This window comes from Coffea arabica, chromosome 10e (assembly GCF_036785885.1).
Source record: "Coffea arabica cultivar ET-39 chromosome 10e, Coffea Arabica ET-39 HiFi, whole genome shotgun sequence".
Taxonomy (NCBI): domain Eukaryota; kingdom Viridiplantae; phylum Streptophyta; class Magnoliopsida; order Gentianales; family Rubiaceae; genus Coffea; species Coffea arabica.
Window position 1 is genome coordinate 9,846,414 of NC_092328.1, and position 52,896 is coordinate 9,899,309.

At 34.1% G+C, this 52,896-nt stretch overlaps 5 protein-coding genes across 5 annotated transcripts; 4 read left to right on the top strand and 1 right to left on the bottom strand.

The window, feature by feature from the left end:
- Positions 1–7,001: 7,001 nt before the first annotated feature.
- Positions 7,002–9,433, top strand: LOC113713047 (beta-amyrin 6-beta-monooxygenase-like). The gene is made up of 3 exons (XM_027236756.2): positions 7,002–8,004; positions 8,462–8,649; positions 8,879–9,433. Exons 1-3 carry the CDS (start codon positions 7,020–7,022, stop codon positions 9,176–9,178), a joined length of 1,473 nt encoding a protein of 490 aa, XP_027092557.2. The 5' UTR covers positions 7,002–7,019; the 3' UTR covers positions 9,179–9,433.
- A 10,051-nt stretch (positions 9,434–19,484) lies between these two features.
- On the top strand, positions 19,485–22,245 carry LOC113713048 (beta-amyrin 6-beta-monooxygenase). The gene is made up of 3 exons (XM_027236757.2): positions 19,485–20,590; positions 21,321–21,508; positions 21,614–22,245. The coding sequence occupies exons 1-3, from the start codon at positions 19,645–19,647 to the stop codon at positions 21,911–21,913; spliced, it is 1,434 nt and encodes a 477-aa protein (XP_027092558.1). The 5' UTR covers positions 19,485–19,644; the 3' UTR covers positions 21,914–22,245.
- A 2,422-nt stretch (positions 22,246–24,667) lies between these two features.
- On the bottom strand, positions 24,668–31,194 carry LOC113711015 (MICOS complex subunit MIC10-like). The gene is made up of 3 exons (XM_027234140.2): positions 30,796–31,194; positions 27,909–28,048; positions 24,668–24,991 (listed from the first exon to the last, which is right to left on the bottom strand). Exons 1-3 carry the CDS (start codon positions 30,989–30,991, stop codon positions 24,977–24,979), a joined length of 351 nt encoding a protein of 116 aa, XP_027089941.1. The 5' UTR covers positions 30,992–31,194; the 3' UTR covers positions 24,668–24,976.
- Positions 31,195–40,581: 9,387 nt separating this feature from the next.
- LOC113711248 (uncharacterized) lies at positions 40,582–44,689 on the top strand. The gene is made up of 4 exons (XM_072066824.1): positions 40,582–41,942; positions 43,066–43,190; positions 43,279–43,429; positions 43,938–44,689. The coding sequence occupies exon 1, from the start codon at positions 40,815–40,817 to the stop codon at positions 41,370–41,372; it is 558 nt and encodes a 185-aa protein (XP_071922925.1). The 5' UTR covers positions 40,582–40,814; the 3' UTR covers positions 41,373–41,942; positions 43,066–43,190; positions 43,279–43,429; positions 43,938–44,689.
- LOC140015084 (patellin-3) lies at positions 41,466–44,189 on the top strand. The gene is made up of 5 exons (XM_072066963.1): positions 41,466–41,746; positions 41,832–41,942; positions 43,116–43,190; positions 43,279–43,429; positions 43,938–44,189. Exons 1-5 carry the CDS (start codon positions 41,466–41,468, stop codon positions 44,187–44,189), a joined length of 870 nt encoding a protein of 289 aa, XP_071923064.1.
- Positions 44,690–52,896: the final 8,207 nt, after the last annotated feature.

The following is a 52,896-nucleotide window of genomic DNA, read 5'->3' on the forward strand; positions in this document are numbered from 1 at the left end:
TATCGAGTAGTTTTGTGCAATTCAGTGCAATTATTGTATATGTTTAAATTTTTAATATACATTCTATTATAATGTTGAATTAAGTATATGCTAAATCTTTTATTTATGTAAAATATTTTTGTTACGAATGCATTAATAATGCAATTGAACACCCAATAACAAGTACAACAATCGGACTGAATTGTACAGAATCATAATGGCACCGGCCTCATTCCTCCAGTACCAGCAGGGTAAATCTATTTTGTCCTGTAGAAAGAGTCAGGCTTATGTTTTTTTAGCTTATTTGCGAGTAACATCTTTTCAGCAGTACTATTAGAGTATCATAAATTAGTTCCCATAATTGAGTAAATATATTAAATTAATAATATGATTATATGAATTAGCGGTATTCCTAATAACTAAAGGAGTATTTAACAATTTCGTATATATCTACCAAATTAATATTGAATTTCCCTTTTTTTCCCATATTGTCCTAACCATTTTTAATTTAAGCATATAAAAGTTCAAAGAGCAGAAGGGATCAGCATATAAGAAAAGTTTAGAATAGAAGAAACCCATAAGGAGGGACTCGTGTCTATTTTCTATATACAAGAAGTCTAATATAATTAAGAAGGGTAAGAAGCCATGTTTGTTAGTTATACGATAACATTTCATGTCAGCATTAAACGTACACAATTATTGAAACGTTGAAGTGATACTCATCATCATAAGATTGCTTGATAAAACTACTGCCTCGAAAATTTAATAATGTATAGCCTAAGTCCCAAATAAATCTTAGAACTAGTCCAAAGCTCCTAAGTCCTTTGAAGATTGGACTGTTGACTGATTCAAAGCATCACTAGGGAATGTAGCTGCAAGGGAAATGGGCAGGGGCTACTGGTTTGGGAAAAAAAGAGAGAACTATTATAGCTGAATCTTTACAAGTAGAAACAAAAAGTTGAATTTTATTGCGTTAATACCAGTGTTTTTAGAACCGGACCGGACCGGCCGGTTCGACCGGTTGGACCGCGAACCGGCCATGTCACCGGTCCGGTCTAATGCTAAAGCCGGAAGTTCATGGAGAACCGTTGAAACTCGGACGAACCGTGTGAACCTTTAAGAATCGTGAACCGCTACACCATTCGAATCTGGGTCTCCAGGTTTGCATATGACAATCTTACCGCTAGACTGTAGTTAAGTTTGTTGAGAATTCTACTTGACTAAAAAATATATTAAAACATCAAGTTCTTCTCTTATTTTCTTTTTTCAATTTTTTCTTCTTAACCATTTTTAACCCAAATATCCACAACAAGATTTTCTCAAGTCTTCACCATTATTATCAGGTTATTATCTTTAGCAGATTGTAAACAAGTTGAAAATTTCAACTTTTCTTGTTTTCCAACATCTTGGTAAGTTTAATTTTTTTCTTTTCAAGGCTTTTTTTTCTATATTATTATCTTTAGTTGATTTTTTTGCATTTTCTTCTTTTTCCCCTCAATTTTCATATGTTTCCCTTATTTTTTGTTTTATTTTTATTTGATTAATTAAGGATGAAATTTTTGCAAAAGTAATGCACATCCATGTAGGAATTGGGTAGGAATTACAAATAATAACATTGGGCTGGTCAAAAATATGGTAGTTGACACATAATCGAAGCTATTGATAATTGAATTTAAAATAATTAATGGTATAGGATCATTGAATTTAATATAACATGTTAATTAGTAATGTTTAGTAGCAATTAAATTTTTATGTGTTTAACTGTATATTTGTTTTTCAAAAATTTTTAGTTTTTTTTTAGTTTGAGCAATTAGATTTATATTTTTATAATAAAATTTTAACTTTTTCAGCTTAAGTTGATTAAATTGTGAAGGTGGTGTGGTTGTTTATCATGCCACTCATAAAAGTTTGCTATTCAAATGGTTTGTCTTAACTTGAACTCTTTTATGGATTTTTTTAAGGGTTGTAAAAGAATTTTAATATTTAATTTATTTATTTTTTGTGTTTTTATTTGTGATAATTGGTGAACATTTGGATTGTATCTATTTATGTTTATAATGAATTTATGAAAACTTGTGGTGAATTATGATATTTTAATTATATTTATCATTCCATGTTTTATGCATAACTTTTACGAAATTTATTATTATCATAACTTAAATTAAGTTATGTTGGTAAAGTTCAAGTGTAGAATGAAACCTGCTTAGTACTTAACACTAAAAAAAAAAAAAAAGAGTGAACCTATAAACCGGCCGGTTGGACCGGTCGGACCGATCGGACCGCGAACCGGCAACCTCTCCGGTTCACTGACCGGTCCGAGTTTAAAAACATTGGTTAATACTTGCCGGCCAGCCAAATTTGAGATTGTCTCAATCTTTGGATTAATATTCTCCCATCCTATCAAATTTTGTACATGTTACATCTACTCCTATTAGGGCAATTCGCCTGTTGTAATATTCAAAATTAGTATTTATCCCCTAAACTATCAATTGCTATGTTATAGTACCTCAAACTTTTGGGATCTAGGTAGAATTTGGTTGGCCTTATAGAAGTATAACGACAATAAGTGCCCTTACACTGACGGACCACACCCCTTTCAGAAGAGACCTCTGACTACAAATTCATTTTCCTTCTCCACGTTTAACATTTTCTCTATACAAAGAAAACCAGTCTATACATTAGTACCTCATAAGACCTCATAAGAACAAGGGTATTTAAAGTCTTTTTGCTTATGGAAGATTGGCCAAGTTGAATTGGTCTTCAGATTATCGCACTAGTTCCAGAGAACTTTTGAATTTGAGGTCTTATAAAAATTGCACTTGATAGTTTGGGAACAAAGAACTAATATTATCAAACACCAGACTATAGTTATGCGTGTCCCTTGTATAATAGTTTAAAAATTTGTCCTCCTCACAACCAACTTTTAATAAATTCTGATAGTTGGAAGATGCGGCCTTTACAGGTATCATTTATAAGCATTCTAATGTATGTCAATAATAAATGGTTGACCAGACCCCAAAGAAGACAAAAACAGCAGCCATAAACAACAATAAACTTATTAAAGGTCATGTCATCCAATAATAAAAATTATAATACTACATAAAAAAAAAAACTATGAACAGCTGAGTCAAGCTTGTTCAAGTTTGGGGTGTAGAATTAATTTGGACATGGTAGATAACGTGGACTGGATATGTATATATTTTGCCAATACTTTCTGATAAATTTTATAAGGGGTTAGCCACACAAAATCACCTTCTTATTTAGGTACATTCTCGGTTTGCCATTGTAGGGCTTTTGACTTATTTTATCCTCTCTCAAGTGCTCTCATTCCTGGTCAAATACATGGGGAGTCTATTTGTTTTAGGGGCGTGCAAAATAATTGAAAAACCAAAAGTTCAATAAAACCTTATCGATTGAAATTGAAAAGGAAGTAATCCAGTATGAAATTGACTCGATCCGGATTTACTAGAAAAAATTGGACTCAATCTTTAGCTATGGAGTTGTGCCTGACTTTTATACTGGCATGAGACTTTGTCCAGGTTTGTACCATAGATGCATCTACACGATGGCATGTGATTAAGCATTGACCGAATGGATTGACGGGTTTAGAGCAAAAAGTCTTTTGTTATCATTAAATGACCCTTGTACATTAATTAAGTGGTGTACTACCACCTTAATCGGTCTGTCAAACTACTACCCATTCACTAAAATGTAGTTCAAATATTAATATTTTGAGAATATAGAAGTAAAGAGTGAAAGCTTATAAATGTAAGGCAAGATAAAAATTAATAGTAGACACATTCACATGATAAGTTAAGTATAATTTAAGTGTCTTAGTAAATGTTCATTGGATACACGTTAGGAAAAATTCTCTATTAAAATTTAATATTATAGATGAAATTGTACTTAAGTAGGCAGTTCACAAGGAAGAAAGGGGTGGGATGAGTTGGGTGGTGCGAAAGAGAGAGAGTATAAATGAGAGGTCTCGTGTTTGAGACTTTCCAATTATATATTAAAAAAAAGTCGATTCACTGCATTTTTTAGTACTGTTCACTGCTTCAAATCTACTACCCCTTCTCAATTCTTAAATCCCATCTTTCCCTTGATTGAATTTTTTTTTTTTTAAAAAAAAATAGTTGGTTCACTTGGGAAAAAAAAAAGGGGTTGTTGGCTCGCTTTCAATAACCTCGGATTCTCAATTGAGACTGCTACCGGCACCAAGAAATACTGAACCAACAGATTTCCACCGCATTGGACTAAATGTCTTGGCAGTTGGCACCCATCGAATCTTTATTTCACATGCATTTCTTCGTTCAAATTTGGCAGCATTGCAGAGTCAAAGTGCAGCGCATGCTGCCTATGTGTCAGGACACAAGAATAGTGATCCTGCATCTAGCCATTGCTCACCATAACTAATTTTCCGCCCTCCTTATCGGTGGAAAAATTATTACTACTTTAGTCCCATTATACTTGTTATGATTAACTTTGTATCCAGTTTTAAAAAAAGTTGATGTTTGATCAACTAATAAATATATCTTTCCATGATTATCTCTCAGTTTAAATTCACAAGTTAGTTGCTTTGAATTTTACAAAGGTTTGTTGTCATTTTCCATTTTAGATTATGACAAATAAATTGGCACAAACTTAAATAGAAATCAAAAGTAATAAAATGATATGAAGAGAATACTAATGCAAAAATTTATGTTAACTATAAAAATATAATTGTGCAGGAAAATATAAGCGTGTCATCTGTATAATAATTATTATTATTATGGTCTGTCTAACAAGTGACAATGGACACTTGTTAATACGTACTTCGAGCGTTAGATTTTTAGAAATAGACTATTAATTAAGAAAAGTATATAAACACAAAGGAGATTAGTAATTTTTAGCATATGTGTATATAGACATGCATGATGTGTTGAATGGAATTTAGGCGTATTAACAAGTGCCCAACAGGCAACTATGAGAACAACCCTTATTATTATTATTATTATTATTATTAGCAGCTAAAGTTACCTATCATGGTGGGGAATTTGGCAGATCCCTACCAGTTTAGTGGTAATTTTGAATGAAAAAACAAGAGAGGGATTTTTGGCATTCTCTCAAGCCTAACTAGCCTTCTAAGTCTGTATATGGTTTCTTACCTACTAATCTTTTGCTTTGTTCGATCACTCTAAACTCCTTTAAAAGATAACATACCTTCTATGAAATTAAGCTGTAGTTAAAGTAAAAGTTTACACCACTTTTGACCCTTAAAATATCACCTATGAGACTCTGTATATATGCACCTAATCATGGGTACGTTGCACCTTAATTAACGTTATTTAAGGATTAAGCTGCCCGCCATATTTGGAACTTTGACTTCCTCGTAGCTTTCTCTCCAGTTTCGAGCTTGACTTCCCCGAAGAAGTGCATGCACAACGTATATAGTTAAACTAAGGCCGACAGCATAACTGTAATGTTACAATCACAAAAATAATCAATCAGTAATGCGGCTACTTGGTCCATTCTCCCTCACCATCGAACCTACCCAAGAATGAAGATTTTCATTAGGGAAAAAAATGCAGTTTCTTTCCAAATACCTATCGGTTGTTAATCGGAATATTTGACTTAGTGTTTGGAAGACGTTAATAGTCCCTTTTAAAATCGAAAGAAGAGCTAGAAATCTTGAAATCTCAATCCTAATTAAGCAGCTAAATATTTATGAATCAATGACTATTTTCAGTTCACAACATTGCCAATCCAAATTAGTTTCAATCAATCGACAGGAGTAACTGATCTTTTCATCCATATTCAGAAAAGATAAAGAACCTTATTTAGTATGTAATCAAGCTGCATTATATAGGACCAGGCATTTTGTCGAAGTAAAACTATAATTCGAAAATTTAGGAGTTTACTTACATGTATGCATGCAGGTTAAGAAAATTGATGTGTTAGGTATCCAAACAAATAAACTAAGCTGTGATGTATTGCGTCATTTGAGTTGCAATTGAATTGATCAAAGAAATTTGGTGGTATTGAAGTTGTTTTCAACGGTCTTGCATGACTTGTAGTCTCCAGTCCTCAAAGCCATCATTCCTCAACGAAACAAATTTTTTTATCGGGTTTTTTTTTTGGGGGGGGGGGGGGGGGTGTTTGGAATTCAAGCACAACAATTCCATTCTGGTCCCCCAGGAATCTGAGAAGACTTATTCTCCGGATCAGAGTTTTTTTGGTGACGTTAATTTGCAGGCCAACAATATGTTAATCATTCGTTTAGTACATATTATTTTGGTTTAATGGGATAATACAAGATTGGATTACTAATTCATGGGATGTCCTATTACTAATCCTTGTCATCCTTTGTTTGATTGGTTTCCATACCTCGAAATAGTTTCCTGATTAACCTAAATAACCCCATCTTCATAGGATGAAATAATCTCATGATCCATAAGGATGAGACAAGATATATTTGTGATTTTTTGAGCTAAGCTTATTAAGTATATAATTAGACATTTTATAAGATATCTCATCAACAGTCCAACACTATACCAAACTAAAAACAATCCTAGTATTACTTAAGTATCTATTAGTACACTATACTCTAATTGCTACACAAATTGTATCTCCTTTTCCAAAGTACACGCAATGCAAGAACTAGCATTCACAGGATATTAAAATTGATCGGATAATCTTAATTTGTATGAAACTAGCATTTACTTCCATGTTGGTCTAGTTAATTATTATATAAACCTTGAAAGCCTGCAATCAAATGACCCCAACATTTTTTAACTCAAGAAAGCATCAAAATATTTAATTATGTCCGACTCCTCGATTATTAAATGCTCCATTCCTCAATGATTTATTGAAATGTGCGTCGTTAAAGATTGACTTCTTCTTTTCATTTTCCCTCTTTTGACTTCTTCATTATTTGAAATTCTTGCCAAAGAAATTTTAGAATGTCATACAAGCAACAAACAAATCTCTATATAAACCCCTGACCAGTGGTTTAACTCCAAATCACCCAACTTCACCGCAGAAGCGGTCTACTTACTCGAATGGTAAACTCCATCTTTCTTAGCGTCTTGAGAACAAAAATGGAGGATTTTTTGCTCTATTCCCCTTGCACCATTTTAGCCCTGTTGGTTCCTCTTTATCTTTACTTGTTGACAAGAAAACCAAAGTTCAACAAAATCAAACTGCCTCCAGGGAATCTAGGATGGCCAGTTCTTGGGGAAAATGTAGACTTTGCCAGCGGAGGCCCTCGGAAATTTATCGAGGAGAGAATGAGCAAATACTCGTCCCAAGTTTTCAAAACCTCCTTCATGGGGGAGAAAGTTGCCGTATTCTGTGGCCCTGCTGGGAACAAATTCTTGTTCTCCAACGAAGACAAGGCTGTTACTTCATGGTTGCCGCGATCAATGAGGAAAGCTTTGCTCTTCCCCTCTTATGTGGACGCACCATTGAAAGAAGTAGGCGCCCTTCAGCACAGCTTTTTGCATGAAATCCTCAAACCTGAAGCTCTAAAGAAGTACATCCCGGTCATGGACGCCATGGCCCGTAAACATCTGGATGCCGAATGGTCTCGTTTCCAAGAAGTCAAGGTTTACCATCTAGCCAAGAATTACACTTTTGCACTGGCATGCAGATTGTTCTTGAACATTGAAGATCCTGAGCACGTTAAGAGATTGTCTGATCCATTTGCCCGCGTGATGAACGGGTTATTCTCCATCCCACTTGACTTTCCCGGAACAGCTTACAACGGTGCTATTAAAGGAGGGAACAAAGTACGTGAAGAGCTGCTGAAGATCGTTACAAATAGGAAGAAAGAGCTACTGGAAGACGAGTCCTCTGCAGGAAGAGACCTGTTATCTCGCATGATTCTTGTCAAGGATGAAGATGGCAAGTTAATGAACGAAATGGAGATCTGCAATAACATCGTTGGTCTTTTGGTTGCCAGCTTTGACACAACAAGTTGCGCCGTCACCTTTGTGCTGAAAAATCTCTTGGAGCTTCCACACATCTATGAGAAGGTTTACCAAGGTAAATTAATCGTGTAGTACCGAGGTTTTTCCATCTTCGGCTCTCAACTCAATTGCATTTTCTTATTCATTATACTCATCAACTTGACATTTTTGCAAGTCATAAAATGCATGTCAATTTTGAAACGTCAAGGCAGAATTTTTACTTTTCTATTTCTTTCTAATCAATCAGCCCTTGTTTAAAGTTTTTCGTTTGACTGTGGTAGTTCGTGACTAATATTCTCTGTTAAGTGATGACTAACATTTTTTGATAGTGACTTCCTCACGAAAGTTTTCCTTTAAAAAGAAGAAAACAAAGTGAAGTGGAATGATTTCTTCACTCTTGGCCGACAGTATAGACTGAAAAATAAATAGATAACTAATAGTTCATTGAACCTGTGGTCGGTAATATATATATATATATATATATATATGGGTCGACAGCTAACTCAAACAAAGTGAATTTGTGCTTGTTACAGAAATCATGGAGATTGCAAAATCCAAAGGTCCAGACGACATCTTGAGTTGGGAGGATATCCAGAAGATGACCTACTCTTGGAATGTAGGACGTGAATCATTAAGGCTAACTCCGCCAGCACAAGGATCCTTTAGAGAGGCAAAAACGGATTTTGACTATGCTGGTTTCACCATTCCAAAAGGATGGAAGGTACGATATTTATGATTACATTGATTGAACCAAAAAAAAAAAAAAAGATTGTTATTTTGGTGTGAAAGAGATTGTGAAACTTAAAACAGAAAGGAAGGAGGAGAAGGGAGGACTCGAAAATCAAATCATAGATTTCATTGTAATCTTTGAGAGAATTTTGATACACATTTATTTACTTATTAATACTAACTTTACTAATCAATTTTCTTCTCCTGAAAATCTTTTTCAGACATTTTGGAGTGTGTATTCGACACATCGAAATCCCAAACACTTTGCAAATCCAGACGTATTTGATCCTTCAAGATTTGAAGGAAGTGGACCAGCACCATTCACTTTCATTCCCTTTGGAGGAGGACCTAAGATGTGTCCTGGAAAAGAATATGCACGGCTGGAGATCCTAGTGTTCATGTATAATGTGGTGACAAGATTCAAGATGCACAAGTTAATTCCTGATGAGAAGATCGTAAACCTTGCATCTCCTACTCCTGTCAATGGTCTCCCTGTTCTACTCCAACGCCGCAATGCTTGAATTTTTTAATTTCCTTAACCAGAATTTCATGCATTTGAATTTTGATAGCGTGAAATTGTACTACTATTGGGGATTTTTCTTACTTTTTAGTTTTTACTCAGTTGACAGACACTATAGGGGAAAGGTTTTTGAACAATTGCCATTTTGGACTGCACGAAATAATGTCCAAGCCATGTACAAGTGTACACCCGAAAACACGAATTCTATATCCCTTGTCAAGAATGTGTAAAAGATGGCTTTGTTCCTCCAGATGCTTTAGAGCTTTATACAAATTTAATCTGGGTTGTTGATTATTAAACTTTTTCCCTAAACTATCAATTGCTATATATACCATAGTATCTCAAACTTTTCACAAACTGAAACCAATTGGATGTAGGGGTGCAGAGGAATCGAGTAGCTTGAATCGAGCTCGCGGGTAGCTTGGTTAACTACTCGACTCGAGCTCAGTCGAGTCCGAGCTACTCGCTAGAGCAAATGAGTCTATCTCAAGTAGTTAGTAGGAGGAATTGTGAGTTTGACGAGTAGCTAGCTCGAGCTCAGTAGCGTTTATGTTATATATATATATATATATATATATATATATATATATATATATATATATATATATATATATATATATATATATATTTTAGTTATTAATTTACTCTTTTAGGATTGTTAGCTACAATATTTACAAGTTTAACCAGTTATGTTGTAATAATAATGAAGGTGAATAAGTAAATTTGGCTTGAGCAATATGATGAAATGATGAAAAGTGAAAACAAAAAAACATAAACTCCTTCGTTCCTCTTCAATCTTCAATCTCCAATCTCTCACTCTCAACTCTCACGACTCACAAATCAATTGCGACATCTGGAGCTTTAAGCACTTCAGCTAACCTTCCTTCTTCATTCTCCTAAACTTGAAGACTGCGAGCTCGAAATGGAGTAGGTTGCAGCGGCCGATCTTTGAGCAAGGGTTTGAAATCAAATCAAAACCCTCCAATTTCAGCAACTGCATTTGACAAATTGAGGTATTTATTGTGCATTTGTGTAGTAAATATTTGAATTATGAGGTTAAATTTGATAAATTTGATATTAATTTTTAATCTAGAAACCCTAACAAAAAAATTGGGGGCTGCAATTCAATAGATTCCATTTGCATATCCCATTCCCTCTCCATTGCTGCACTAGAACTTTGAAGAAATGGAAGGCAACTCAATTCCTTCAACAAGCGATTCGGTAGTTGGTGCTACAGTTTCGAGAATTGGTAAGTTTCTTGACATTGGCTCTAAACATGCTTGTGGGTTTTTCTTTGATGTGAAAGTGCATTGATTTCAGAATTTGCCTATACATCTGAATTGCAATATTAAGTGTTAACAAGCTAGTATAATTAGATGTTGTCCTATTTATGTACCTGTTGGGTTGTGGTTGTACAACTAAGACAAGTTGCACATGGTTTTTGTGATAATTAACAGAAAACAGAGTTGCTTTTATAGGGAAGGATAGGTTTAGTTTGTGTTTGTTATAGTCGACCTATGTTGTAATTATAGGAAGAAAGCTCAAGCTCTGAGCTTGGGTTCCTAATTTTGGTGGAGCTTTTGATCAGCAATCAGCTGGAGAAACCTCTTGAATAAAGATATTTTGAGCATGGAAATTAGTATTAAAAGCCAGTACATAAGCTGCTATCATGATGAAAATAGAAGTTAACTTGCATTTCCTTATCTTTTAGTACTTCCTAAACTAGGAAGAATACTATCTAAAAATAAAGCATTTAAAACATGTTTAGTTTATAAAACCTAAGTCTTACTTAATAATTTTCCCACAGCATTTTATTTCGGCATTCATAATTAGATTATGGGATTCATAAGCTGAATTTTTTTTAAGGCATGTCTATTAGTCCTTCCAAGGTTTCTTCTATGCCATGTGTGTTTGGGACAGATTCGTCCATACCAGTCATGATTGACAGCCCAATATTTGTAAGCCGTGACACCTATGATCTCACTCCTGTGGATGGTGAAACACAACAAGGGGGAACCGAAGACAGCAATAGGCAGCAACAAGATAGATGATAGTAAATTTCGAGTACCTAAAAGGAATAAAACATCTGAGACATGGGACGACTTCGACGATTTGGAAGAAAATGGTATATATTATGCCATATGTAGCTAGAAACTAAATTGGGGCAAAACTAAACAAACCAATAGCATATGGAGGCATTGAGAAAACAGTTCTGTTAGAAAAGCCAAGCTTAAAAAAGCCGAGTAGCAGATAAAGATAAACTTTCAGTAGGCGGATGAGCGTTTTCTAGCTATACAAACATTGCACGTGGGCAAATTCGATATGGAAGTAATGAGAGATGCTGCTGCACATTGGATCTTGATGCATGAGCACCCTTTCACAATTTTGGAGGAAGAAGGTTTCAACCTAATGATGAAACGTGGGTAGCTGGAGTAGCAGAAGATCTCACACATGACAGTTATAAAAGATTGTACATAGGTGTATGAAATAGAAAAAAAGAAGTTGAAGAACTTGCCCAGGCATGTACAGAAAGTGAGCTTGACAACCGATATGTGGAAATCAAAGAATAAAAAAATTGAATACATGGTAGTTACCAAGCATTGGATTGATGGAAATTAGAAGCTTCAGAAGAGGGTGTTAAATTTTGTTCATATTCGACTACCTCGTTAAGAAGTTGAGATTTCGAATGCAGTTTTCAAGTATGCAAAGAAGTGGGGAATTGAGAGAAAAATTCACACTATTTCTGTTGACAATGCCTCGAGCAATGATTTGGCCGTGAAATTGTTGAAAGATAATTTCGGCTGAAGGAAGAAGCTATTGGGTGGAGGAAAGCTATTTCATGTTCGTTGTTACGTCCATGTCTTGAACCTTATGGTTCAAGATGGCCTGAAAGAGATAGTAGATATTTGTAAAAATATCCGAGATAGTGTGGATTTAGTGAACAAGTCTGATGGTTGGGCATTGCTATTTGCAGAAATTGCTCAACACCTACAAATTCCTAAGAAAAAATTACTCCATGATTGTTGGACAAGGTGAAATTTAACACATGAAATGTTGAGTTGTGCTGTAAAATATAAGGAGGTTTTTTCTCATTTCCAAGTTAGAGAGCACTTTTATGAGATTTGTCCATCTTCATAAGATTGGGAGAAAGTTGAGAAAGTATGCACCATTTTAGACAAATTCTACATAGCTACACACATAATTTGGGGGATTGAGTATCCAACTAACAACCTATTCCTCCCTAAAGTTCTAAAGGTGAAGAAACTCTTCGATGCAAAAGTGGATAATAAAGATGATTTCAACCGGGGTGTGATTACAAGAATGAAATTCAAGTTTGACAAATACTAGAAAGAGTGCAATTTATTGATATCTATTGCAGTTATCTTGGATCTAAGACAGAAAATGCAAGCAATAGAGTTCGTCTTTCCTAAGATGTATTCTGCATATAAATCTCAAGAGAATGTCACAAACGTTCGAAAAACCATCTTTGAGCTTTATGATGAGTGCGTTGTTATGGCTACTAGTGGAAGTGTGGGGATAGATTGTTCATTAAATATTGCATCCGAGATAGTGTGTCTACCTCAAGCAAGTGCTGACTATTGGGATGATTTGGATGAGTATTGTGGTGAACTCGAGTCCAATGAGCCCCACAAGAGCGAGTTGGTGGATTACCTAGACAAGCCTTGCTAGCCTACTGGGCAAAATCCAAAGGATTTCAACTGTTTAGATTGGTGAAAAATCAACTGGTCAACATACCCGGTACTCTCTAAGCTAGCGGCTAATGTATTGGCCATTCCTATCACTACCATCATATCTGAGGCCACCTTTAGTGTTCAAACTAGGGTGATTGATTCCTACTGCGCTTCACTTGCTCCAGAGACAGTCTAGATGTTAATGTGTGCAGGCAATTGGTGTAGAAATTTACACGGAGTCAAAAAGAAATTGAAAGTAAATTATATCTATATAAATTTGTTATTGCTAAGATAAATTAGGTTTATTTGCATTTCCACCACCTAAATGTAGCCACAGAAAGCTCTCAAAGAATATGAGCTTCCCAATGTTTAAAGTTGCATAAGGAGCAAATAAGCTGCTGGAAATCAGGTCCATCTTTTTTGTGAATTCTAATTTTCTTGTTCTTAATCTGTTTTAAGTTGTGTTCAAATTTTAACTTTAAATTGTACATAAGTTGGTTGATTTGTCATTTGTGTTTGGCCAGGTGTTGTAGACTGTACATCAAAATTTGAAGATGCATAAAAAGTGAACAAGCTATTGGATTTACCAGATTATAAACAGGAGTTTCTAAATACTCATTAGACTCAAGAAAATTTCCTTGAATTTTTCCTTTCAATTGGCTGCACTCTTGTTTCTATTTTTGTGAAATTCTGATGAGGTTGAGAATAGGTTGTTACTTGTGCATATTGCTGAAAATGTTAATGTGGATCATGGCCACTTAGTTTCTGCATGCGTGTGGTTTTTCTTTCTTTCTTTGTTTTTTTGGAATCTGTCTGCCCTTTTGTTTCTCTTTTGCTGAATTTCTGAATTTAGAAGCTAGAATTCTTGAATGTTGATCATGACCATACTTGGTTTCTGGTTATTGGTTGGAATCTGTTGAGAAGGCCTAAAAATTGGTTATCACTGTATCGCATGTGTTGGTTTCTGGTTATTGATCATAGCCATGATGTACTTGTCCTTCAAAGTTCAAAGAAGCAATGGCATGCTTCTAAGTCTTGTCCATTGGCTTGGCTCCAAGACTTTAATTGGCTTCTAAGTCTTGTTTCTTTGCATTGCAATTCATCTTGCTCAATTGATATTAATGTACTTTAATTCAAATATTTGTTTACTGTTTAGTACAAATTAGTAGTGCTGCATTTCAGATACAAAGTCTAGATTCTTTAGATTATTAGGAATTGTGCAGGAAAGAGGCGAACTAACAAGTGACAGCAAGATTGTTTTGTCAAGTACTTGAGCTCCAGTACTCAACTCGATATTGAGCTCAAATGGCATTTCAAACTCGATCAAGTCGAGTTCGAGTCTGCTTTGATTATCATCGAGTTGATCTCAATCTTTATTTCTGTGTTGAGTTCGAGCTCAAGTACGTCACTACTCGAGTTAGACTCGACTCGATTTCACCCCTAATTGGATGTTAAGGTAAAAGTTAGTTGGCCTTACAGAAGTATAATGACAAATAAGCTAATTGCATCACTTTCAGAAGAGCCGCCATCCATCTAATCAATTTATTTTCTCTGTTCAAATTAATATCATTTCTCAGTGAACACACAAAAAACAAAATCATATTCACGGAGAGAAAACACATCAATACTTAATTAACATAAAATCATATTCATGTTGAAGGGTGAAATTTGGGATTTGGGTGCTTCATATGAGCAAAGGTGTTTATTGTCTCTTAACCTAAAAGATCAGCCCTGTTGGATGGATCATCAGGTTAATGCAATAGTTAGGGAGAAATCTATCTGAGTCACTATAATACTTCAATGGAAGAAATGTAGTTTTGATCCCTAATATTTGGCACATGTATAATTTTAATCCTTAAAATATCAACAAAAACAAATCGGGCCCCAACGATTGGCACCTATGCAATTTTAGTCTCTAGAATTTTGGTCAAAGAAAAAACTAGTCCCCGATATTTCTAATTTCAAGCAAATTTAAGACAATTCACAAATTTTCTCAATTATTGATGGAATCTAGTCACATTTATTCGCGTGTTTATTAAATTAAATTATTTAAAATAAAATAAAACAATGATTAACTTTAAAACAATGAGATTAATTCACGTGATGGTATGTGAACAACTATTGAACCAAGAAAACAAGAAAAAGATTTTTGTTAAAATTAATACGAAAATACTGAGGGTTAGGGATTTGTACTTGGGATCATTGAGGATAGAGAGTAAAAATTAGTTAGGGATCCATGAACTAGGTGCTTGGATTGGTTTCTACTTTGTAGTGTAACAATTTCTTTATTTTCCTGTTAATTAATTACTCACATGTGAGTTATTAGTCCTTAACTTTATTTTTTAAGTAAGCCACTAGTTTCATTCTTTATTTTAATTTCAATTTAATGGGCACATGAGTAGTGTACATGACTAAATTCCCTCAGTAATTAAGAAAAAAAATTTAATTGTCCTAAATTTGCTTTAACTTTGATAAATTGAGAACCATATTTGTTTTTGCCAAAATTTTAGAGACTAAAACTGTACAGGTGCAAAACATTGGAAATCAAATTTTTTTTACAAAAACTTTAAGAATTAAAATTGCACGTGTTCTAAACATCAAAGACTGAAATTCCAATTTCTTTTTCTATTTTTTTTTTGGTCAGCAACGATACATTTGTATAACCTACTCTATCCTAATCTAGGGGGGAGGGGAAACCTAAGGAGGCTGTGGTAGGGGGCAAGTGGGTACACAGACCCAACTAGACCAAGAGAGTGCTCTGGCACAACCCTTAGATTTTTTTCGCTACAGGTGAGGTTTGAACCCTCACCCTACAGCCCAAGGAAGGACTTAAACCCCTCCCTGGTGGCCACTGAGCCATTGGCCCAGTGGTTTTTTTTTTTTTTCCTATTTCAATTGACAATTTAGGAACAAAGTACTGATTTGGTATGGTACAGGGGACAGATTGCAATTAACCCATTTGAACAAAAAGTGTTTCTTGGGGCACATCGGATAAAATAAAAAGAAAATGTGGTTTGAAATACGAAAAATCTCCTTCATGCTCCTATTATGGTACGCTATTCGACGTCGTATTGTTTCATAAGGGGATAAATAGTCCTTTTGTCTTTTAGCCTACGTAAATATGGGTGGCCCAGACCACAATTATAGCAGCCAAGCCCAACACAACAAGGCACAAGCAATTTGTTTTATTTTTAATAAAATCAAGTATACAATGCAGTCATTCATGCTGTTGATTTTTAATTTGCAAAAGTACTTAAAATAATAAATATGTATATATATTATATTTGGAAAAAAAATATTTATATAAGGATTGGGGAAGTAGAGTGGGATTTGGTGTGATTAGGTACGTACAGTGATTGTATTTCTCTTAAAATTTAGCTTATAATTACAGATCAAGTTTTATTTAGATATTAATTCGATGTAAAAACTAAAACCTATACATACAATAAAATTATATTATAATATACTCATTAAATTATGTAGTATAAATGCACAAAATATCAATAGCACCTACCGCTGGTCTGTGTATGTTAACTATTGCTCCCAAATCTCAAGATAGGGTTATACAAATCCAATATATATAACCATGTTGGGAGTATATCAATCACTTCTGTAATTTTTCAAAACCTCCCACAAATGTCAATTTTTTTTTTCAACCATCACAGTCAATTTCGTTGCATTTCTGAGCTTCAATTAGATGAAGACAGATGTACTAATTACTAGAAGAACCAGGACTACTTAGTCCATTCTTTTGCCATCACCTGTCCTTTTTTTTGTATTTCTTCTTTTTCTTTTCCCTAACGTCAAAATCTTATCAAGATCAAAGCTCCTTAAAAATTCAGTTTAGAATTGTACATGGAGGTAGAAAAGAAGAGGAGGAAAAGCAGTTTCTTCGTGTTTAAAGCAAGAAAAGGAGAGCTAGAAAATCTTGAAATCTCAATTCTAAGCAGCAGAAATATACATGCATGGTTATTTCTAGTTATTGATTTCGCCACTCCACATTTATTTTCGTGCACTCAACGGTTACTTCTTATTAGTTAATCAAAATGACTTAGATACGCATGGCATGGCAAATTTTAGGTTATAATTGCCCTTCAATTTTGTACATCACTTCACTAGACTTTTCTTTTTAATAGTGTAAGTGGAGGGCTCAACTGCAGAATCTCTCACTCACACTCCCTCCCCTTCCAAACCTATCTAGTTGTTTATCAGTATGAGATATCAAATTATAAACCTCAGTCAATAAATATGGGCATGTTATAGGCTTATAGGAACTTTTCTTGGCCATCATCAATTTTCTATTTCTCCTTTCATCATCAAAAACTTGTTTTAGTATTTTATGTCTCTGAATTAAGTAGACTAATCAACCTGTCTTCTCTATAGTATTTATAAAGAGGTGGAGGTTCTTCTCATCCATATAAGCGAATTGAAGGTTCTCCAGGGTAAGGGTGACATAAAATGATTCTTACAAGGCAGCTTATTATAGGACCAAGCTATTTTTAATATAATATATATATATATATATATATATATATATATATATATGTATATGTGTGTCTCTCTCTCTCTCTATATATATATAGCTTAAGTAAACAGCCATTTATTATTTATGTATAGCAGAATTACAAAAGAAAAGGGAGATGAAACAGCCAAGTCATATTGCATCATCTGTTTTTTGAACTATTCAAAGATAATTATTGTTGTTATTGAAGTTAATTTACAGTGTCGGGGCATGAATTGTATATGGTCCCTAGTCCTCTTCTGAGATTATTGGTGCCACTGATTTGTAGTCCAACAATATGTTAATCATCTCTTGTAGTACATATAATTTAATGGTATACATACTATGCTGCAGGAAAAAAAAATCTATATGGATTTGCTCCATACGGACTTGGCATGATTAGAATTGTTTTTGCCTCATAATTTTAGCCCTTCAATTATTTTTTTGCATCTTTTTGGCCCCTAAACTCTTAAAAGTGTGCTCTTGTAGCCCTTCCATCAATTTGACCCGTTAGATCTACTCGAATGTACCTCAAAGCTAATGATATTCACTAACATCTCATTATTGTTCAATTTTAATTTGGTAAATTGGATATCAGTTTATTGATTTTTGTGAGGATAATTGGTAATTCAATGATATCCAAAACTCTAAAGGTAAGTAAAAAATTTTGAATTTCTTCTCATCATCACATAAAAAAACACAAGACGAAATTCAAAGAATAGGGATATAGAAGCATAAGTAATAACTTACAACTTATAACACTATTCACTAGTAGATTAGTATATAACATAATAAATTAGTAGTTATATAATACCTATAATATGGCATTAAAATATTAAATTCGTAATTTTTCTTGTAATTCGATATTTGGAAATTGAATTTTAATAATCATTTAAAAATATATTACCAAACTTTAAAGATTGGATTCTCAATATGTTTTACCCATTTCTGTTTTCCCTATATTGAATATCCAATCTAAATTGAATCGGCTATTTTTTCATGTTTTTCCAAAATTTGAACATCCCAACACCAAACGATGTAATTTCAATCTTCTTCCTCTATCTAGGTCTGCTAACCCTACAACTATCAATCACCTGTCAATGCAATTGAATAAGGAATAATCACTACTTTATTCATATCAAAATTTGATGATATTACACTTTTAGACTTTATTTTCGATTTTGTACTCATCTCACTAGATAGGACTAGATAATAAGTCAAAGATGGTATTGCTACCATTATTTTGTAAATTCTTCACCAAATCTTTTAAATTTGTACTAAAATATTTTTTGGAGGCGGGGAGTTCAAATCAAGAAAGAATTTGACACGAAATAATCCACTCTTTCTTGAAACAACTTCGCACTAGTTAAAATTTTCCGATAACTTCAAGGCCCAATAGATGTCAAATTTTCCAATGTCCATTAAACTACCCGTATGATGGAGATTCAAGATATATAGTTTAGTTGCCTAACCAGTCTTAAGTATAAAAATCTTAATTTGGAGTTGTTCTCTTTATTATTTTGACAAAAATGCCTTCCAACATTTCAAGTTGACAAAAGAACCATGATAAACTGCCCTACAAAGATAACGGTTACAAAGAAAATTTTTTATCAAAATAAAAAAATTAAATTACAAGATAAATCCTATCAAACTATAATTGAAATTACAAATCAAATTATTTAATACAACAACTTATTAGATAAGATGTTTAAAATTAAAATTTAAAAATTAACTAATCTTCAATAGACCATAAGTAAAATTTAAAATTTTAAGAGTTCAAGGGGCAAACCGCTATATTTAATAGTTGGAAGGTTAAAAGTATAAGAGCATGAAAGTTTGAAGGCCATTTAGCAAATTTTTTTTCTCTAGAACTTTTAATAGGGGATCTGGAATATTAGTATGAACCTAAGTTCATTTCCATTGACTTGATTAATTTTTTTCTTAACCTTAAAAACCTGGAGTGCTATGAGTCTATGACCTCAAGATTTTCTGCCCTAGAAGCAGCAAAGTATTTAATTACAGCCCGTTCCTCAATTCATACTCCTACGTAGAGTGACTTCTTTTCTTTCCTTCTATTGACTTCTTCATTGTTCCTTTTTTTTTTTGACCGACTTCTTCATTGTTAGAAGTTCTTACAATAGGAACGTAAGACTAAGTCTCACAAGCCACATAAACTCTCTATATATACAATCTCCTCACTGATCAGTACTTCAAAGCATCCAACTTCTAGCTACTCTAGATCTCCTCCATCTTTCTCAGCAAATCTTGAGAAAAATGGAGGACCTTTTGCTCTATTCCCTGTACACAATTTTAGCCCTATTGGTTCCTTTCTATCTTTTCTTGTTAATAAAAAATCCAGAGTTTAGCAAAGCCAAACTTCCTCCAGGGAATCTAGGATGGCCAGTTCTAGGGGAAAATGTAGATTTTGCCTCCGGAGGCCCTCGGAAATTTATCGAGGAGAGAATGAGCAAATACTCGTCCCAAGTTTTCAAAACCTCTTTCATGGGGGAGAAAGTTGCCGTATTCTGCGGCCCTGCAGGGAACAAATTCTTGTTCTCCAACGAAGACAAGGCTGTTACTTCATGGTTGCCGCGATCAATGAGGAAGGCCTTGCTCTTTCCCTCTTATGTGGACGTTCCCATGAAAGAAGTAGGTGCCCTTCAGCACAGCTTTTTGCATGAAATCCTCAAACCTGAAGCTCTAAAGAAGTACATCCCGGTCATGGACGCCATGGCCCGTAAACATCTGGATGCCGAATGGGCTCCTTTCCAAGAAGTCAAGGTTTACCATCTAGCCAAGAAGTACACTTTTGCACTGGCATGCAGATTGTTCTTGAACATTGAAGATCCTGAGCATGTTAAGAGATTGTCTGATCCGTTTGCCCGAGTGATGAACGGGTTATTCTCCATCCCACTTGACTTTCCCGGGACAGCTTACAACGGTGCTATTAAAGGAGGAAATATAGTACGTGAAGAGCTGCTGAAGATCGTTACAAATAGGAAGAAAGAGCTAATGGAAGACGAGTCCTCTGCAGGAAGAGACCTGTTGTCACGCATGATTCTTGTCAAGGATGAAGGTGGCAAGTTAATGAACGAAATGGAGATCTGCAATAACATCGTTGGTCTTTTGGTTGCTAGCTTTGACACAACAAGTTGTGCCGCCACCTTCGTCTTGAAATATCTCTCGGAGCTTCCACACATCTATGATAAGGTTTACCAAGGTAATTAATCATAAAGCACCAAGGTTTGATACTTTGATTTGATCTAGGGCCTTATGTTTTTTCCATATGCGCTTTCTTATCAAGTTCCCATTTTATTTTTCTCAGGAAATGCATGTCATGCTTGAAATCTCAAACTATAATCTTTACTCTCATTTCACTGTAATCTCGTGTTTTTTGGTGAAGGAAATGTCTTATACCATTCAAGTTTTCTGAACACGAAAAGTAAAGTCACAAAGATATAAGGAGTACCATTTTCCAAATATTATTCTTAAAGAGTTTAACTGCCCAAAACATCTTTCGTGCCCCTATGATGTATCAAATTAATTGTGCTAGAGAATCATCTCTCCACAACTGTTATACCTAATCCGCACCCCTTTGTAATCTTTGACCTTTGATTATGTTAAAGTTGAGACTAATATTCTAATGTTCAGTGATGACTAATATTCTTTTGATAGCGACTTTTTTCCGAAAGTCTTTCTTGAGTATAGTACTGAATAGTCTCTTTTGTTCAGTGATGGCTAATATTCTTTTCATAGCGACTTTTTTCCGAAAGTTTTTCTTGAAAGAAACTATTCAGTGCTTCTTTTCTTTAGAGAGAGGAAAAGCAAAAAAAAAAAAAAATTCATCATTCAATACGACACTATGTAATGATTAATACTCTGCATATTGAAGTGGATGATGATCTCTTAGGTCAACCAACTCAAACAAAGTGAATTTGTGCTTGTTACAGAAATCATGGAGATTGCAGAGTCCAAAGGTCCAGACGACCTCTTGAGTTGGGAGGATATCCAGAAGATGACCTACTCTTGGAATGTAGGACGTGAATCATTAAGGCTAACCCCGCCCGCTCAAGGTGCCTTTAGAGAGGCAAAATCAGATTTTGACTATGCTGGTTTCACCATTCCAAAAGGATGGAAGGTATATAGTATGAACACATCACAAACAAATCTTTATACAAATTCTTTCATTATCAGTGATGTTAACTCTACCAATACTTTTTCTTCACTTGAAATCTTTTCTCAGACATTTTGGAGTGTATATTCAACACATCAAAATCCCGAATACTTTGTGAATCCAGACGTATTTGACCCTTCAAGATTTGAAGGAAGTGGACCAGCACCATTCACATTCATCCCCTTTGGTGGAGGACCAAGGATGTGTCCTGGAAAAGAATATGCAAGGCTGGAGATCCTAGTGTTCATGTATAATGTGGTGACCAAATTCAAGATGGAGAAGCTAATGCCTGATGAGAAGATAATAAATCTTGCATCCCCTACTCCTGTGGATGGTCTCCCTGTTCGACTCCAGCGCCACAATGTTTAAATATTATTTAGTTAAGTAATTAGTATTTTAAGTTTTACATTTATACTCCAATAATTGATCCTATAATCAATCTATATTTGCCTGACTTAGGGTCTCATGTTACCCATTCTCATGTTACACTATATTACATAACTTTTCAAAACAGCAAGTGTTCCGTCACGAGAGATTCTTAGCTATTATTACATGGGACACGCCTCAATTGAATAGATAATGTAATAAGAGTGTAACGTCGAAAATTGTAACCATGATCCTTCGCCTGTTTGCACTTATTGTACCATATATACGTGTAACAGTTGGTGTATTAATCATATACTAGATCTTTTTCCAACTAATCCTTGGTTCATTTGTTTTGTGTCATTTAGTTTTCACAGTATCTGGTCATGGTATCAAACCAAATTCTCTTTTGAAGCTGTAGCTCAAATCTGCAAATATTTGCATTTTAGCTTCTTATATTATCAGTGTGTGGTAGATTTATTTCATCAATTGAAATTTAATGAAGTTTGGTTAGCTACTTTAGAAAAAAAAAAAATGCTGCCTTGATTCATATAGGTATCTAAAGCCCCTTCAATAGAAAAACGAAAGGAAAATTTTGCTAGTCTTCAAATTAGTTTAGCACGATGCCACAAATTAATAGCATACGATACTACAGTACAGCACACTTGATGATTTGGGTGGCAGAATGCAAATGAATAATACTCAAGGAGGAGACAAAACCCTCCAAACAAGGCCAGCACAATAGTACAGCACTACTACTCTAATGGGAACCAAAGAAATCCTCTCAACAGCTAAGAAATATAGCCAAATCTAAAGTTCCATTCCTCAGAGAGTTCCAAAGTTTCTCTCCATCTGGTAGCCAAATACTGCAATTATGACGGCAAAATCCTGCTAGTGCTTCAAAACATGTTAGGCGGATTATCCATGATATCAGTGTCTAGTATGGCTAGATTCATTGTGTCTCTTCATCTAACTAAGTTTGATAGGCAATCAGTCTCTGTAAACACATCAACGTTTTTTTGGTTCAAAAGGGGACTCCAAACCTTACAGAGAGAACTTGAGAAAGTCAATACTTTTTTATCATATGACTATTGTCCCAAACAGTTAAGTTGGGTATAGAGATTGTAGCACAACAATTAGGTACTAATGCAAGACAGATATGATGTACTTATTAGCATAAATAAAATTTTGTAGCAGATTATCTCCAAAAAATTTAAATAACAAAAAAAAAAAAAACCCACATGCTATCCTCCACAATCTGGTCGGTAAGGCAAGTGCATAAGCTGAACTACTATTCTTGACAAAGAAAATAGCATAATTCCTTGCTCTTCAAATATTGTGGGCAATAGCAGCAATGTCTGCAATAAATATGACCACCCATACATCATTTTTAGGCAAATTTCCTCATCTAGAATTTGCATCTTCCTTTTTCTTTTCTTTTTTTTAATGTAAACAAGAGGATTTGAATCCGAGACGTCACGCTTACACTCCTTCCCCCCGTACCACTCCCCCGAGTTTGCATCTTTCTTGTTAGCAATAAACACCTCACAAGGATACCACGCTTACATGTGTAAACGCATCTGCAATGTTCAAAGCGGACATAATGACACAAAGAAAGCATGCGTGTAATGCGTGTACGTATGACAAATTCTGCTAATTACTGTCTGACACTTGGTTGTCATCGCTACTCTCCTGCTAATGCGAATTGGTTGTCATTGTGTTCCCTAATGGAATTTCCCTCTCCCAACTGCTTACTTGCTTAATTTCCTGCCACAAGGTTGGGTTGGAAAAATTGCACTTGATGGGCACAGCACCAATTTTCCATTTTGGCGGGTTGACCACTACCGTCATATATTTATTGGGCACACAATATATTCTTCAAAGAATTCTCTCAAGTCTAAACTGTGATGGCAACAAATGCATGGTACATGGCGGCTCAAGAATTGATGCACTTGACAATTCAAGAAACTTTATCGTCTCCACCAACTCGTGTCATTATAGTGACAATTTGTCTTTTCCATTCACATTTTAGGATAAATTATTTTTTACCTTCCGTAATTTGATATTTTATCACATAATCCCCACTATTGTTTAAAAACTTATATATAATCCCTTCATGATTTGAATTAATATATCACCGTTAGTTTTTCTTCTTCTTGCAGTATTAGTTCTTGGCCAGGATTCGTAGAAATGTTGAGTTTTTTTATTTTTAATTTTTATGAAACCGTGCTTCGGACTATTTTTTTTGCTTCGTCTCTGTTGCAACCAAGTGATTACATGTACTTGTTCAACTCTGCACCAGTCTGTGTGATACTTAGCAGAATACAGTAGTTATTAACATATATTTCTGAAATCAGAATTTAGCCAACATGTATATATTGACAGAGCCCTGGAAGGGTCAACATGATTCACCCTATCTGTCATTACCACAATTATGCCTTACCAAATTTGAAGCAACTAAGGTGAGGAAGTTTATCTTCGATGTACAAACCAAGTCCAAAAGGGATAACCTCATTCAGATGGTGGACAAGTGAATGAGTACAAATGTCCAACCCACCAGGCTTGTCCCCCGGCTTTACCTTCTCCATTAAAACACTCGTAAAGAATCTAGGTTTCAGGCCGATCATGACAGAAGCAGATATATCGTGGGCAAGTATCCAAATCAGTAGCTATATGAAGCTACTACTCAAGGCAACCTCAGCCAAATGGAAGCTTTGCCATGCCAAAAAAGAAGAATGAGATACTTGGAAGGCTAAAATATGTTTCGAGAACACTCTTGTTTGGTACCTTAAAAAGCCCATTGAATAGAAGTAAATAGCCTCAATACATAGCATGCCAAGACAAAAGTAATTATTAGCTTATCCCTTTTCTTCCCTATTAGCCTGGTATTCAAGTTACAGAACAGTGTGCATTGGAGTTCAGAAGAAAATTGTCCATACATCATGCTGAAAAATCAACCATGTAAAACAATCTCGCAAGAGGCAAAGCCGCTCAAGGCAAAATGAAGTCCAATTAGGAAAATGCTTACTAATTTGGAAATTTTGGAAGCCAAAGATCTCAGGCTCTGCTTCAGTGCTCCGCATCCTGAAATAGATGGCAAGTGTAAATTAGTCTGTTATGTAAATCTAAAGCACACAAAAGCGTATTTCATCACAATTTTAGAAATACTAAATAAACCAAGGGGTAGAGAAGCCAGAGCACAACGTGAGGCAACACAAGAACAATTAGACATAAACACAAATCAAAACGGTTCTCTTCCAGAGCAGTAGTACATTCTAATAGCGAAGCACCAGAGAGAAAGGAACATAAAAGAACTTGCAGAGCACATTTATCTCAGAAGTGTCATACAGGAAGAGATATCTCTATTTAAAGGAAAATGATTCACTATGGCAGCCCTCCCTTCCCTTTCTTTCACACACTATAAAGAAGGATATCCATACATGAAAATAGAATAGCCTTTCATCTTACTCAAACAAGCAAAGAAATCTGTGATTATTTAGTTACAAAGTACTCCAGAAAACTACACAGCAAGTAGCGGATCTGGTTATAAATGAAAGAACTTCCAATTATAAGAGTGACTTGATCATGTGTTCACATATATGTACATACATGAGGTACTCATGAGGATGAACCCAAGACTCTAAACATCACATGTACTCATGTGACGTGTTTTTCACATCACCACATATTTACCATTTGTAAACTATAGGTACAGATCATTGCACGGTATAAAAAATGGGAGACATTATTATATACAGGTCCAAAATCGTGTACAACATCTGAAGCATTTTCAACATGAGCTCAATATGACAAAATATTGCATTATCTATATATCTGAAGGTCAAATCGGTTTGCAGTAAATCTTCATTTCGGAAGCAGTATATTCCTTCATCTCCTGAATTTATCCAGGCAACTATATCCTTTTGACTTGCTGAATCTTCACAGCCTTTCTTCTTATTTCTCCCCCCATTAGAGTACTAAGTCTCCTAATAGAAATTGTAGACTCTACTTTCCTGAGGTAATAATTAATTCCTTAACAAGGAAAGTTATCTGACCATTTGCTTTACAGAATCCCCAAATTTTGTTCGATATTGTAAATAAAAGGACCCTTAACTAAGACACAATAATAGGGAGAAGCAAGAAACACAGCATCTGTTTCCAAGCAAATTATGAAGAATCATGTGCAAGCTGCAAGAGAATATACAGACTGATTTTATTCTTGAAGTGAACTCATCAACTCATGATTGTTGATAGGAGCTCAATCCACTAACCTTGTGCGACTCAGCAACCTTATCAAGTAGCTCAAGCAGCCAGTTTTTTTACTTCACTTTGCTCATTTTCAGCACCAAAACAAAGCATTACTGGTGACAACTGTCAATGTCAGCCATTTAGCAGCCACTGATTTGATCTGATAAGTCACTTTACTTGTGAACTAGCAGCTAGTTTTTGCAATGGTATGTTACACCATCATAGGGCTTAATTCTTGTAATGCTTTGGCTCTTGGAGTCTCTAGAATTTTAGAAATCTAACCAGTGATGTCCAAACATATAGCAACATAAAAATGGTGACACTAGTTGGTCATTGAGTACGAGTTATTTGAAATGCTTACAATATTTAATTTGACATGACGTGATAAAATAGAAACGTAGTACAGGAAAAGCTCAAAAAAAAGCCACACATATGCTTCCAGATTAGCTGTACATGGAATAGTGAAACGTTCAGGAATCATACAAATTAGATAAGTGCTCCAGGAAATAAAACTAGACCATTACATACTAGCTATCACATGGTGCCTGAGCCAAAAATGAACCATAGTTTAATTCAATAGATTATCATCAGAACACACAACAGGAGAATAACAAGCATCAAATTCTTACTCCAGACCCAAGAGCTCAAGATCATATAAGTTACAAAATAAGGCACGTGAATGCAGTATCTCTGAATGTGAATGTATAGTGTCACCACGAAGCACTCAATCATGGCACAAAAAGGGTTCAAGTCTATGCCATCCAGGAAAGAACTATGAAAGGCTTAAATAATTAAAGGACAGCATTCAAAATTTTCTTCTTCAGACCCAAATATACACCCATAATAAACACTAATCTACTCTTCGTTTGGTAGCACATCCAAGCTAACTCTTTAGGGAAAAAACTTACTCGGTTTTTAAGTAAAAGTTCTAAATTAACCAGCAGTTTATCCGACTACCTGAGAATAAAAACTAAATTATATGTTCTAAGTTGGCACAGATTTCAGACTCAAACTTGTAACTTTAATAAAGAAAGCAAATAAAAAATGGGCTCAAGAGCAATAAGCCTATCCACCTTTATATGCCTCAGGAGAAAAGTAGAATCATGGCTAAAGCAATAAATATGCACAGTAACGACTATTGACATGCAAAAAGAAAAAAAATACGGTAACCAACTATTTAAGAATTTCTTTCTCGACTAGCTAAGATCACTAAACCATAATGAGAATCCGGTTTAAAAATCTAGTATTCTTATTGAGGTTTCTCGTCCCTAAAAATCTAGTTTTTAACAAGAAGCAATTAACGGTCTATTTCTTGGTGAATTAATGGAATATAGTAATCATTTCAGTGCAAAATCATGATCACTGAACTCAAAAAATGCAATTGATGCCGATAAAAGGAAAACTCTCGGATAGTAGATCTCTTTAGCTTTCATATTTGGGGTTATATCTTGCTATACCAATGAAAAGCTACCATGTGTTCCATAAGTAGATATCCTTAAGTTTATCAAAGGAGAGGGATCAAAACCACCAGTGAAGTATTGGTATGCTTTAGGTGCAACATTATTTACCATCTAAAATTTAGCTCAAAAGCCTTCCCTATAGATTGAATTGAATGGAGTTCAAAAGATGCAAGAACACTAATCAGTATAAACCAATTTCTCAATTATTATATCCCCATTTATTTTGTGCTGACAGGTAAACCTTCTTATTAAGTTAAATTAAATAGATTATGATGTGAGTCACTGAGTTGTACCTTTGACAAAGGTGCCTTAGAAATTTTAGGGGTCAATTTTGCTGGAGATCGCCCAAATATGTAAGAGCACTCTGTGAAAGCAGTTCCGATACCAATGCCAGTAGCCAATCCTACAGAAGTCCATCTTGTAACAGGACTCCCTGGTACCAATAATTCATCAAGAAGTAAAAATAAAACATAAGTGAACAAAAAGATTTACTATAAATCAACAAATCAATGTAATTATTTTCCTATTAAAAGAGAATATCAGCAATATGGACTTTATCACTTCTGTCAACATATTACATAAACAAGTAAAGAGAAGTATTTCATTATAAATTGACCAGTAACAAAAGTAGCAGGATTCGCATAAAAAAATAAAAAAATAAAAAACAACAACAACAACAACAACAGGTGTAGTCACTGCAAATAAACTAAAAAGTCCTATTTGTCTCTTCCCTGCTGAAATTAAGAAGAAATGCTACCTAAGCTACTCAAATGATGATGCCGACAGCCACTTCAACAAAGTAAACACTTACTACCGCAAAATTGACAATGCACCAATTAGAATGAAGAACTATAGATGCTAAAAAAGACCTAGAATAAGTAAAGCTTCTCACATCTAATACCAACAATTTTCAGAATGATGTGATATTTATGTCATATATTCATTCAGTGTTGCAGAAAACAGAAATTAGCATTTCAAAGGTATCTCACATGCTGCATCATATCCTCTATACTTCTACAAAAACCATTTGCTTTTAGTGGTCCCCCTTCATTTATAATGGCCAGAAGATAAGACAACCCTGGTTCTACTAATTCCCAGACTTGAAGTGGAAATCGTGTAATTTAAAAAAAGAATTAACATCATAATGACAGAAGTTGTCTCATAGTCCAATTGGTAGAAAGAAACACGTCATTTACAACTTATGACCAAAATACCACCTTAAAGCCGTTCTCAAGACAACTAAAAACTTTTAATGCCATTGCAACCCATCTCAGAAAGCAGTGGCAGGCCCAGAATCTGTGGTTAGCCAGGGGCTATATGTATAGATAATTATCATTTTACAAGTGTAACTTCAGAATTATGGCTAGCATGTTTTTTCTTTCTGTCCTTTAAATTATCCAATCTTGATATCTAATCGCATCTCAAAGTAAAAAAATGAATAATCAAATTTCAACAACTTCTTTTTTATCATCAACATTATTTTAACATAACAACAGTAAAGTTAAGTGTATTAAACATAATAACAATGGTATCTAATCATTAGTAAACACAAATGTGCATGGATATATTTATTAATATAAATACTCAGTCTTTTCATCCTTAACATCCTAAGGGGAAAAACACAACTTGACCATTCTCCAGTGCCAAAAAGTGAGTGACAATTATATCTTAGAATGCAAAAAGGAAGTGCACAAATAGAATTTCTAATTAAATGTGAAACGTAGTTGTATACGTTTATGGGGAGAACTTTTGAGAATATACAATTTTATTAGCTGCAAATATAAATATAAAAAGATCACATGCATGCAGAACCAAGTACGTAAATTTGAAATTAGACAGATCAAAAATGAAAATTTAAACCAGATAAGTAATCGAAAGGTGTGCCCAGTTCTAGCTTTAAACAAATTTTTCTTGACATAATAGATAAAGTTCTAACAAGTTAATATGTAATGCTAAAGCAGTTAATAACAAAATGAATTTTATAGATCAATTAACTAAATAGCAAAGGTCAAAGACATTCAAAGAGGAGTATCAGTTCAAATTTTACATAAAGCAAAAGCTAGGAGAGGGGGCAATGAAATTTTGTCAAAATCTTGGTTGGGGCGGCCAGCTGCTAGAGGAAGGGGGGTGAGAGAAAGAATTGAATGAAAATTTTCAAAATTTCCTAGTGACTAAAAGAAAAAATCCCAAAACTTTGGGGGAGAGCTCCCCTAGCCCCCCTCCCCCCCAATTTGCTCCATTTATCAGAAACATAGCCATGTGGACTCTAAATCAATGTATGGTGCAAAACCTAGTCATAAAAGGAAGAAAAAGAAATCATGGTTACATGTCACATCTCTGTATCTATAGTTTTTTCACTAAGTGTTTTACATCCTCATTCAAAGGTCTTAAACGTGCTACTATCTCCCCTACACATTTTACTTGCTGTGGTAAGCTTATAATACTTTCCCAAAAGACAAACTCAGTATATCTCATGCGCCACTTATTACACCAACATCTCTTAGAATACCTAAACTGATAAAATTGCACATCTTTCATTGCCTCAATTGCTGTAAAGGAAAATGCTTCTACACTCATAAAATCTCCACCTTAAGATATCTAAATTCTTGAGTAAACTGCAACATTCTTCCACCATAGAACAACAGTATCTGGATACTGCACTTCAATCTCCTTCCAATCATAACATAAATACCTAACCACTCATTACCTTATTACATGAAAATACGCGATACAAAACCTACTTCCATCCAAATCCCAAAAACCAAATAGCACTCCAAATATCCCATTCCATTAGTATCCCATCAGACTATTGAATCGTGACTTAAAATCATGCAGCAACAAAATCAAAACACCTTCATCATTATATTGTACAGATTCTCTTACCATCCATCATTTTTTCCCATTTATAACTCATAAAAGAAAAGCCCTTAAATCATCATTACACAAAAATACCAACTCCAAAAAAAAAGAGAGAAAATCCCAAAAATACTATTGCAACTGGTCCCAGATTACCAAAACAAAACTAGAAAGAGCCAATCAAAGCCCTCCAACCCATTATAGATTTATCCTCATAATTCCATCCACGAAACCCAGAACAGCAATTATTTCTAAAACATAGGAAATTTAAACATTAAATGACAATTTTAAATGAAAAAAGGAGGAGTGTTTAAGAGGGATTACGAAATAGGAAAAGCCCGGCAAAAGCGCCAACAGCGGTAGAATAGAAAATCCGACGAATGCTCAAGTCCATACACACATCCCACTTGGCATTTACGTCATCGTAGGGAGGCAATGGTGGTGGCGGTGGTGGGATTTCAGCTGCTGCTGCTGCTGCGGCAGGTGATGCAACTGGTGCTTCTCCTTTCTCTTCCGCCATTTCTTTTCCGTGAAGAAAATATCACAATCTTGACGAAAATAGAAAGCTTAGAGGCAATATTAACCCTTTTTTTTCCTATATTTCCTTTGATTTCTTCTTCTTCTTCGTTTTCCTCTTCTTACTGGGTTCGCATATAATCCGCGAGGGTTTCGATTCTGTCTGCTCTCGTATGCTTTAGGGTAAAAAAAAAAAAAAACGGTTCTAAATCTATTATACAAAAAAGTCCTCTTGGTTTTGGCGACGTACAACAAGATACCTTATTTTAACGAAATTGTAAAAGTAACGAAATTCATTATATTTAACGGAAATGACTTATTAGTATCTTAAAAAAAAATTTATTCCTAATTTTTAACAAATATATATGTTTCATCCCTTAATTATCAATTATTTCTGTCTAGAAAATAAAACAAATGATTTTATTGAGCCGTTTTTTGTTTAATTATATTAGAATAGTTTTGTCATTTCATCCATTTCCGTTAAGTTTAACGGATTCCGTCACCTTTATAATTTAGTTCAAAACATGAGGTGTCGTATTATGCGTTTTGAAATTACGAGAAGCTTTTCTGTATATTAGATTTAACATGAAATTTTTTTATTTTTTACCCTATGCTTTAATTTGTGGAGTTTTCCCGAATTCCTGAAATTTTTTTCTTTTTTCTCTTTTTTTTTTTAGGGAAAATTTTTGTTAATGGGGTGACTCTTTTGGGCCTCTGTTGAGTTAAGATTGGGTAGGTGGATCTGTTCATTTTATGGATTTCCATGGATGAAGCCCGGCTCAGTAGAAACGACATAGGCCTATTTAGTTTTGATTTAGAAATTCTTATAGCAGGTGCAGTCCATTCCTATTACATGTACTCTCCTTTTTTGGATTAATTACATTTACCCCCCTTGAGGTTTGCCTAAAATACAAAATTAACTTTGAGTTTTGACCGAATTACAGTCTCCCCATTGGAATAGACAAATGTTTACCCATGTAGCCCCTATCGTCAAGAATGCCATTATTGAATTCCAAAGTTTTAATGGGCCAAATTTCTTCCATTAACGCTATCAAAACCCTCCATGGTTGCCATCCTTTCTTCGCCCCATCTCCCTACTCCATCAAAAACTTGTCATCATTACGACAAAAATTTAGGTTAACCTAATCTTATAAATTATGTGATCCAAATTTTGCCACACCATCGATTCTTAAGTTAGTGAGATAGTGTAGAAAAATTTAGATCATAGAATTTATATAGATCGAATTTATCTAAGTGTTTGCCGTGTCACTAGTGACTACTATCACTCTCACCTTTTTCTACGTAATTATGCCAATAGATCCCCCTTTTTTCCCTATATATAATATCATAATTTGCAAAAGCTAGCCCTCTAAGCACTATTTCAATCACCATTTCAAAGGTCAAATAGAAAAAATCAAACTCAACCAATAATAGATGAAACAACCAAACTTCAAATTAAATAGGTGTATCATATTACTAAGCACCAAAATAAGATGGACGAAATTTCTTTTTTCTAAACCTCTTGTGTTTGCCAAATTTTTTTGAAGGAAAATTTGCATTGTCTCCCACTTTATTGTTACAAGTCTTTGCATTGTCTCCCACATTGGTTCTTTGGTTAAAAATTCTTGCGATCCCTTGTTTTCTAGCCTTCGGTCCTTCTCATGGCATTACTTTGCCGATTGGTTTCAATCCCAATTTGGTTCATCTCGATTTCATTCTTGTTTTTTGTTTCAAGAAAAGTAAAAAGAATTTCTAGTTCTTTGGGCCATGTTCTAGGAATAATCGTACTTTTAAGAACAGTCACTCAAATAAGAGTTGATCTTGGAAGTTTTCTTGAATTAGGCTTGATGCATTTCTAGAATGCGTTTAGGTAGAATTTTTGAAGGACAAAAAAAATGGAAAAATAGGGCCAAAATCTAGGAATAATGACATTTTTAAAAACAATCGTCGAAATAGAGCTGCCCTTTGAAGTTTTCTTGAACTAGGCTCGACACATTTCTAGAATGGGGTGAATTTTATCAAAAAGAACATTTATTCACAGAACTTGGCCAGTTCTTTGCGTTCATTGACACATCCCCAATCCATTGCAGGAATTTTTGTTCAAAGGGTTTGATTTAAAGATTGGATTTGGGATCCCTTTGAAAGGGTAGTTGTTAGTTGGTGTAATTTGGTATATGTGAAGATGTTGGTATAAGTTATAACTGGTGAAAGTAATGACTATGTTAATGACGCTCAGATGTTTGGGTAAGTGGTGGATTTGGATCTCGAGATGGTTCAAGGTAGAGTGGTGAAGAAAAGGAGTAGGGTGATAAGTTGCAAAGAGCCAAAAACTGAAGATCAGAATGGATTTGGGTAAACACAGTTCATTTGGTTGATTTTATAAGGATAGAAGGGTAACAGTGGAATGGATAAAGTTATAACTGCCACAAGAACTTCTCTTGGACAAAAGCTTTGATTACATTCTAGTTAGTGTTCTTTATCCTATAATCTCTTTTTTTTTTCTCGAATTTGAGGTCGAGATCAGAGTTCAAGTTTTATATCGAGAGATTGTTGAACTCGAATTCGAGTTCAAATTTAATAAAATTGAGTCGAGACCCGGCTCAACTTGGTCAAAACTCGATTTGATTCGACTCATTTGCAGCCCTACTTATATTATCATTAAGTTAGGGGTATTGATAATTTGGCCAAATCTAGGGGTTCAACTTGTCATTTAGTCAAACCTCAAAAGAGTTGAATGTAATTAAGATTAATCTTGTATAAACTATCACCATTAAATACATAACAATTAATTTAAATTTAAATTTGAAATCTAAATTTTATATATGTGTCAATATTCTAATAATGATGATGTATACAGTATTAATCAATATAATATAAGATTAACTCATAAAATTATCCCTTGCTTTTTCAGTTATCGTGCATCTACTCCTAAGTAAAAAAATTAGCTCAAGTGGTGAAGACTACCTAACGAAGATGACGGGTGCTCTTGAAATTGTTTCCACACGAGAACGAAGCTTTGGCTTTGCCACCATATAATTCTAACTTGTTAGCAAGACAAGGGAGAAAAAAAAATTTTATTTGTTGACACGATAGGTTTTCCATTTTTCTCCTATTCCTACTCTATGCTAAGGAGGAGAGGGTGGATTCAAATGAACCAAAGGAATAATTCTAACTTGGCAACAAGACAAAGGAGAAACGAGTATGAGTGCAAAGCTGGTAAGATTTTAAGAAAATCCTAAAAATGATTGTTAGTTAAGAGATTTGATCCCATGACTTGCACCCAAAGAAAGCTGATAGCCAATTATTCTAATGATAATTAGTTAGATATGGGAGAATAAACCTTCTTAAACAAGAATAAACAAGTAACAACACAATTTTGATCATTTCGGAAAAAATAAAGCAGGATGTATTGAAAGAATTGGAACATTTTTACTAAAGCACAAAGCCGATGTAGTGAGAAGCAAAATTCCAAACAACAAAATAAGGGCAGTAGTGCTCCACATGATGTCAATAATATTGAAAGAATGCAAGTACCAGAGCTATGGTGGCAGACTTCATCAAGCTTATTTGTTTAGTTTAATGAATTTAAATTATACTTAAATTTGATTTTGATATGAGTCAAGTTTGAAGTTTTACCTAATATAAAATACTAGTTATGTTTGGTTTGAGTCTTTAAACCAAATCTGAACAAGTTTTTTATCAATGGAAATTGTTTGAAACATCAAGTAAATTAGATCCTTTTTTTAGACAAGAATTTGGAAGAATAAAATGACATTTAAACCCTCCAAATAGTAGCATAAGAAATTCACACACATCTACCTACTAGATAAGAGAACAACTCAAGTTCTCCATTGAATGCAAAGTGTCATGGTGTTATTGGAGGAAGCAATTTTCATTTCTTTATTTTGGGCATTAAGGAGTGAGAAATGTCTATTTGGGACTTGGTATCCAAATTGTAAGTATCAATAGTTCCATACTATTTGGGGCTAATTGGTAATAATAGCTTAATTATTTTCCTTTCTTTCTTTTGTTTGTATTTTTATTGGTGACAAAGGTCAGTTGGGTCCTTCCATGAAAGCTACCTATCAAAATAGTTGCTAACTATTCAGGGGCATTTTTGTACATTTGAAATTATTCCTTTATAATTTTCTGATCAAATGCAAATAGTTGTATACTGTTTGTGGGCTTCATTCATCACATGGGCTCTTTTCTGATTAATTAAATAATGGATTGAGTCTAATTAGTGTAAGTCATATTAGACCGGTCAATTAGTGAAACATCCAAATTTGCAAGTGGTTAGTCTAACACTTAACCCTAATGAAATTTTGTCTTAAACATTTTTAGTCATTCTTTAGGTTCAAGACCCGAAAGCTTTCTCAGTCCCCCTCTTTCTTTCGCTGACATAGCTGACTATCAGCCTGCAAAATCCTTACTTTTCTACCAATTCCCTCAATAACTAATTGTACTTCCTTTGATTGCAGCCATAAAAATCTTCCATATGCACGTAAAATTTTCTTTTTCCCCAAAAATCTGCTCACTTTAGGGATGAATGCTGTACTAATTTATCAATCATTTTTGTACTAGATTTGAATTTACTAGTGAAATTCTTCTCTCTCCTGAAGTGATGTTTGCTTTTATAAAAGAATTTTTTAATCATGTATGGTACAGCTTCCAAAACCTACCATTTACACAAAACGGGAAACAACAAAGCCTTCTTATGCCATTTTCTCAGTTTCGCCAATATTGAAGAGAGTAGAGAAAACATAGGTACAATTGTTCTCTTCCCTCCTTCTACTCGTAGTTATATTTTTTTACTTGGAATCATTTTCCCTTTTGTCAAAAAGGCGCCCCTGTTGTTCTTATAAATCACCATAAATGATTTATATTTTTTCTAATTTTTAGATTTGTCTGCATCAAGGTAGAGATTTAAGTTTCAAAGTGATATAACAAGGTTTGTCTTATTGCATCAAATTTAAGTAATATTATGTGTGTGATTTTAATAAGTGAGATGGTAGTTTTTTGGATTAGGTTATATCTATCTTTTAGATCAAGGATAACAATTACAATTCTTTGCTATACCTGATAGGAAAAGACTCATGCTTATTACTTTGTACAATGAATTTGAACATGATGAAGGAAGCAAAATAGCAAACATGATTAACACTGCCCCCTAATCATAGTTATGCACGTCAAAGTGACAACATTCAATAGTAAAACTTTCTCTATGCATTATAATTGTTTGCTAATAGACTTCTAAATGCTTCATATATTCTCTTACTAAAAATTTTCATGATTTCTGTAGTTCTGTCTTACTAAAAACTTTCATGATTTCTGCAGTTTTGTCATTCACTACAAGATACTCGTCCGATATTCTAATAAATCCTCCACTGCCAGATGAACTCTTTTTGAGGCAATGGTAAATTTAATCTTCTTTTTACTTTTGACTATAAAATATTAATGCACTCCCATGGTGATTTCTCTATCTGTATTCTGACTATAATCATTCAGGTGTACTTTGAACAAGGAAGAAATCAAGAATTTGCTTGATGAAAAAATGTACAAAGATCCAAATCATTTACTTCCTCCCGCAAATGAAGAAGATATCAAAGCAATCAGGAATTTCCCAGCATCATTTCCAGTTGTAGGTGCTATTTCTTATTTAAAAATTCCACCTAAACACAGCTATTTTGTCTATACCATGCTTGCTTTACTCAACAAAAGACGGTTTGGGTGCAAGGAATTGCGAAACTTGCATATGAGGAATTCACAAAATATTGGACTACTACTTGCATGAATTGCCAGAAAATGTTAATGCCGACGTTGACTGGATTATCCACTGTCGTTCATGCAAATAGCAAAGTGAAAGTGAACTCAAGTTAGACTATTAATTTATACTCTTGAATTATAAATTATTCTACTGTCTTATCATAGATTAATCTTGATTCCCCTTATTCAATTAAAGGGCTCGGATTCCAATTACTTTAACCGATGCTTTAGGATCAATGCATTATATTATATTTGGAGAAGATGCTGAAAAATTAATTGAGTTCACTCCACTATAACTTAAAGCACAAGAAGATGTAAATGAAACCTTTTTGTTTTATATTCAACCATAAATACGGAAATACATAAAAAAATTCACTAAAACTCAAAAATAAAATGCTATAGGGCTTTGTAGTAGACACTAAATTTAACGATACCTTGAAGAAATACACAATCATGTGTTTTTTTGGAGACTTATGAGTCTCATTTTCAAGTCCAGCCACAAAGAAAGAATAGTGTCTCTAAAGCTTACACTACAGCTAAGCTATCAAATATTCCACTCATAATAGCATGTCCAGAAAGCATTGAAGTTTCCTCTTCACTCGGCACTTCATCAGCAATACGTGAAGAAAAAGCAACAAAGGACCTAATGTTCTCACCAACCTCTAAGTTAGTGCTTTAAGAAATAACTACAGCCAGTTCTTCTAAGAAAAATCATATATATCTACAAGCAGAAGAGTGAAAAGAAACCATGGCTTTCTAGAAAGTCCATCTCGGAATGAAAATTTACCAGCAAAAACACCATGCAAACATCCAACAGAGACTACTCAGCAGTCTACTAAAGAAACACCTCAATAGAACACTCCACCTAGCAATATCCAAGATAGTCCAGCAAAGAAAGTCAAAGCCCAGCAGGTCTGAAATTGCCTAATTTTGTACTTTTGTTAAGTTTTTTGTTAACTAGCTGAATGACTGCCTCTATTGCTTAGACAATCTTTTTTGAATTATGTTATGATCCATTATTCTTTTCACTCAAGAAATAATAGATCCCAATATAACTATTAATAGTTTAGTTAGCAATGCAACACTTCCGTAAGCAATGAATCTTACTTAGAGCTGATACTATGTAGTGGCTAGCACTAAAGTACATGTCCTGCTAAAACTTGAATGGCTTGGTTTATGTAATCTATGGTCATGATTTGCATATGATTTACCCCTTGAACTGACAAATACATTATGAAGTTTGAGCAAATTATCCTCATTATTACAGCAGACACAAACAACAAAAGAGTTAAATAGACAGCAAAAATTTTTTGGCCCACAATTTAGTTATTGATATTACTGGGCAGGCCGGTGCATGGCACGGTCAGACCCATGCTAGTATATATATATTGGTAAACAACGATGGTTAACAACCTACTTCGGTGGAAATTGTGTACCCGTTTCGTCATACTTACCTGCCCCGAATCAAAGACCAAAAGTACGAATTAAATACCCACCTTAAAGCTCAACCCATGTTATAAACAAACGTCAGACAATCAGCCCACCAAGTTACGGGCTTGTTTGGCAAGCGAGTCTTTTGCCATATTTTTTTTATAATTTTAACTATAGTAACTTTTAAAAAAAATTTCAACATTTTTAAAAGACACGCCTCAAAATAATAAAAAACATACCAAAAAAATTTCTTCATTTCTTTCTTCATTTTTTTCCCACCACCTCTATCATCCATCGCTTGTCGACACCTACATCAACACCCTTTTTTTCCTCTTTTTTTTCTCTCTCTCTCTTCTTTTCCTTTCTTTTTCCTTCTCCTCTCTTTCCTCCTCCTTCTCTCCCTTCACGTGGCTTCCCTCCCCCTTCCCCATCCCCTTTAGTCACGTGACCAATTGTACGACCAAATTTGGTCACACGACTAGAGGTGGGGGTAGGGGAAGGAAAAGGGGCGGGGGGAAGAGAGAAATGAGAAAGAAAGAGAGAGGAGAGGAAGGGATGGAGGAGGAGGAAGGAAGAAAGAAAGGGAAGAGGAGGAAAATGGAGAGAGAAGAAGGAAAAAAGGAGGGAGGAGAAGAGAGGAAAAAAAAATGGTGGGTGAGATGGTGGCAATCGACGGCAATAGCGTCTAGTGGCTGGCAGTCAATGTTTTGAAAATCGGACCGAACTGATTGGTTCGATCGATTGAACCGCGAACCCGACATGTCTCCAGTCCGGTTCAACTAAAAACCCAAAGAATTAATTGAACCGGTAAAAATCGAGAGGTTCAACTGATTTTTATTAAGTATTTATTTTTTAAAATAAATATTTTAGTTTTATTCAAAATTTTTAATACTAAAATGAATAAAAAATTATTAAACTTTTGAACTGGAGTCGAATCGGTTGAACCGATCGAACCGTGAACCGAAAGATTTTTCGGTTCACTCTCCGGTTCGGATTTAAAAACATTGTTGGCAGTGGGAAGTGAGGGAGGAAGAAGAAGAAAGGGAAAAGGAAAAAAAAAATAAAGGAAAAAAATAAAGAGAAAAGAAAAAAAGTTTCTCCAAATCCTTAATATTATAAAAGTTTCCTACAACTTCTATAATAAATTACAATAAAATTTTATACAAACATCTAAGAAAAATTATTAGAATCATAATAGTGAAGCTGGAACTTAGAAGTGGCACAAGTGTGAAATCAGAAAGTGACTCTTAATAGTTTCATTTGCAAGGAAACTTTTTGGTTAGTAACATAAGGCTAAACAAATATACATATTTCGCTTCAGAAAGAAGAATAAAACTGAGCAAGTTTACATGTTTCTCCATGCCACCTAGCTACTCTACACCATTGATAATCACCATTTCCCTAGATCCATCTCAATCCCCACCGTTATACCAAGTTCTGTTACATATTTGATCTTAAACAAAGATATGAATGAGTATAATCAGGTCAAAATAATTCTAGCTTTTTGTTTAACTTGTTTATTGGTTCAATTGAGTACAAGCGAGTTTAGTTTTACGGATCCAAACTTGAGTTTAGTCCGTGTGAGTGAGTTAAATTTTATCCAGCCAAAATTGAAAACTTGAATAAAGACCATAAGATATTCATGTCTATAAGTTGTTAGCGGGTGATCTACAAAAGCTTCTGCAAGTGATCTATGATTTCAAAAACATTTTCTGAGCTATAATAGTGATTGGAGTTGAATCAATCTAAACTTTCGGGGGGAGAGATGGATTGAAAGACACAGCAAAAAAGAGTATAAGTGAGAGGTCATGAGTTTGAAATTTCTCACTTACACTAAAAAAAAAAAAAGTGTCTAGGAAATCAAACTCTAATAAAATCCCTTATCAAATTGATACTTCATCCGACTAGAGAGGAAAAAAAACTCATTTCTAGAAAAAGTTTTCAAAAATATTCTCATGACTTATTTTTAATTATTTTTATACCTCACATACATCATGTATTTTTTATAAAAAAAAAACTCTAACTCAAAAAAAATTGATATGAATCGAAAAGATTACTATGATGTCAAAAACAAAAAAAACTATATCTTAAGAAAAAGATTTAATGTGACATTTAAAATGTGAACTTTGTCAGTACCAATATCTTTGTTAAATTTTGATATCTATCATTTTGGATTCTTCCACCAAAAAAAAGAAAGGAAAAAAATCCAAATAGGAGTAGTGTAGAACTTTGGATTCTAGTACGACTCAACATTCACTGAACCACTCTGCTCTAAGCTCTTGCTCTCGTGTCAACACCTAACCTCCACACATTACCTGAAGGCCTAAGATCTTATGCATCGTATTGTTCTCCCGCACACAGTCCCGCATTGCAAATACACCACCGCAACAGTTACAAGCCTCCAAAAACAAACAAACAAACAAATCTCACTACTCTTTTTTCCTCTTTGCCATATTCTACATTTGATTCCATCTATCCCTTTCTAGTATGAACTAAAAACCACAGCCTATCTCCATCCTCATCCCTTCTACCCGCCCCTACTAGGAATAAAAAGCCAAACCCAAAAAGAAAGAAAAAAAACAGCTTTACAGTTTACTCCACCCATTAGTCTACTCACTAGCGAAAAATCTATGGCTGAGCAAACCCCAGAGCCCACCAGGGCTGAGCAAGAAGCACCAGAACCGGCATCAGCATCAGGAGTGGTGGAAGAAGTAGCAGAGCCAGCACTTGCATCAGCTGATGTTGAAGTCCCGGTACCAACACCAACTGCTGCTATGGCAGCGGTTACGGTGGTGGAGAAAGAGGTGTCATTATCCCTTGCTCAACCAGCAGTACCGCTGGCTGAGGAGAAAGCTTCTGTTAGTTCGACAATGAAAGAAGTTTCAACGTCTAAACCATTAGCGGAAGCTTTAGCAGAGCCTCAGGAGTCTGGTTTTCCGCAGCCGCTGCCGCCGCCGCCAGGGCAAGCTGAGGTAGTTATAGAAGCTGAAATTTCGAAGACAGATGAAGGGAAAAATGGTGATCCATTTTCCTGGATTTTTTTCAAAGAAGAGAGTAATATTGTCGCAGATCTCACTGATTTTCAGAGGAAAGCGCTTGAAGAGTTCAAATCTTTCGTTCAAAAAGCACTCAATAACAAAACTTTCACCACCCCATTTTCGCAAAAAGCTCAAGAAGCTTCATCTTAGTCCTCAGAAGTGAAAACCCAAGTGGTGGAAGAAGCTGGAAAGTCCTCAGAAATTAGCTTGCCAGAGGAAGTATCCATTTGGGGCGTGCCGTTGATGGAAGATGACAGGACTGATATGATTCTGTTAAAATTCTTGCGTGCGCGAGATTTCGATGTTAGGAAGGCGTTTGTGATGTTGAAAAACACGATTATTTGGAGAAACAACTACAATATTGATGGCCTTATTGATGAAGATCTCGGGGATGATCTCGAGAAAGTTGTTTTTATGCACGACCATGATAAAGACGGGCACCCTGTTTGCTATAACGTATATGGGGAGTTTCAGAATAAGGAGTTGTATAACAAGACATTTGCTGATGAGGAGAAGAGGAGGAGGTTTTTGAGATGGAGGATTCAGTTCTAGGAGAGGAGTATTAGGAAGTTGGACTTTAGGCCTAGCAGGATTAATACTATATTTCAGGTTAGCGACGTTAAGAATTCACCTGAACCTGGGAAACGCGAACTTAGGATTGCCACAAGGCAAGCTTTGCTCTTGCTTCAGGACAACTATCCAGAATTTGTGGCAAAACAGGTATCTTGTAAATTTTGGTCATTTGTTATTGAACTAGAGGGATATTTCTATATTATGGATGGACTTGTTTTTTCTTTGGTCAATAGGATAACTTTTTGAGCTTGTGTTTATCTGATGGTTAGCGTGATAAAGACAAATATTGTAAGAGAATATCTTGAGGTTCAAATTAGGGAAGCTATAGGAAGATGAACTTAAGACCTAATAATTTGCATTATAATCCTGTTACTACTAGAAATGGTCCTCATCATCTTCACTGAACATGCTAAAAGAGCCACTTCTTGAGGTTCAAAATAGGGAAGCAATAGGAAGATGAACTGAAGGACCTAATAATTTGCATTATAATCTTGTTACTACTAGAAATGGTTCTCATTATCTTCATTGGACATGCTGAAAGGGTCACTTCTTGTGCCATTTTTGGCGTATTGACATGTTAATTGCAGATATTCTCCATGCTCATGCATTGGGAAATTATTAGATATATCCATTTGTATGTTCTGCACTATGCTTGGTGCCAGTTACCATGCTTTTTTCAGAGAATTTCTTGTATACATACGCCTCAAGCATTTTAGTTTGGCAATTAATTGTTAATAATCAAAATGATATGCTCTTGATAGTCAAGATTCTGTAGTTGCAGCACAATAGCATGAATTCTACTTTCATAGATATCTTGCCTACAAGTGATGAAGCCTGAGAAAATGGTGTAATTGTTCGACAAAGCAGGACAAGAGTGCTTTCTGGTTTATGGTTTTGAAGGAATTAGATAAACCTAGTTTAAGATGCTGACATATTCTCCTAGTCCTCCGGGATGTATGAAGTATTTGTAAAAAATTCGCAGTGAATAGATATGAGAGAAGTTTGTAGTCTGATGCCTTGTTCATTTTCTTTATGCGTGCAATCAGTTTTGACTACTTGAAATGTGATTGTGGCTGTAGCTTGCTCTGTTCCTTCTATTTTTCCTCTTATCCCTATAACGTCTTATGACTAAACAATAAAAAAGACCAAGAGAAGCAAATTAGTCAGTGTTCTTATCAGATCCTGTACCTATTGTTGAACTATTTTCTGATGTTTTAAAACTGGTGGCTTGGTTTGATATATAACACTTGGTCTTTTGGGGCTTTTGAAGGTATTCATCAATGTTCCTTGGTGACATCTGGCATTTTACACTATGATTAGTCCATTCTTGACTCAAAGGACCAGAAGCAAGTTTGTTTTTGCTGACCCTGCAAGGACTACCGAAACCCTTTTCAAGTATGGATTAGTTTTTTCTTTACTGAAACTGTTGTTACTGCATGACTTCAACATGGATCAATCATGCATTATATTATTCCTCTTATAGGTATATCTCTGCTGAACAAGTTCCAATTCAATATGGAGGGCTTAGCATAGATTACTGTGAGTGCAACCCAGAATTCACCGTTGATGACCCTGCCCCAGAGATCACTATAAAACCAGCAACCAAACAAACTGTGGAAATTGTTGTGAACGAGGTACAACTATAATGGTTGTCATTCTATACCAATTTATGCTTTGTAAATGATGCCATGTGCATGCTACTAGGATAAATTACATGGACACCCTTGCGATTCACATAAATGCTAAGACTATCCCTTCTCAGCTTCTGTTTTTTGAAATTAAATTGCCATTTGCTGTGAGCTCTTTCTGGCATGTTAAGCGTTGCTTTCAGGTATTGTATTGCAATTACTTTCCTGGCTACAACCACAGTACAAGCATTTTCTGGTTGACACGTAGATGAAATTTATATATTTAGTATTTAAATTTTTTCCCATTGAGTAGAAGGGAGCTGGGAGACTTCCAAACTTGATATTAATTTATTGAGTAGTTACTGTAGTTTATGAATAACAGAGGATGTTTGTATAACTATGAAAAATTTAAAAAGGAGGAGCTTGTATTTTCTCTAAGTTGTGGACGAATATGCCCTTTGATGATACAGTGCAGCATTTCTTATTTCTAACTGGGTTTGGTCAAATTTTGCAGAAATGCTTCCTTGTCTGGGAGTTACGGGTTGTTGGGTGGGAAGTGAATTACAACGCTGAATATGTGCCTAACGTGGAAGGTGCCTATACTGTAATTATACAAAAGCCAAGGAGAATGTCTCCAGCTGACGAGCCTATGGTTTCTGGCAGCTTCAAGATTGTTGAGTTGGGAAAAATATTGCTTACCATAGACAACCCAACAACAAAAAAGAAGTTTCTTTACAGGTTCAAGGTTGTACCATACAGTGTTTGACAAGATGAAACCAGCAGCAGCTGGTTCCACCGGGCTTCAGCATACAGGGCGAGCATTTTGCACATTAATTTCGTTTTAGCTACCAAATTTAGAGGGTTGATCTGGCTTGGAAATTGTGGCATTCCTCTTATGATCGTAATCTCAAGACTGACAAGTTATGCTCGTAGAGTTTGTTTATAGACGAATTTTTTCAGTTGTTTGACGTTTCATATAGACTTTACGCATGCCTATATGTTAAGCATCTTTTCCTGATTTGCCTAGATATTGCCCATAGTGGACTCATGCAAGTATCTTCATTCTCCTTTTATGATGGAATGGAAGGATTAAGAATATGCGGGCTAAGGACAATATTTTGGTGGCAGCAGGTATAGATATGAAAAGGGATGAGTTTGTAAAACTTGTGCTTTACATTTGGTTGTTCTTCTATTGTATAATTGCTGTTGTTGGATGTTTTTGCTGCTGCATTTTCGCATATATATACAGTTTATTCGTTTACAGCATTCCTGTTTAGCTATTACGCTTTGGTTTACGAGTTATATGTTGTACTTGCTCTTGGAGAAAACTACAAGAAATTCCCTTTTCTTTCTTTACTTCCGTTGATATAATTTGATGTCTATATCTTATTAGAATTCCCCAAGCACACAACTAAATGCAAAAGGGATTTGTTCCTCTAAATGGCTGCTTGCAAAGAATTCTTCAGAACTTTAGCTATGGTTCTCCTGGTAATGAATGTCACTCTTTAAGCCTTTTATTTGTCTAGCATTCAGGATTGCATGGGGCCCAAAGTTTTCATAGCTTTCTGGGTAATTCGTGGATTCGTTTGGTTGCTTGTTTTCAGTAAAAATAGCAGCAGCCATAATCATGTTAATGCGTGCAGTGAAATGGTGCCATTTTCAAATATTTAGCTACTCGTATCCTGCAAAAGATGGTGAAAAACGATCTTACATGGAGAAGAGTCAAGAATAGAGTGTTTGGTCATCCTGTTTTGGTGTGGTAGATGTAGCATAAAATTTGTGGAAGCGGGGCAGTAGCTGAGCAGTTAACAGCCAAGATTGGTCAAAAAGAAAATGTACAATTTAGATCGCTGCTACATGTACATGCATAGTTTTTAATGTCATGCCTGAGATTTACAAAAATTTGTTTTATAATTACTTTCTATTGAAAATAGTTATATTGTGAAGAAAGTGAATTATATCTTGTGGAATTGGACAAAAATCGATATAAACGATTGACCTGACAATCGTCTCTGCTTCAAATCCAAAATTTGTTAAAAGTTGTTTGTACTGTAATTTGTACTTCCATTATAGCAATTACTGCACCATAACTTGATTCTTTTTGAGAATCAAGAGACCTATTAGTAGCAAAAAATTCTGTCACAGGAGATCTAGGTATGGGGGTTGCCTCACAATTTTAGCAAGCCAACCTTACTCGTTTTATAGGCTTTTTCTCAAGATAACTAACCAATTAGGGAGAAAGAAGTATTATAAACCGAAAGAAAAGATGAATGTGATTTTCTCCTATTAGAATTGGATAGAGATCATTTTTTCGGGTATCATTTTCTTTGAGTAGGCAAACCTATTTAGAAGTCAATATTCATCACCACATAGAGTTTTTTTTTTCTTCAATTTCGAAACAACCATGCAGAGTCTATATGATGGGAAAGTATCTTAAAGCTGTGTTCATGACCATTTTTAGAATTTTAATAAACCTCCACTAGTTATATGTTTCAGCAGTGAGCTACTAAAATAAATGGTTGTTAAATTAAGAATACATCTATTAGTGTAATAATCAACCGCTGATGACATTTCTAAGAAAGATGCTTTTCTAGCACTTTCAATCTTAAAAAAGCTGCACTGTGTTCCAATGTATCTCTTCTCTTGGCATCCACAATGGATTTCAGTATTACACTTTCTCTTGAATATAATTTATATGTCACGTAATCATTTTATTATTCCCTCTTTTATTGTTCTATTTCTCACTACAGATTACATTCTATAGTATAATAGCATGAATATACAACCAAATCACATATTTATATTAAAAATTTACAGTACACATCCCATAAAATTTAAAGCTTTAAATTGTCAAATGAGATCGACAACTAGTTTTTGTCTTCTTGTATTTTTATTATGCGTGTAACGGTCATGATACACATCATCGTTATCATGGTTTTGTCTTCTTGCATTTTTATTATGCATGTAACGGCCATGATACGCATCATCATTTTGGGTGTAACAAAGGGTATTATGCCCTCTATTATGCCCTGTTGTGGATGCCCTTTTAAGTGGAGCATCTTTAATCATTTTAGAGGTCCTATGTACATGCTTCTTGGATGTACCATATCCTACTCTTTAAATCAAGACATTTTAATCTTGGATGCATTGTTTAATGCTGTTTGCATAAGGTCTAAATAATAAATTTAGATTTCTGAGTTTCTTAGGTACCTTTTCCAGGTTAAGAAATCATGATTACTACTATTATACTGGTGCTGGTTTGGTTCTTCTTCCACCATTGTTTCATTGACTGGAGATGTGGTTGTTGAGCATTCTTTGCTATTGGCGTGGGGTTGTAAAAATTCATGGTCTTCATTTCCCTCCATGTGATCACTGGTAGAGACAGGTTGGTGCTTGATATGCTTTAGCCTTTATTAGTTCAGTGATTTCTTGTTATCAAAGCTTAAAACAATCATTATTAACTTAAACTTTTCTTTGTTTTTTATTTTTATATAGCGAACTTAAATGAGGTCACATTACATCAAACTAGAGAATCTTTACCAAGTGAAATTCATATCAAAATGAAGTCTTGTGATCTCACTCCATAACATAAGACAATTGTTTCACATAACTTAATAAGCACCTAATCAAGGTTTAATCTAACTACTCCTAAAAATATAGTAAGAACCTTCTTATTTGACTTTGATTTATTCATTTATACAAGTCCAAATCATGAAAGACAATTTTAATTATGTGTTTTTACTCTTATAATTTGGTTTTACGTATTTGCCTCATTTGTTTTTATATATTTGTTAAATAGGTGTCGAATAGACATTTTTTTTAAACTGTTTTTAAGTGAAAAGTTTTAAATTCAAAATTTTTTATTTATAATCCCTTCCACTTTACTATGTAATCCAACCTTTCGCAGTGTCAAATAGACATTAGTCAAAGTTCAAACATGCCAAAATTGGCAAAACTGCTGTGATTATTTTATCAATTTTTAATTTTTTTAAAAAAATTAGTTGTTGGCATGTGATTTGATTCCAATAGTAATTGAAAAAAAATCAGTCATTAGAACTAAATGTGTATAAAAATTTAAACATTTAAAAGTACATTTGCTTTCATTCAAACTTGAAGGACTAAACACATTCATACCCTAAACATTTGGGATCAAAACTACAATTTTTTTTTTAACATATGTGGCTATGCTGTGATTATACAAAAGTGAAGCTGAATGTCTTTAACTGATGAACTTGTGGTTCCTTGCAGCTTCAAGATTGTGGAGCTAGGGAAATATCATGTACCATAGACAACCAAATAACAAAAAAGAAGCATTTTAAAGGTTCAAGACTCTACTAGAGAGTTTTACATCATAATCTCACAAGTTGAGTTGTTATTCAATTCAAATAAATTATGTAATTCTTATCATATTTAATGTAATCTGGCATAATTTTAATGTAAATTTTGAGTTAAATCACAATTGTGTTGAAATTGTATGAATTTACACCCACTGTTATTAGATTTACACAGCGGATTTGAATTGAATTTAGTGATAATTTCATAAACCTCTCTTGAGCTTTTTAGTAATTTCAAACAGCTCCCCTTACATTTTGAAAATTGCACATACCTCCCCTAGAACATAGGTTTGGGTTTCACTTTAATGATGTAAGACCAAAAAAGTATATGAATGCCCAAAATTACCCTCATATAAATTTCCTTAATATGAATAATCATTAAAATTTTTTAAAAGTAAGAATACACTTGTATACTACCAAAATTATGAGTTTTATTGCTTAACCAATATCTTGATATATTCCATCTCCACGGTTTTCTACATCCGTCCAAACTTTTAAACTCTTATCTATTCTTCTTTTTCCGAACAAACTCTTTGTCTTAGATGCCAAAATTTATCGTCATAATTCTTACCTTCATAATATTTACCTCTCTATAGGTTTCTTCCATACATTGCCTACCAAAACTGTTAGTCATAAAACTCACAGTCCTTACCTTTTCCCCACTCAAACGGCCAAGTCCTCAGTTACCAAAATTCTTCTAACCTCTACTCTCAACATTTGGATTGGTCATCCACATTTTTCTTCTCTGAATTAACACAATTTTATTAAGAACAAATTTGATGCCTATTAAGAGGAACTAAGCAAAACATCAACAAAGTGCAAGTTTAGGGTAATAGTTTTAGTACAGTCTATCAAATTATGCTTTCCTATAATCCAATAACTTTTTTGTACTCAATGATATGAACAATTGGATTATTGGTAGTGATGATTTCTTCTGTCATCATCAGCAGCAGCAGCATATTTGAGTAATAGAAGATTACGATTTAATAGCCATGGTTGAAATAGTTTGGCCACAATATTTGACTTTGGTCAAGAAGAATTGTTTTTTTTTCTGTTATCTTTTCCTTTTTTTTTATCAATGGTTTGTCTTTTGAAAAATTATGAAGGTTATTATAGTCATTGTCTATCATTAAGGGAGGTAAGTTTAATATTGAAAATCTCAAGGGAGCTCAGTGAAATTGTCAGGAAATTATCCCTTGAATTTACGGGGGCTCCAAATCGACAGTTTGTCTGACAACATGAAACCATCAATAGTTAGTTCTGTCTAGATGTGCAGCGTACGGGGCCAGTGTTACGCACATTAACGTCGGTTTGACTACCAAATGGAGAGTTGATAAGGCTTGGAATTGAGACCCCAATCTGGCAGCATATATTTGCGGGCATGAGGGTATCTAGCTGTGGAGTGTCAGAGAATCCAATGAGGCTCTAAACACAACTTTTTTTTTATTTTGAAACTAAACACAACATTTTAAAGATTTTTAGTAAGCCAACATCGCTGAGAAAACAAATCAATTAGGAGGATCTTCACATGAAGAATTGATTATATTTTACTACTCCCTCCGTCCCACTTTGATAGTCCTGTTTTTCTTTTTCGTCTGTTCCAAATTGTAGTCCACTTTTCAATTGAAAAATGTAGTTGTCTTTTAATTTCTCTAAAATACCCTTATTTAATGTAAATTGTTATTACTTATAAACTACCTTATTTAATATAGATTGTTAGTATTGAATATAACCTACCACATTTAATGCATTTAGATTTTTCAAAACATATTGATATATGAAAAGCCAACTTTATTTAATATAAGGGTATTTTAGAAAAATAGCAATCTAAATTTGTTTTTTCAATAAAATTAACTACTTTTTCTTAAACTGTGTGAAAAAAAACTAGGACTATTAAAATGGAACAGAGGGAATAATAATTAGTAGGATGTTTACATAAAGAAGTGATTGTCCTTTTATTTTGACAAATTATATAATGGGATATCCTTTGATGTCATTCTTGGAAATTTAGAAACCTTGTAGGAATTGGGGGTCTCAGGTAACCACTTCGTCTTCTTTTGCCCTTTTTGTTAGCGAGGACAAGGACAAAAAAAAGGGTATCAAAGATTGAAGGAAGAGATAAATGTTACTTTCACTAATTAGGATTGAAAATTGAATTAAAATCACTTTTTTGTTATCGAAAGGAATAAGGGAATCCGCTCTTTATATATTATAATAAATATTGGAAAGTTAAAATCTTCTAACATACATGTGTGTGTGTGTATATATATATATATATATATATATATATATATCCATGTATCCATCTATTTCTACATGCTTATATCTATATTAGACCAAGTGTGGTGTTTAAATTCATTCACTAGTTTGTCAATTTTCTTTGCCATAATACCTTGAATATAGATTTTAAAAATATTGTTATGCTTCCAAAGTTCCAAACATGAATGTCGTTTCTGATATTATATTATTGAAGCTATTCCATAACACAAAACTTTAGCTTTTACTTTAAAACATCTAATTAGACATGTCAATGAGTTGGATCTTATCTAAATTTAATCCAAACCCAATAAATCCAATATACTTTGATAGGGTTTAGATTTAATTTAGGGATAATTTTAGAAACCTCCCCTGAGGTTTCTGACAGTCTCACTCACCTCCCCTGAACTTTGCAAAATATCAGATACCTCCCCTGAACTTATAGTTGGAGCAACAAGATCAGCCCATGTTAGAAAAATGAGCATTAAAAAAATATTTTGAGGAGTGAGATGATATTTGTGTTCCACATATTCCTTTTTTGCTTATCCACAACTTGAGCTAAAGCAAAAGCAAAAAAAAGAAGTAATAAATTGAACCAGATAGAGACAAATGCAGATGGCTTTTTCAAGCAATGTTACAATGCTATTTATATTTTTTTGTTTTAGCTATTAGACATTTATTTAGCTAATATGATCATTCAATTAATTGAAACATACTTCTGGTGATATAAAAAAAATGTATAGTATTATAATTTGAGTGATTAAAAGTATAAATTTTTATTAGTTAAGTCATAAAAAATATTATTTGAGTGATTAAAAGTATAAATTTTTACTAGTTAAGTCACAAAAAATTTTCACTATTTGGTTAATTGAGTGAATAGCAATTGCAGTTAAATAAATAGTGTAACGATCAAATAACCAAATTCTCAATAGTTTAATAACTCTTTTTGCGATTTTCTCTGTGGAAAATGAAATGAAGTAGCAAGATACTTCATTTCATTTAGTGCTAGATACCTTAGTTGACATTTTTTTTAAAAAAAAATTAATTCACACTGTAGTTAGTCGAATTTATTCAACAAGCTCGTTTGAATACCAGAACTTAGGTAGATCCGATTTTCAAAAAATTCAATAACCCAAATTGTGTCACATCACTTTATGAGATGATGTAATATGTAATTTACGTCATTGAATTTTTGAAAACCAAATTTACTCAAATATAAGTAATGAGTTACACTAGATAATTGTCTTACAAAAAAAAACATGAAATACATGACTTTAGAGAAAGGTAACACTAGTGCTAAACTCTTCATTGGTGATTGTACTACGAATAAAAAGTGTGAAGTGGAATAGAAAGTATATCATAAGTTATATCAAAAGTTATATCTCTATTACTCATTTAACTAATTCTGTCAAAATAGCTTCAAAATATATCATAAGTTATGAGGGTATATCTGTCAATTCATCATCAATGATATCACAAATAGGGCCCAATAATCTGACAAGGGAGGTATTTGATATTTTGCAAAGTTTAGGGGAAGTGAGTGAGACAGTCAGAAACCTCAGGGAAGGTTTCTAAAATTATCCCTTTAATTTATCAAATTTAAAGCCTATTCAGACCCAAACCCGGTAAGAAAGTCACGTGTATAGGTAGAGTTTGGTTTTCTATTATTTAGATCCAAATCCAGATCCGACCCATATTATATATATATATATATGTGTATGTGTGTGTGTGTATATATATATATAATCTATCTATGTCATAGTAAATTGCTCCAAACGTTTTCAGAAAAAAGAGAAAAAGCAAAAGCAAGTAAATGAAAGATTGAATGTAGATGCAGATGAAACTTTAAAAATAAATAGTTTTAGTTGACTATAGTTCTTTCTTTGAATTCATAATATTGCATTTAACATCTTGAATATTAATTTTATTATTTAAAAATAAAAATAAGATGATATTTATGTTATTTTTGAACTCTATATATTTTCAAAATATTTTTACTTTAATTCTTTACTGTATGTTTAGAAAAATATCCATGGCTATCTGGATACTCAAACTCATGAGGGTTCAGGTATAGGTTTACTTTTTCAAACCTATAAGGGTTTGGTTTTGAATTTTTATCTAACTAAATTTAATGAATTTAGATTTGAATCAAAAGGATTCAACTCAAACCCTATCTATTTACATACCTACATCCATTTGAATCCGCATGTTCTAATTCATTTATGTCATATGTATAAGCTCAAATGTGCATATCTGAGAGTATGTACACATGTGAGTGATTATATTTTTATATAAGGTTAATTTCATATATTTCCTACAAAATTAATTAATATAGAATCTATGGCCGTTAATCGATACTTAATCACAAAGTTTCCAACATTTACACACTTTATATGAATATGAAATTTCTTATTCCCTTTTTCAAGATTTTTCATATAAGGAGAGTTATTTTTTCTTTTTCTTTTTTTGGTGTAAACAAGAAGGGATTCAATTTAAAGAAATCAGATAAATTCACTTTGTCCCCTGAACCTTAGGGATTCAATAACCACTTTGCACCTCCCAAAGTAGCACTAAACTAAGTTACTTTTAAAAAAAATTCAAAGAAAGTGTTTGGTCAAATGCATGTTGGAGCGAAAGGGAAAAGACCATTTTATCCTAATTGAGTGGTAAAATTACAAAATTTCCACACAATTAGAGGGAATAAAAGAAGTGCAAGTCACATGAGCAAAAAAAAAAGAGAGAGAGATAGAGAGAAACAAATAGGATAGAAACATCTAAATTTTAGTCGTGCCTACTCTTCAACCTACAATCAACCATTAATCACCATGATTGATTGAATCTATTGAGGAGATGAATTTAGAGAAAAGGAGAAAGTTCCCATAT

Bases quoted from the DNA above. Each gene is read 5' to 3' on its own strand.
- LOC140015084 (XM_072066963.1), top strand. From the start codon at position 41,466: ATGGAAGATGACAGGACTGATATGATTCTGTTAAAATTCTTGCGTGCG. The intron at 43,191-43,278 runs GTATGGATTAGT...TTCCTCTTATAG, and splicing joins ACTACCGAAACCCTTTTCAA to GTATATCTCTGCTGAACAAG. The intron at 43,430-43,937 runs GTACAACTATAA...CAAATTTTGCAG, and splicing joins TGGAAATTGTTGTGAACGAG to AAATGCTTCCTTGTCTGGGA.
- LOC113711015 (XM_027234140.2), bottom strand. From the start codon at position 30,991: ATGGCGGAAGAGAAAGGAGAAGCACCAGTTGCATCACCTGCCGCAGCA. The intron at 28,049-30,795 runs GTAATCCCTCTT...TATTGGTACCAG, and splicing joins TGCCGGGCTTTTCCTATTTC to GGAGTCCTGTTACAAGATGG.
- LOC113713048 (XM_027236757.2), top strand. From the start codon at position 19,645: ATGGAGGACCTTTTGCTCTATTCCCTGTACACAATTTTAGCCCTATTG. The intron at 20,591-21,320 runs GTAATTAATCAT...TGCTTGTTACAG, and splicing joins CTATGATAAGGTTTACCAAG to AAATCATGGAGATTGCAGAG. The intron at 21,509-21,613 runs GTATATAGTATG...ATCTTTTCTCAG, and splicing joins CCATTCCAAAAGGATGGAAG to ACATTTTGGAGTGTATATTC.
- LOC113711248 (XM_072066824.1), top strand. From the start codon at position 40,815: ATGGCTGAGCAAACCCCAGAGCCCACCAGGGCTGAGCAAGAAGCACCA.
- LOC113713047 (XM_027236756.2), top strand. From the start codon at position 7,020: ATGGTAAACTCCATCTTTCTTAGCGTCTTGAGAACAAAAATGGAGGAT. The intron at 8,005-8,461 runs GTAAATTAATCG...TGCTTGTTACAG, and splicing joins CTATGAGAAGGTTTACCAAG to AAATCATGGAGATTGCAAAA. The intron at 8,650-8,878 runs GTACGATATTTA...AATCTTTTTCAG, and splicing joins CCATTCCAAAAGGATGGAAG to ACATTTTGGAGTGTGTATTC.